Source organism: Mirounga leonina, unplaced genomic scaffold (assembly GCF_011800145.1).
Source record: "Mirounga leonina isolate KUSES-001 unplaced genomic scaffold, KU_Mleo_1.0 Mir_176, whole genome shotgun sequence".
Lineage (NCBI taxonomy): Eukaryota > Metazoa > Chordata > Mammalia > Carnivora > Phocidae > Mirounga > Mirounga leonina.
The window spans coordinates 31,144,953-31,217,041 of NW_023270454.1; the positions used below are offsets into that span (position 1 = coordinate 31,144,953).

The 72,089-nt window shown below is 39.6% G+C and overlaps 1 protein-coding gene across 2 annotated transcripts; it reads right to left on the reverse strand.

Moving 5' to 3' along the window:
- Positions 1-4,850: 4,850 nt before the first annotated feature.
- LRAT (lecithin retinol acyltransferase) lies at positions 4,851-56,373 on the reverse strand. Of its 2 annotated transcripts, XM_035022859.1 has the most exons (4): positions 55,854-56,373; positions 55,448-55,537; positions 11,209-11,749; positions 4,851-7,165 (listed from the first exon to the last, which is right to left on the reverse strand). In XM_035022859.1, the coding sequence occupies exons 3-4, from the start codon at positions 11,746-11,748 to the stop codon at positions 7,013-7,015; spliced, it is 693 nt and encodes a 230-aa protein (XP_034878750.1). In that variant the 5' UTR covers position 11,749; positions 55,448-55,537; positions 55,854-56,373; the 3' UTR covers positions 4,851-7,012. The 2 variants fall into 2 exon arrangements, 1 of the variants encoding a protein (XP_034878750.1); XR_004682416.1 differs by lacking the exons at positions 4,851-7,165; positions 11,209-11,749; positions 55,854-56,373 and adding an exon at positions 36,242-39,157 and having other exon boundaries at positions 55,448-55,837.
- Positions 56,374-72,089: the final 15,716 nt, after the last annotated feature.

Sequence of the window (72,089 nt, forward strand, 5' to 3'; positions counted from 1 at the left end):
GCACCCCCTCGACCTTATCAGACTTTCCATCTGAACATGTGTTCTTTTCAAAGAAGACAATAGAAATGGGAATGTTCATTGATTTGATCTCTGATACTAATCACTGCTCTGAAAGAAAAGTACAGTTCTAATATCCCAAAAAGAGTGTTTGTCCCTCAGAAAATAATTATGAAAATTAACTTGATTTATGCTTCTTAAATGAGGCATAAAGCAGTTCACGGTATGTTCCCTTCTAAAGAATGCTGAAGGGGAAACAGAGATGTCAGATACTATGCTGTTTTTTGAATCATTGGGCTTTATTTGTTTACTTCCTTTTCCCACCAAGCTATGACAAAAGGAAGTCCACACTCATTTTCCATTTACATTTCAACCCATAATTTGCCTTCTCCCTTAACCTCCCGAGCACCCCCGTACCTAACAATAGTGGGATACTTATTCATCAAGGCACTCAATCCCTTTATTGGTCAAATCCACTGTGTGATGAGAGTCCCTATCTCTCTTCTATATCGCAATGCTATTCAGATTTTTAGCTTCTAAAACTCACTCCTTCCTGGCCTCCTCACACAGTCTCTCCTTGTTCTACTCTTAACATTTGTGCCACTATTCCTCAGTCTTCTTCTAGAACTGTTCTTGATCTTTCTTCTTCCCTCTTATATTTTTGTGACCTTAATCTCACCTCCTTCCACTTTTGAAAAATTCTGCATAGACTCCCCCAGATGGTCTAATTCATATCCTTGGCTTCAACCACCACCGTTATGACTCCTAAATATATCCCCATCCCTGAGCTCTGTCTTGAGCATGAGACTCCAGTCTCCAGTTGTCTACTCTGTATTTCCACCTATGAGACCAGAGACTTCTCAAACTTATATATCCAGACCAGGCTTGTCCTACTTCTCCCAAGGCCGACTCCCCCAAATTAGCCAGTATGTCACATGCAACCAGTTACACTTATCCCAGTGCCCAATCACAGGCTGTTGTGCCTCAGACGCATTTCTTGCCTTTCTTGGCAGACTCTTCTGCCAGCTGGCTTCTGGCTTGGTTGGCCAATGTGAGGCCTTTGCGGGAGATTAGATGGTGAGAAGAAAGGGGAAACCAGGGTATTACACGCATATACATATACATCCCGCCCGACGAGACTTAGAATGGTTTCTGTTTTCTTCATTGGACCTGTCTGAAACCCCCTCCTTCTCACCCCTCAAATCAACCCATTCTCTCTTCTGCATCCTCATTGCCATTGAATTACTGCTGGTCTTCATCATTTCTCTCCTACATTTTGGTGATAGAATTTATGTCCTTTAAGTTACCTCTCCTCATCTAATCCACTCTCTACATACTTGCAGAACGAGCTGTGATGATAATGAGATGTTACTCTCTTCTTTAAACTAAAACTGATAGCTATCCTCAAAGGAAAATCAGTCACAAGTAGCCCCGTTAGAATAGATCACCATCCCTTGGAGCATGTCGTTGTGCAACTTGGCAACAACTGATTGGCCCAAGGATGTCATCTGATCTGAAAGGAACAGACCTAAAGGATATGGGCCTCAATGGCCATGAGGTAGCCCGGCAGAGAGCTTTGTTCATGACCACCAATATTGCATAATGACTGGTCAGCTTAATTAGATCCTTCGGAAATTTTAAACGAGAGAGACAGAGGCCCAGCAGAGTGGAGAAGTAGAAGAAACACAAAATCAAGGTGTAAGGAAAACCATGAGGCAGCAGAAGCGTCAAAACACCGAAGGTTGGGAGCAGTGGGTGGGCAGCAATAGGAGCAGCAGCCATAAGCTCAGCGGAATGACGTATCTGGGACAAAATCTAGAATCAAGAGGAGGGTGGCACCAGGGTTGTTGTTGGAACGTGGGAGCAGTTGTGAGCTGATTGGGGAGATGTGACCTTTCATCCTTTGATTCCTGTATTCCCACTTCTCCATGTACCCTTAAATAAACCCCCGTCCATAAGCCTGACATTTCTCTTCCTAACAACCCAATCCCACCCCTATTCAGCATGTGTTTGACAAAACTGCATGCTCGGGCACCTGGGTGGCTCAGTCGTTAAGCGTCTGCCTTTGGCTCAGGTCGTGATCCTGGGGTCCTGGGATCGAGTCCCGCATCGGACTCCCTGTTCTGCGGGGAATCTGCTTCTCCCTCTCCCACTCCCCCTGTTTGTGTTCCCTCTCTCGCTGTGTCTCTCTCTGTCAAATAAATAAAATCTTAAAAAAAAAACAAAACTGCATGCTCATAAGGCTCACCTGAGGTACTTGGAAAGTTTAGGAAATGCCTTCTTTCCACTTCAGAGTCTCAGTGTCAAGTTCTCCATGATCTTGCCTCTTGTCTCTAACATCACCTGAGTCTAGTGTTGCCTTCCTCAAAGGAATGGTGGAACCGTAGGGCTACTTTTCTCTCAAAGCAACAATATAAACACAGGTACTTGTTCTCAGGGACTGGTAGCAATCCAACCATGCGTTGGGTTCTCCTGGCTCTGTCCTTTGTATGTGCTTCTCCAGGTGCCTGTACTGGCCTGGAGAAAGGTCTCTTTCACTTCAAATGTTTGTACTCTTTACAACTCAGTTAAGGTATCATTGAAAACTTGTTTCACATCTTTCTCCTCCACTGGCCCCCAACAGACAGGTATAGGTTTTGTCTCTGCCCTTCTGACACTTGTACAAGCTTATCATTGTTTTGAAACCTATTTGCTTGCCATTCTTTCTCGTGAGACTGAGCAACTATAGGACTAAGATTCCAACTAGTTCATTCTTTTGTGGCCCTGCCTGGAGCACACAAAAGGTCTGCAAGAAACTAATACATTCACTGGATGAGAGCTTGCCTTATTTACAGGAGGCCTCAGGAAGCCAAGGTCATATAGAGGAAAGAAAACTGGAGTCAGATTGTGGCTCTGCCTCTGGTTATTTGTGTAATCGCGAAGTATCTCAACCTCTGTGCCTGATTTTCCATGTCCGACACGAGGTTAGATGTTTAAGGGTTTGGCTCAGTAACCTCTGTGGTTCTTTGCAATGTTGTAAATGTATCATCTCAAGACTGACCCTGGGATTTGCTGCTACTCACATTGCATCCCTGCTCGACCCGTAGCCAGAGTAAAATGGCAGGCCACACTGGTAGTGTTAAATATCTGGTGATTGAGTTCATGCGCAGGGCTCTATGCGTTGTTGCTGCTTGGCTTTGTGGAATGGAGAGGACAATTGTTATTTCCTATCATGCAGAACCTTTTTCTACATAATCGAGGTCAGCTTCCAGATGTAGATAACATAGAATGTGAAGGCAGATCCGCATAGTTTTAATTTCAAATATGTAAAGCTAGCTATGTTCAGTAAAGGAAGCCTTGAAAGACAAAATTCTTCAGGCTACCATGTTCAGAAAAATATTTATGTATATCAAATTCAAAGACAAGAGAGGATAGTATATAAAATCGATTTTATTTCATGCACATATATACCAAATATAAAACTAGTTGAGCTAACAGATCTCAGTTAGATAAAAATCTCTAAACAGATTATATAAAACACAATATTGGCAATCAGCATTTCTTATATGCTTCTCATCTATCACAACAAGACTTTGCCATTGACGTAACTGTGATATCACTGGAAAACTTTTTTTTTTTTTAATATTTGACAGTAATAGTATAAAACAGAAATGGAAAAATAAGAAATACATCTCTATTCTGAAAAAAATTTTTAAACAACAAATCTGTAATTCTTTGCTTGTCCTTGCAAAGACAACAGAACTAGCAGAACAACGATCTGGAATATCCAATATACATACAGTCACCACATGAAGTTATATTTCAGGAACTAACTTTTTGGCAGGAAGGGATGCATGACTCCTCCCTGACACCCTACCAACAGTTACTCATGAGTCAAATAGAAGGATTTGGCTAGTCTGCTGAGATTTCCTTGACATGTTTGCTCCCCACCCTCACAATTACAGGCCCTGATTTGAGAGATTAAGGACCATAACTAGTCTCCTAAGAGAGCCCCTTGTCCTGTCTTGCCCCATGCCCTATCCTTCCTCTATACTTTTGGGAGTTACCTTGCTGAACTCAAACCTCCACTGCCTGTTCATAAAGTCTAAACTTCTTGGTCTGCACAAAACTTGTACCCACCTGATCATTTTCTCTTTTTCCAACCTCTCCTTAACAACCTTGCTCCACTCTAGCCTCTGAACCACTTGCCTCTGCCTGAATGCCCCATGCAGTTCCATGCTTCAGTCATCAAACAGTCGAGTGCCTCCCACTTGTGTGCTAGGCATGGTGTGGGTAGTTTTCCTGCATTCGCTCATACTGTTCCCAATGTGTAGAACGTCCTACTCAAAATCTGTACCCCTGGAAAACATCCCAGGTTTCCAAGTCTCAGTACGCAGTCGCTATAATTTTGGCCTTATCGGTTAAAACTAACCAGGTCATCTTCTGTGCTTTACACCAGCTCTGTTGCATGGTCTTAATGCCTCTACATCAGTGCGGCCATAAACTGTGAGGTCCATGTCTCCTTCTTCTTTTCATTCCTATTACCTGCATGGTACTTGACACATTATTTCATCTCAACCCCAGCTAGTTCTTTGGCCTTCATCTACATATGACAACAAAAGAAGCAACAAAAAGCTGCCTTAGACAGTAATCATTTCACAAGTTAGAAGGGAAATTTGGAACTGTAAGGAACGTGCAGAATCCTAAGGATGAATCTTAACTAATGAAGCCCAGAGGCATTCATCAGAGACACAGGAATGGCTCAGTTTCTTCCACAACCACAATCAGGGATCTGTGCTGCTTCTACCTTGTTAAGCAACTAATCAAACTGGGCACAACAAAACAAAACTTTCCTTTGTCCTAAGTTCAACAAATCCTAGTGTTGTGGAATATTGGATAAATAAAACCTTCCTTCCAGTTTCCTCTTCCTGTAAATAGTAGAACATCGGTGTGATGAAATCACCTCCTACTACTTCTCAACCTAATGCCAGATTGCCTACTTCAGATTTCTCTGACCTTCGGGAAGATTTAATTGCTTCTTCCTCCGTATTCCTGTAGCACTGCATACTCTAATATAGGTAGTTTAAAAATAATAATATTAATTCTAGACCATGAAATTACAACAGGTCAGTGCCTGGCATATAATGAACACCCAAATGAATGAGGAATTGGATCTTATTTTAAGGATATGAAGTAAGACTAATTATGTTAATTCTAACCTTAATACTTCCCTTAGCATTTAATAAGGGATTATTATTGTGAACACAGATTTAACATCAGGCAGTGGTTTTTGCTACCTGAAATACTGAAGTCTGCAAAAAACATATTTATTTAGGAGGACACCATATGTTTAAAAAAATCGATTTATTTAAACAGATGCTACAAAGGTAATACACAGTAAGTAAAAAACCACTAATACAATAGAATTGTTTTCATGTATACATACTTAAGGTAATTTTAAGTGGTTGGAATAGGCCCAGAGAACCTTTATTCTGTGGTGTTGCCATTTTGTGTTTTGACTATTTAAAAACATTTTAAATGACTAAACACAAAGTTCAATTATTATTAAACTCCAACTGAATTTGTTGTAAATTAGTGGCAGTAAAACATCAGCTACACTAAAATCTGCTCTTAAATTTGTTCTGGTTAGATCACTGAGTAACCGACTCTACTCTCCCCATATCACTCATTATGTGACTCATTATCTTGTGATTCCTGATAGTTTATAAAGCAATTTTAGTACTTGAAATGCAAGTCTAGCTTATGGCCTAGTTTTTATAATTTGGTAAGTCTACAAAAGTATTTGAAGCTTGCTTTAACAGTGCTACATCTCAACCCTGATATTAAAACAGCCGCAGTGTCATCAATTTACATGCCTGGTGGCACTAAGACACTCAGGAACTACTTCAGACAGTTATTTCTTTGTGGCATCCTTCTTTTAAGGATGGAAACTATACTTTGCAATGAAATGAAGAAATCTGTTAGAAGACAAATCTGAGGACTTTTAAAAATTATACAGTACATTAGTAAGTGCTTTAAAAAGTAAACCATCCAATGACATATATGAAAGTTATACCATGGATGCAAGGTCATAAGAAAACAGATTAAACTTGTTTTTACATTTCACTTCTACAAATGCTCTCTAGTAACCACACTGGTATTATAAAGCAATCAAGAACAACGTTTGTCTCTCATCAGTCTGTGTATATGCAGATATTTGCATATTTAATTGGCACATACACACTCCAAGTATACAAATTACTTCAATCCTATATCCATTTACCTCTCAGAGTGGTTTAATGTCACCACAGTGACACATAAAAGGAACAAAAGAAAAAATGAATGCCAGGCTTCTGAGTAAGTAAAGCCAAATCAGATTGTTCAACTGATGCTATAGTAGCTTATTTCTGCAGGAAAACACAGATTTCTATAGTTCTGGTCAGTTACTTTATCATTAAACTCTAACTTCGCCAACATGGTTTCAAGTAATGAAAGTATTTTTGACTTATTGGGAATTATACGTAATACATGGGGAAAAAAAACAGATCATGAATTTTTTTTGCCAATCATCAAACATGTTCTCATCTGAATGAGGGAAATTCTCTTAGTTTAATATAAGTTTTTCAATGAAACAATAAATTTACAATGAAGTTAGTGGTCTCATTCAATAGGTCTTCTAATCTTCAAATTCAGGCCTAAGAGAGAAGAACAATGATTACAGGAGAAAAAAAAAAAATAAATACTCTCCTGTGGCCATCATCTTAGGGGCCGGTTCTCTTGTAATGATGAATTCTATCACAAGTTGTCACGTTTCCAAGATCTGCACAGGGCTTTAAAATGGAACTGCCTGAGAAGATTCAGAAAGCCTTTGTTCTTGGGCTTACACAGTAAGCACTTTGCGTGATTCTTAGTCACATTTTATCCAGAACACAGTGTTACCGGTCACATTTTTCTCGACGATGCTTATACTGACTTGTGCTCTATAAATATAAACATATTTATACACAAAATACAACATTGACATGGGGATATGAAGTTAGCCAGCCATCCATAAGAAGAATGGGATAAAAATTGCAGGAAGGGTAGTATAGGATGCCAAGCCCAGACAGACTATAGATGCCAATCCCAAGACCGCTGAAGCGAGAACACTTCTCTGATCACGAATAATTATCTTCACATTCTCACAGAACTGGAAAATAAAATTTAAGAATATTAGAAAAGGGGGCTGAACCTAAGAAGAATAACAGGTACCAAATAGTAAAGCATAATTTTCTCACCTATTTTCTGTCTAACAGAAAAACCAGAATTTCTCTTATGACTTCAGAAAGAATTTAAGGTATGAATAGTTCAGTTTCTTGATTCCACATCCCATAGTAACTGAAATGATGCTTCAGGCAACTAGGTTCACAAAGGCAGCTGCCTTTGTAAATACAGACTTTTTATAGAAAACTACAGAGAATGTAACCACATAAAAGTTATTCAGGATTAAAGGTTAAAACTTTAAACTGCCTGTCAATAACAATAACATATTCTACAATTTCATAAGCAAAGGAATCTCTAATCTTGAGTGATAAAATTTAGCCTATTATTATTGGTGAATTCAGTTCCTACAACTTGTCATTTGAAAATTTGATGATACCAATGAAAACTGTCCTCATAGGTCTCAAAATCTAAAGGCATAGAAAGTCTCATTTTTTGGTCATATCCCATTCTCTGAGTAAATTAAATTCAGTCAATTATGTGACATAAAATCGGCTGCTGGAGATAAAGATAAATTAAATATGATCCCTACTCCTGAGGAAGGCATTCTTCTAATATGTGAAATTGTTCTTTAAAAACCAAATTTACTCAGAAGTGATGGCTTATATTTGAGTCCTGGCTCACCTCTTATTAGCTCCAGTAAATCTCATGTAAATCATTTAACTTGTCCAGACTACCCTCTTCTCTTCCATGGGAATAAGAAGGTTGTTGTGAGGATCAAGTGAGATCTTTAATGCAAAAGTATTCTTCCACATGCTGCATAAATGTAAGGCATTACAATGATTATTATTACTGCTACATCTGTTGACAATTAGCTCTACCTCATCACTGTCTGGGCAAAATTTAGCAATGAACTGCTCTATTTTTGTATGTGACTTGTGCTACTCATACTACTTTTAAGCTCCTTTTCTAGACATGACATTGTGTATGCTTTGAGGGTCTCCTACAGTGGCCTATACGGTCCTGGACAGCTAGGTTTCTAAATTCTTAATGGGCAGAGTATACAAGCCCAATATATTTTAATGCACTATCTTGACTGTAAGGTTGTCTCTATCCATACTTTTATACAATTTCTAGACAAATTCCTGTTCCTGTTAGTTATCCAGATGTTGTTTTCTTACATGTCAAACAGATGATTTGTCTCTTTCTGTGAAACAAAAACATTGAGTCCCAAATACACAATCTTAAAGTGATGAAGATCAAACTAAATGAAGTTTTCAGGACAATGAGAAAAGGTGCTTGGCAAATAATGGGAAGATATGCGTTTAGGTAAATGAGTAAGCTGTCTTCGTACAGTTACGCTCTTTTTGTCTTTTTCCCAATAATTGTTAATTAAGGAAAATGGAGAAGCATGGTGGACTCCTTTCCCCAAAAGCAGATTTTCTCAAGGAGCATCTTATTTCTTTTCTTTTTTTTTTTTTTTAAAGATTTTATTTATTTATTTGACAGAGAGAGAGACAGCGAGAGAGGGAACACAAGCAGGGGGAGTGGGAGAGGGAGAAGCAAGCTCCCCGCCGAGCAGGGAGCCCGATGCGGGACTCGATCCCAGGACCCTGGGATCATGACCTGAGCCGAAGGCAGTCGCTTAACCAACTGAGCCACCCAGGCGCCCCAAGGAGCATCTTATTTCTAATGTCCTGTTCTTGTTCACTTGGCCATTAGCCCAAGGAGGCATCTCTAGTGGTGCTCAACGGGAGGGAATGTCCTGCATTGCTAGAAGGTAGCCTGTTGGGGCACTTTTTGAGTACAGAAACCCCAGAAATTAAAAGAGGTATTTGCATTCATTTTTTGGCAATAAAATCAGTACCAGCAACATTAAAAAAAAAAAGAGTTGAAAAAGCATAAGGCATAATAAGAGTAATTAAGGGCTTTATAGTTTACAGAACTCTGAAATTGTTAATAGTAATATAAAACTCCCTTAATTTTAAGATTTCTAAACTTGTTAAAAAGAGCTTCACATCACAAAAAAGCAAAATGTTTTCTTCCAATTTATTTTCAAATTAGTTGCTGTGCTTTCATGAGGGAAAGTGCTCTTCAAAGTGTTTATAAACTTAAATTTAAATTTAAGTAAGAGACAACTTGCAACTCTCAGTGTTAGGCTTACAATAGTATACATAGATGGAGAACTCAACAATCGGACCCTGAATCAAGTAATTCCTTACATCTCTGAAAAGTAGAAATCAGTCCTCCTTCAGTATTAATGACCTACTTCTCTCAAGGCATGTTCAAAAAAACAGTTCTTAGAATTGGAAATTTGGGGATGGGGATTTTTTTTTTTCCCCGGGAAATCTACTCTGGCCAAATTGTTTGTTACACCATTCAAAGTGAAGACAAAAACTCAGTTTCACAAGAGGTGCTATGCAGCAACAGCAATTAAAACATTTCTCTACTTCTGTAAAACCTTACAAAGTTTCCAAAGATGAAAAACTACTCCAGCTAGTTATTTATGCAGATTAAATATTTTACTACCTCCAAAAAAGCACTTGTGATGTGTTTTTTGTTTGTTTGTTTGTTTGTTTTTGGTCAAAATACAGAATACAGTGCTATATGTGTTCCATGAAAGGGTAACTGCTAATTACTGGTTAGAAGTACAGTTTTTCCTTAGAGAAATAATTTGCTTGGCTCCTAAGTAAATCTGACCTGCTTCCTTTTGTACACTTTCAGAGCCAGTGTTTGTAAATGTAGTGAAGTTCATTTCTAATCAGGCCTGGACCGGAGCTGTGATTCTTAAATCATTGCACACTGCTCAAGCTATAGTTTTATTTAACTAGATTGAGTCTGTTGTGGCTCTATAAATAATCTATAAGAAGTTTCATATAGTGATGTATAAAAAGCACAGTACTTGTATGTTCTGCCACAGAGGAGAAAAAGATTTTCCCATATGGGTCAAAAAATTAATCAAGATGTGGAGCAATACAAAATCGGATGCATGGACTCATTCTTTTGGTCCAAAAAGTATCTAAACATGAAGCCGAAAATGTGAAGCTCATTAGGTGATGGCCCAGGTTTCAGTTAAGAGTGAACATTAACAATAACCTCTTTAACAACTACAGTGAAGCCTGAGAAAGCTACTAATTGCAAATGCAGTTGCAGGCTTAAAAAGTTAATTATCTTTAAGTTAAGAGGTTTCAAAAGGAAATAAAAAATCCACCCTCCCCCCCACCCCACCCCTTTGGATTTGTGGCTAATTTAATCATCTTCAATGCTAATACTGTTTGTTTGGGTTTTTTTAAGTGCTCATAAAAATTACAACATTGAACGGACCTTCTTGAAAACCAATTGTTTTTTATCTCTGAGGGACCCACAAACAATCCCACCTTTGGAGCTAAGGGTTAAAAGATGCCTAACAATGAGGAAGTCTAGATGGGGATTAAAGCCTTCAAAGAAAGAATTCAGAATACCAAGGAAATGACTTCTCTGAAGCCAGACACCGGAGTAAGGGATCTACCAGGGAGGTCTTCCTACTGGGAATTTTGATAGTTTATATTAAGCAAAGGGAATTCACTCTGCAGCTTACAGACGGAGAAACCTGCAGGCTTCCTTAATTTTAAAGGCACAACAATTTGTACACAGGGTTATAGATAAAATACAAACTCTGAACGCCTTTCTTCCAATTGCAATTCTTGGGAAAATTTGCAAGCACACAGCGACGGATTTTCTCTTGACCCCCGCACCCCCCACCTGTCCTTTTGTCATTTCGATGACGCTGGGTGGACACCCTGACGACCTCTGCAGCAATAACTGGGTAGATCTGGAATCGCTGACAGCGGTACTGCATTGTCATACTCTTTAATCCCGCATTTTGAGGTTACCTTGCAAGGGACAACGCTATTTATTTACTTGGCCTCCTTTAGGAACACCAGAGAGATCGTTACTCATTCTAGAACTCAATCCCTGATCCCAGAGTATAGAAAAAGGTTAGGGATGGGAAAGGGCGTCCCCACCGAACCCACCGGCGAGGCACACGTGTACCTTGTCGGCCTGGGGGCTGATCGAGGTGCCGAATCTGCAGTAGGTCACAAAGTGCTCACAGTTGTTCCACAGTAGGCTGTAGGGAGTTATGCCCAGCAGCTTCTCCGCCCTCTGCGCCACCTCTTCGTTGAGCAGCGCCTTCTTCTTGAGGGACTTGTCCAGGTGATTGACCAGGATGTCGGCTCCGTAGGCGAAGTCCTCCACCGTGTCCACACGGATGCTGGCTACCCTGCCAATGACGCCCAGGATGAGACGCTTGTTGGAGACCACCTTCTGCGTGCGCCCCTTGTCTTTGGTCAGGGCCAACAGGATGTCGGGCATCATGTGGGCGACACGGTTGTCGCCCAGGTAGATGCCGTAGTGGGTCAGGTGGGTCCGGGACACTTCCAGCACGTCGCCGCGAAGGAAGGAGCTGATCTCATTGTAACTATTCCTCGCCTTGTCTTCGCCCGGGGTGCCCGAACTGAAGAGCTTGAAGTTGGAGATGAGGAGCAGCTTCTCCAGCAATTGGGACAGCGCCTCCAGCATAGGGTTCTTCATCCTGCAGGGGAAAGGGAGCGTTGGGGGGACCGCCGCTGCTCGGGCACTGGCCGGGCCAGGTGAGGTCGCCGGACTGGGGCGCTGCGCTGCTCCTCACCTGCAGGCCGGTGGCCCCGGAAAGGAGAGAAGCCTGGATAGTAGCTTGGCCGCCCCGCCCTGGGGACTGAGGAGAATGAGGACCTGACCGAGGCAGCCCGCGGGGACAGCGGCACCGGCGCTGAGAGCAACAAGCTACGAAACCCACCTGGGGTCCGTGTCGGGGCGCAGGGCCGCGCGCGGAGCTCGGGGCTGAAGTCTTCTCGGACGCCTTTTAGCCCAGTCAAGGGGGCGGGGCCGAACGCCGTCACAGACCCGGCGAGAGCGCTGATTGGGCGCCGGTTACCAGCGCCGCTCGCCGCGAGGGGCGCGCGGGCCCGCGGGTTCTTTGGAAGGGGGCTGACGGGCCCCCCGGGTACGGTGTTCTTCCTCGAGACCCGCTTCCAGATGCAGGTTCCCCTTGGCACTCGCGACCTAAGCTCTTGCGGCCTCTAAGCGGCCGTTTAGAGCAGGGGCCGAGGCGCGGCCGCGCAAAAAGTTCCTGCACCTGTCTGGACTGGGGCGCATGCTGGACAAAGTTTTCAGTGGAAAAGTCCCCTCCGGCGAGATTTCTGAGCCAAACCACCTCCCTCTAAAGGGTTGGATACCCACAGACCTCGGCTTACTAAAGTGTTTGCATTTACTCCGCGAAGCGTGCGCACCTCCAAAGCCTGCGGATTCCTTCCTAAATTCCCTAGAGACGTAGTCCCACGCGCCGCGGATCGTCCTCCCTTTTTTTTTTTTTAATTTTTTTTTTTATTTATTTATTTGAGACAGAGAGAATGAGAGAGAGAGAGCACATGAGAGGGGGGAGGGTCAGAGGGAGAAGCAGACTCCCTGCCGAGCAGGGAGCCCGATGCGGGGCTCGATCCTGGGACTCCAGGATCATGACCTGAGCCGAAGGCAGTCGCTTAACCAACTGAGCCACCCAGGCGCCCCCCTCTCGTCCTCCCTTTTACATGCCCCGAATCCTCTTTGCTCTCAGCTGGCGCGCGGGTCGGCCAGAGACCCGCGCGTCCAGGTCCCGCGCTCTGGCGACTGGAACCCAAGGCGCCTCTGCGCTCGGACGTACCAGTGACCGTTGAGCGCGCGGCTCTCAACGGTCAGCGGAAAAACGGCGAAGCCCCCAACGACCGCCTGGAAAGCCAGATTAATGTCAAGTTTATTCCTTAGGCCTCAGGGTCAGATGGACCCTGCGCGGTTCACCCCCCAAAACGTTGCCGCTTTCAAAGCGCAGCCGCCCGGGCTTGGCCAAGAACGGATGTGGCACTGCGTTGCTTGCCGGAGCAGAGCGCCCGCAGCGTGACCCAGGCGCCACGGCGAGGGGCGTCCCCGGGAGCAGCCGGGTGAGGGAGCTGCAGACGCGCGGTCCGCGCCGGGCTCGGCACGCGGTGTCCCGACCCTGCGCGGAGTTCGATGCTAATGCGTTATGTAAATGCTTCGATTCCGCAGACAAAGGCCACAATAGAGAGCCTCGGTTGGCTCCCCAAAGCTGCCCAATTCGGGGCTAATAGGTTCCTTCGGGAAGCAGATTCTCCGCTCGCCTGGGGGAGGAGGCTGCCTGTGGATGATGAATGAAGGGCCATTCATCCTACCTGGAAGAAGAAGGGGACCATGGAGACCAGGCGGGGAGGAGGCTGGCTCCCAATTATCCTCGGAGGCCCGGCCTTTGCTCCTACCCCGAGTCTGCCATCAGCGTTCTGCCCCAGTCGTCCCGTTTGCCCGTGACTTTTGTTCATCTCACAAATGATCCCGAATCACATTAGAGTCCCAGCAAAGAGAAGGAAACTCCATTTCCCACAACCGAATCGAAAGAGGACGATGGCGAAGGGGAGAGAGGCGGTGCACTGGAGATTCTAAATCGCTATTTCCCCAGTCTGCCCCCAAAATTTAAAGCGCAGAGCTACGGAGTTGCTGAAATTAATCAAACACCTCCGCACGTGGGCGTCAGTTAGCTTCCAGCCACACACCAGCTCAGCCGCGGGATTTAAAATCTGGGGAGTCTGTGGAAATTTTTCAAAATCTGATCCCGATCTCCGCGCACACGTTAAACTGCAGATCCCACGTCCGACTCCAAGGCTCTGGACACACTAGGCTGGTACAGTTCTAAGAAAGCATAGATGCCGGAACCTCCAGTGTCAGGAGCCAGACGGCTGGGGGGAGATCAAAGGAGACTTAGTAATTAGTGATTTCCGTCTCTGGTGGTCACTAATGCGGCTTATTAACGCCTACGACTGTCTCCACCTGGGGAATTTGCGGAGACAAAAGTATGGAGGACTGCCTTCCGGCTCCAAAAGAGAACTCTTTCAGAGCAAAAAATATTAAGTAAGAAATCACCTCTAGACCTTCCATAGCCTCATCCCCACTCAGGGTTTTGTGAAAGATAGGCAGTGCCAAGCTGATTTGCATTTCCCATGCCCCGCCTGAGGAAACTCGGCCTTGGATAACCCAAAGGCGGCTGTAGAACATTTCCGTTTGTCGTGTTTTTGAAGTCGTCTGAGACCTCTTAAGCGGGGAGTAATTAGGGAAGATCAGGCTGCTTCTCAACTGAAAAAATGCAGCGTCCTCGAATGAGCTCTTGTAGGCTCAACGGATTTGCCCTCCCCATGGTAACCCTACCTTACAAAAGGCAACTCTCGACGTTCTCAGACCTGTATATATTTTTGTGGCTCAGCGGTCAGTTTTTGATTGCTCCCTAGAGGTACACTTCATAAATATGCTTATATGCTAATAGTCACACTCCCACTAATAGTCTGCATCAGTTTTAGCTAAACTGGGAAGGGACAATGCTGTTAGAAGGAAAGGCCCAGGAAAAATCTAACATTAGAAATTTCTCCTTGGGGGTGCCTGGGTGGAGCAATCCTTTTAAGCGTGGGACTCCTGGTTTCTGCTGGGGTTGGAATCTCATGGTCCTGAGATGCAGCCCGGTGTGGGGCTCCGCGCTCGGTGTGGGGTCTGCTTAAGGCTCTCTCTCTGCCCCTCCCCCCCTCACTTTCTAAACTCTGTCTCTCTAAAATAAATAAATAAATAAATCTAAAAAAAGAGAAGAAAAGAAAAAAGAAATTTCTCCTTCCTAAACCAGAAACCGTTCCTTTAGAAGAAGGAGCATCCCCATGGGTTGCTAGAAAGACCTCTTGTTTTCCAGACTGTATGAAAGTCAGCTACATTCAACAAGTCTCCATGTTCAAATGCCTTAAATGCACGCAAATGGGTCGCCAGGTCTGGCCTGGGGATTCTAAAAGAGCTGAGGCTTTCCAGGTCAACAAATGGACTTCACTGAAAGGTCCACCGACTCTCACCTCAGCCACCGCTTCCCTATCCTCCCACTAGACAGTGATAGCATCCCCACCTGCAGTTCTCAAGCCTGGGTCCATTTCTCCCAGCTGTACAGGCCAAGACTCTGCTGGGTTCCTGTGCAAAGGAGGCTGAAATTGGGCTCATAGAGCCCACCTGACTTCTGGGCTTCATCTAGGAGCCCTTGATCTCATCATGGATCCCAGGAGAAAGAGGTCCCACTCTCAGAGACAAAGTGCAGAGTCCAGCAGAAATCTGGAAGGCTAACGGATTTCCTACCTGCACACTTCTTGCCTCTGGAGACTCCTTGTTCCTCAGAGGAGTCTTTAGAGTAGAGGATATGATCACAAAATTCTGTGCTTCTTATGTGCTGGGCCCTGAAAGCATTTTCTCACTTCATCATTACCCTGTGAAGTATCATCTCCATTTTACACAGGAAGAAATTGATGCTTATAATTTTGCCTCCATCACTGTGTTGGTGTGGATCAGGACTCAACCACATGCTTCTTTGCCCCCAGGTCCATCACCACTGGGGAAGGACTGACCTTCCATCGGTCCATCCACCTGTCATCCATTCATTTATTCAATACCTTCTGTATGTCAGGTGCTGTGCTTGCCTTGGAAGTTCAATGAAATACCTAACCCTAAACTTAGATCCCACGCCTTTTCTTTTTAATTTGGACCTCATTTCCCTGCTTCTCTAGTGGGGGTCTAATTTTTAGCGTCAGTTATTTTACTGCAATGGTGAGGAAGGTCTGGTGAAGATTCTGGTTAATAGCCTTCTCTCGCCAATAAGACCCCAGCACTTGAGTGGCCATGTAGTTCCACACCCTCGCTAGACCTAGGTGTTCAGGTCTTGCCCAAGGGCATGAGCTCAGAAGCAGCACCTCGGTTATCCCAGACTTCTTACCTCTTACACCTTCTTTCCCCTGGCCCCTAAGACTGATAAATGCGGTTTTCTAAACTTCATGTTTCAAAATTATTGCCCTCCTTTAGGATTATTTTGTGTTGTTCTTAGATTTTTAAAATTATTAAATTTAGGGGCACATAAATAACAATAATCTTACCATTTGTTTTTCTTCTGAGCTATCCTTCTGCCTTCAGTTCATTTACAAAATGCTCAGGTCTGGCCCCATGGACACATAGGCCCTGACTGGCTAATTCTAAGGGAGTGGGGAGAATAAAGGCTTTGTGCACTTCCCTCTGGAAACAGGGGGAAAGAGCAGACACCTTTTCATGGAGCCTCCAGACTCAGTGCTACCTAGAGTGTTAGGAATCAATTACCTCCTGGGAGGAGGACTTCCTTCCCCAGCTTCCTTCCTGGTTGGCTAGCACCTTATTATGAGGGCCTCAGTCCTGCCTATTGCCTTTAGAAAGATTAAAGGCTGCAGTTCCAGCCAGACAGGATTTAGGGGTTTTTTGTTTGTTTGTTTTGCTAACCATAAAATAAGAACATTGAGCAAAAAACGAAGAATGTACATTTACTATCAAGAATCATGACCAAAGTAAATACAGCTTCATATAAATGAGTAACAGGTTGAGGCAGCTGTGACATAGAGGAAGAAGGCAAAAATCCCAAGTCGAAGGCCTTATAGTGCCATTTACAGCTAAATGAACTCAGACAAGTCACTTGTCACCTCTGAGCCTCAATGTCATTTTCTAAAATGGGAATCATATTTCAAAGGGATGCTTGGAGGATTAAACACTATCAAATATACTGTATCAATATATGAAGATCCATAACATAATGCATCATCTAGCACATCATTTGTATTATTCTTCAGAAAAACAAAGGCAGGGGTGCTTTTCCTTTCTGCTTTCACAGCACAGTTATCCAAGAATGCAGTGCAGACAAAGAATATGCTTCCACTCAGAGGCCCTCCTGATGACTCAACCCAGAGCCACAGTGTGAGCAGAAAGTAGGCACATAAGAGCTCTGGCGTTGAGCACAACCACAGAGGGACAGTCAGTATGACAGTGGGCCTGGGGAGAATCACACTGGGGAGATCCGGAATCTTCCACAGAGCTCGGCTCCTCCGGCTGCTCACCACCGACGAAGTCGTTCATAATTCATAAAAGCAGAGACAAAGGCCAGTCTTTTGTTTGAAGATGCCTCTCAAAACATACAAACCCCCCAAATGTCCATGTTTGAAACGATCAAATGACATAATACCAAGGAATGACTAAAAATTTCGAGATGCCCCACGACCTGTAAAGCACATTTCATTTCAAAATACAAATGATAAATGGCAAGCCATGGGACTTCTTCATAACTTCTTGCTTGCTTCCTTTCAATTTTAACTTGTCATTGTGAGGCGATAGTAAATATCAACATTTGGTGACCCAGATTTGTTAACAATAGACTTTGGCTGCATATTTGAAAGGCAAACACACCACCACTGTATTCATATATAAAATATACAGAGAAATGAGGGATTGCTATCACCCAAACAGGACAGTATTGGCGATCACCAGTAATGCTAAGTACTAGGAACAGTGATAAATGCCATGTTATTAATTATATTTCAAAAATCCTTTGTAAATGCATAGACATTCTAAGGATATAAAGACAGGTAACTGAATGCTGAACTTTCTTAATATCAGCCTTAGCTTTAGATGCTCCTATCTGATGGTGTATGAGATCTCAGAGGCTCCTGGGGCCTAGAGGACCTCAAATATAAAGGGTCCTGAACTGGAATAGAATGAGATGCTCTCTAAACCCTCCAAGTGTGAGTGGTCCTGGGGCTTATAAAAATCAGATTACTCAGGCCCTTCAGAGAGTTTTAACTATTGTTCTTGGTGAGTTTTCACAGGAAGTAATTACCAGAAAAAGAAGGTAAATCACTGTCTGGTACTTAGAAAATCTAAATAGAATTCACAAATAACTGCTTTAAACAATGCAATGCCTCATTGAATTAAAAAAAAAAAAGTGAGAGAAATCACTCATACTCCAGTGAAGCAGTCATTCCACAAGAAGGGCAGGAGACAGGGCAAAAGTTTGGTCGCAGTTGGTGATGATAATCAGTGGCTCCTTTGATTACGTATGTTTGATCGTACAGAAACTTTAAATGATATAAACACACTGCTTCATCAATATTTTGTAGCAATATATATTACTGATATGTTCTTGAAAAGAATAGTATCTCTTTGATTGCTAAACTGAATTTGAAGGGAAGTAAGCATATCATTCTGGTATTTTTGTAATTACATTGACTCTTAACCCACCCCACACTAAAACAAAATTCAGTGTGGTTCAGCTAAAGCTGACTCATACCTAAATAGCTCAAGCAACTATAAAAAAAAAGGGGGGGGGATTTGATTTTAAATTGTTGCAAACTTCTTAACTGAAAGACGTCCAAGTGGATAGATATCTCTTTAAGAATCAGGCTGCCTGTGTTCTCTGTAGGCACAAACCTTCATGTTTGAATTAAGTTCACTTATTTTTTTCCTGGTTGCCCTCTACAGTGACTTCCCATTAAGTTGGATTACTTGCATTTTATTTACACCATTCTTTACATGGAAAGCACAGGCATGGGGGGTGCCTGCCTGGCCCTGTCAGTAGAGCATGAGACTCTTGATCTCAGGGTTGTGAGTTCAAGCCCCATGTTGGGTGCAGAGATTACTTAAAAACAAACAAACAAACAAAAAAAGCATGTAAGTGGAACCGAACTTGGATCACACAGAATTAACACAGAAAATAAATTCAATAAATTTTTCTTTAAAGATGAATTAAAATCTGTGTAATTGTTTTCATCCAATAGAAGTTTAAATCAGAAATCACTGTAATTTTAATGTTCAATTAGTTTAACTTTCAAAAAGAATAAACCAAGATATTTGCCCTTTGGTCATATCTATTTCGTGTTCTAACACATATCTATTACACTTTCTCTTTTCCTGTTATTCTTTTATCTCTCTTATGTAATTCTGGAAGGTGTTAATCTTGAAGAGAGGGTTCTGATATTTTTTTATGGTATCGTTTAAGGGCACCATCCCCACTGGCTCTAATCTTTGCGGATCAGATGGCATCCAGAAAATCAGAATCCTAAATGCATTCTGGAACCTGAGAATGCAGGCTTACAGTCAGCTTGAGAGTGGCCTGTGAGATGACTTGTCTTTTCCACTGATGACCTTCCTCCACAGAAGGGTAAATAACCAAACCAGCCATGCTGTGAACCTCAGGGTGTCAGGCCACAGTCAGCAGGCCATACCAAGAGGGGAGCCATTATAGAGTGGTGCTAGACCCAAAGGTTTAGCCAAACTTAGACATCCTTGACTTCATTAGATTTCCTACATTCAGTCCAATTTCACCCAAAATATTGTCACAACTCACTTTGTGATTCTAAGTAAATTGGTTCAACTCATGTCCTGTCACCTCATGTACAAAAGTGGTGACAGTATCCATTTACCCTCCCTGCTGATGACTCTCATTGTCTCTTCACCTCCTGAACTCTCTGGAATTCAATCTAGCAATAGCTAGAGACAGTCATTCTCCATGCCTCACTGCCAAGTCAGATATAAGATGACAATCTCAACTCTGTTTCCTCAAACGATGGCTCTTCCAGCCCTTGTTTTTACTTTTGATTAGAGGGACCAGATTTTCTTATACAGTGCCCCCCCCATCTGAGTTTTGCTTCATTTGGTTTCAGTTATTCACAGTTAACCACAGTCTAGAAGCAGATGATCCTCCTTCTGACATCCTCAGAAGGTTATTAGTAGCCTAACACTACATCACAGTGCCTACGTCTTCCACCTCACTGCATCTCATCATGGAGGCTTTTTATCATCTCACCTCATCACAAGAAGAGGAAGAAGGGTGAGTACAGCACAATAAGATATTTTGAGAGAGACCACATTCACATAACCTTTGTTATAGTTTATTGTTATAATCGTTCTATCATTAGTTATTATTGTTAATCTACTACTGCACTTAATTGTATAAATTAAACTTTATCATAGGTGTGTATGTATAGGAAAACAACATAGTATATATAGGGTTTGGTAGCATCTGTGGTTTCAGGCATCCACTGGGGGACTTGGAACTATCTCCCAAAGATAAGGGGGACTCCTGCATGTCTTTTATGGCCGTACCATTTGGTTTTCAAATAACACTTTCTGGTTTTTGTCTTTCAAAAAAATGACAATTATAATTTAATCAAGTATTTGGGGCACCTGGTGGGCTCTGACTTTTTTTTTTTTTTTTAAGATTTTATTTATTTATTTGAGAGAGAGAAAGAGCACATGAGAGGGGGGAGGGTCAGAGGGAGAAGCAGACTCCCTGCTGAGCAGGGAGCCCGATATGGGACTCCATCCTGGGACTCCAGGATCATGACCTGAGCCAAAGGCAGTTGCTTAACCAACTGAGCCACCCAGGCGCCCTGGCTCTGACTCTTGATCTCAGCTCAGGTCTTGATCTCAGGGTCGTGAGTTTAAGCCCCATGTTGGGCTCCACACTCAGCATGCAGCCTACTTCAAAAATAATAATAATAATAATTTAGCCCAGTATTTTACTTTATAGATTAAATGGAAGAAATCTTCAAGATTTTTCTCTGCTTATTTAATCTTTCAATGTAGAATAGGTATCACTTTGTTCTTTTTTCAGAATGCCAAATTCAGGAAGAATAAATAAGAGTAATTATTGATATTGTAAAAAAAAAAAAAGTTTATTTCCAAGGTTATTGACCAAAAATGTGACTTAAAACAACCTCATTTTAGCAATATTATCCAGAAATGCATCAAAACTGGACTCTGAAAAACAAACAGGGTTCTAGAGGGGAGGGGGTTGGGAGGATGGGTTAGCCTGGTGGTGGGTATTGAGGAGGGCACATTCTGCATGGAGCACTGGGTGTTATGCACAAACAATGAATCATGGAACACTTCATCTAAAACTAATGATGTAATGTATGGGGATTAACATAAGAATAAAAAAAAATACCTTGGAAAAAAAAAAAAAGAAATGCATCAAAACTAAGTATTCCTAAGTGTTCTGAGTTCACAGTGGGCATTCAATAGAACTCCCATTTAAATTTTATCTAACATTTACAGTTTTGGTTATGAAGTTACACTTATTTGAATTAGTTGAGAACCTTAAATCTTGTTGGTTAATATTTCAAAATTATTCCTGTTTTTAAGATTGTATTACTTTGGATCTAGAGTCATCTTTCTGAGTGAACCGCAAAGTCCTTTTGACTCTGACATTCCATACATACCTTTTTGAGAAAAATGATTAAGATTAAGAAAGATTAGTATTTTCTCATTAGCCAAATGTCAAATTTATAAAATTGTCAAATGTCATAAAATAATAAAATATTAGCATAATTTATGTTGTATTTAACTAATTTTAAATTACAGATTATATATCCAAAAATTGTACATATCAATAAAATGTTTCCATGTTTTTATAGCCTAATAGATTAGATGAAGTATACCTACTTATAATATTTGCCTAATTCTGAAGAAGCCTGTATTTATTTCTCCCAAATAATTAAGAACCCAGGGGGAGGCTGGATCAGACCAAGGGGTCAGAGTCAGGCAATAGAAAGGGCTAGGCAAATCTATTGAGTGTCCATAGTTCTCATGTAATGGGAATGAAAATGGGATGATACAGTGTTCAAGCATGTCTACTCTGTAGCCAAATTGCCTGGGTTCAAATCCTGGCTCTTTTATTTTCATAGCATTGTGACCTTGGGCAAGTGGTTTAACTCCTCTGGTCCGAGTTATCTCCACTTTCAAATGAGAATGCTAATAAAAATGATGGATACCTCATAAGGTTGTTGTAACGATTAAAAAAATAATATGTATATGTTCTTTGAGAACATATACTTAGGAAGAACTCAAGAAATGATAATTTTCTTTCTGGAACACATTTAACAGTCTACTGATTGCCCATAGCGCTCATGGAAATTTGTAAGAGGCAGCAAAGATCCGTAGGGTAGTAGGAAATTCTAGAAATGGAGATGGAAGGATTCTAATCTCTAATCCACTTCAACAAATATTGTTGATCTCCAGGTGAGTCTCAGGTTCTGTGTGCGCACCCGGAAGTACAACAGTGAGTGAGATTCAGCCCCCTTCCTAATGAAATACAGAGCCATTCGGCAGGGAGCAGACGGACCTAAATAAAGCTTCCATAATTCAGTGTGATGTGCTGAACAGAAGCAGACACTAACAGTCCTGGGACACTGCTGAGGGAACAACCATTTTTACTTGGGGCGAGAAAAGGGAGAGAAGGGGTAGCACCTAAGCTATACCACAAGGAGTCAGAGTTTGCCAGGTACATGGGGGCACCTGGTTGGTGCCAAGAGCTCAGGCAAAGGCACAGCATGAATAAAGCAAGATTTTTAAAAAGCCTTTGGTGTATTTTGCAAGTTCAACTAGAATATAAAGTGTGTGCTTCTCTGAATAGCGGTTAGAGCTCCCACTGGGAGTTTGTGGTGGCCAGTTGACGAAGGCCTCCCATGCCGCACTGGGAATTCAGGCTTTACTCCATAGGGAGCAGAGAGCCAGTGCGGGCTTACAAGAAGGGGAATGATTTGCTCCAAGATAACTCTGAGGGCAGGGTGGAGAATGGATTGAAGGGCAAAGAGAGAGAAACTGGAGGCAGAGGCCACTTGGATGGACACGTAGTGGTCCAGGGAAGAGAGCTAGAATAAGGCGAGGGGGAAAGGAGATGGAGGGGCATGGAAAAAAGATGAAAGATATTTCTGGAGACAAACTGCCAAGGCTGGTAACCTGGACGTAGTGGTGGTGGCAGGAGTGGTGAGAGGAATAAGGTGGGTCCAGCATGACTCTCAAGTCCTTACTGGAGCAACTGGACCAACAGTAAGAGGAGGAGGAAGGGAGGACTAGAAACAGGTGTATGGGAGGAAGAAAATGAGATTAATTTTTTATATTTTCCTTTTGCTAAGGATTTACCATACGATGACAAGTATCTGAATTTCATCATCGGGTAGGTTATGGGCTTAGACAAGAAGCACAGCTGAAGAGGTGTGTCGTTTTGAGCAACTTTACAATTCGTTTCTTTAACCAATGACGGAATCTTAGAATGACTTCATGAGCTTCCAGTAATTCCAACGATGGATTGAAAAACAGCAGAGCTACAGAGAAGCTGCATTTAGGATAATTTATGTACTTCTAGCCTCCTAAGATTTAAATCAAATAAAATCATTTCTATGGTTTTTCATGTTTGAGATATTAATATGTGATGTGGTAAAAAATATGAAAGAGATGTAAAAGAGTATAAAGTACATTCACTGTTACAAGTTTCCTTTCAGGCAAGTTTTACTGAGAATGTTTTTCCCATGTAAGATACCTAAGGATCACTTCCCGGAGCCTCCCATCAACAGCCTCTGACTGAATAGGTCTGAGGTATAGGCAGGAATCTTCATTCTAACAAGCACCCCAGGTGATTTTCAGGCAAGTGGCCCTCACACCTTGAGAACCACCTTGACTGAAGCTGTTCTTCTTTGCAATTCTGCCCAACCCCAGGTCATTGACAAAAGGTAATGGGGCTCAGTGAGGTTGATAGTGGAGTCCTCATGGAAAGGCGACTCATACATATATATGTGAGAACTTACGAGAAACTCCCACTACACAAGATTTTCTAACACTTTTATTAAGAATTACAAAGCTATGGGCGCCTGGGTGGCTCAGTCGGTTAAGCGACTGCCTTTGGCTCAGGTCATGATCCTGGAGTCCCGGGATCGAGTCCCGCGTAGGGCTCCCTGCTCGGCAGGGAGTCTGCTTCTCCCTCTGACCCTCCCCCCTCTCATGTGCTCTCTCTCATTCTCTCTCTCTCAAATAAATAAATAAAATCTTTAAAAAAAAAAAAAGAATTACAAAGCTACACTAGTTGTCAATGATCATTAAGAAGATCTAAATGGGGGCGCCTGGGTGGCTCAGTCGTTGAGCGTCTGCCTTCGGCTCAGGTCATGATCCCAGGGTCCTGATATGGAGCCCTGCATCAGGCTCCCCTCTAGGCGGGAAGCCTGCTTCTCCCTCTCCCACTCCCCCTGCTTGTGTTCCTCCTCTCGCTCTGTCTCTCTCTGTCAAATAAATAAAATCTTTAAAAAAAAAAAAAAAAAAAAGAAGATCTAAATGTAGCAATGTTTCAAAGTCATAAGCAAATTTCAAGACTAAGTGATACACTGAACTGAGTTAGTTACTGATTTGAGTTCCTTCTCAGGATGACCCAGTCGTATTTCAAGCCAGTTCCATAGTTCATGGGTGGCTTAACTGGTTCTGGACAACAATAATACATAATAACTTTCTTTACCTCAAATAGTGGCTTTCCTTAATCTATAGAATACCAAATACTCTCTAGCTTCGAGATTAAATCATATACGAACTGTTTTCTTAAATCTTGAGATCTAAGTTTTCAAAGCAACATTCATAATGAAGATAACTCTCTGCACTACGTTCTCCAAAGAGACTTCCCTCCTATTTTCTTCCTCATTCTGAAGGGAAAATTCTGTAGTATTAGTGCATAGTTATATTTTATAGAATGTTGTCGATACAAGCTAATGTCAACAACACATGGAGAAGACACAAAAGGGAAAACATTCAGTGTTTAGGTGCTCACTTATGGATCACTCCTCAGTGAGGTGGTGCTTCTACCACCAAGAGAATTTTTCAAAACAAAGGTCAATACATATGTTCCTAGCAATCTGTATCTATACAATTAAGAAAAGATGAACTATAATAAATTTTACCAAATATAAGTGCTGCTAAAGGAAGTGGCTACCTCCCAAGGAAACCCCATGCCAGCCTTATTATAGCCGTAAAAAATTAAGAGAGGAGGGGCGCCTGAGTGGCTCAGTCGGTTAAGCGGCTGCCTTCGGCTCAGGTCATGATCCCAGGGTCCTGGGATCGAGCCCCACATCGGGCTCTCTGCTCATCGGAAAGCCTGCTTCTCCCTCTCCCTCTGTCTCCTGGCTTGTGCTCTCTCTCTCTCTGTCAAATAAATAAATAAAATCTTAAAAAAAAAAATTAAGGAAGGAGATTTAGATGTAAATATGCATATAAATAGATCTTTTACTCAAGAATGCCCTGAGTGTGGGGTGCCTCAGTGGTTCAGTCCGTGAAGCCACCGACTCCTGATTAAGGCTCAGGTCATGATCTCAGGGTTGTGAGATCAAGCCCTGCATCAGGCTCTGCGTGGAGCCTGCTTAATATGCTCTCTGTCCCTCCCTGCTCATGCTCTCTCTCTCTCTCTTAAAAACAAAAAAATGCAGTAAGTGAAACACCAAGGCTGAACCTCACCCAAGATAACCTTTACTCAAAAAAGAAAAGCACTTGTAAATGGGAAGAGAAAGGCATTTTTTCTTCTTAACTTTTGATATAATTACAAATAGTTGCAAAAATTATGTAAAGAATTCTCATGTATTCTTCACCCAGATTTTCCAAATTTTGCTTTATCCTTTCTCTCTCTGTATACACACACACACATATATACACATACATATATATATATATGCATTTTTTTCTGAACTATTTGAGAGTAAGTTGTAGATATGATGCCCCATTACCCCTAAATTCTTCAACGTCCTTCCTAAAAGTAGACATTCTCTTAAATATCACAGTATCATTATCAAAATCAGAAAATTAACATCACTACAATGATCTAAACTACAGATTTATTTAGGATTTGCCAATTATCCTAGTAAGGTCTGCTATCACAAAAGAAAATTCCAATTCATTGATTGGAGTCCGTTGCTATAGTTGGCTCATCTCCTTTAGTCTAGGACAACTCCTCAACCTCTTTCTTTCACAACATGGACATTTTTGAGGAATGCAGGCCCGCTCTTTTGTAGCATATCCACCAATTTGTGTTTGATATTCCTCTTGATTAGGTTCAGGGTATGCATTTTTGGCAGAAATGCCACAAGAGTACTGTTGTTTTCCTTTTCATATCAGTAGGCCCGTGATGTTGATCCGGTTGATTCTGGTTAAGGGGTTACTATCGAGAAAGAGAAAAGCAGTCCCTGACACCTGGCATCTGAGAATGCCACCAGCCAGGCCTTGGGATTGCTAGGAGATGCCCTGACAGCCAGAGCTTGGTGTTCTTGTGTTGAACATAAACTGTTTCACAGAACATCAGTATTCGTCAAGGCCACTCTGCGACCTTGTGACAAGACCCCTCCATTATCATGTCTGAACACAGACAAAACAATGAACGCTGTCATCATTGCACAAAAGGCCAAGGCTCCTCCCTCTCTCCTGGCTAAAATATGCAACCCTGGGGCTGCTTTGTCAATTACAGCTCTGCTTCAGCCCTACTCTTCCTTCCTTCTGCCTAAGATTTCCAGAGATACCCAACGATAGGATTACCCACACTTCCTGACAGCTTCCAGTCAAGAACCGCTTTCTCTACCCCCTCCAGTTACCTAACACCCTCTCACCGAACCACCCCATGGTTTCCCAGGGGGTGCATTCTTCCTTACTGCCACCGTTCATAATCCCAGCTTGTTCAACTCTAGGCGTGCTCCCGGTTGGTCTCAGCCTGCAAGGCACTGATGCTAGTGATGCTAACTTTGCTCAGTTGAGACTATTTCTATGTCCTGGTGGTATCTAACTTTCTACCACAGTTTTAGCATCCACTGCTGATTCTTGCCTGAATCAGTTCTTACCAAGATGGTTGCCTACAATGTTGTGATTTATAATAAGAAATATATTTGGTCTTCCTCCCATTTCTGACACAAAGCTCCTAAAACCTTTGGAATTTCTTAAGTGATGAGAGCAATAAAGGTGTCTTTTGTTATGTTAATGAGGTGACTTTTGCAATGCCCCTAGATCACCTAAGGATGGGGGCTGTCACCTGAGGAACAAACCATGTAATTAGAAGGTTGGAAGTTTCAGTCCCAACCCCCTGACTGCCGCTGAGGAGGGAATGGCTGGAGGTTAAATCAGTCACCAATGGTCAATGATTTAATCAACCATGCTTATGTAATGAAGCCCCCATAAAAACTCCAAGGAATAAGGGTTCCTAGAGCTTCCAAGTTGGTGAACACCTGGAGATGCAGGGAGACTGCCATGCCTGGAAGGAGCCCAGAAGCTCTGTTGTCTTCCCACACACTTTGCTCAATGTATCTCTTCCATCTGGCTATTGTTGAGTTGTATTCTTTTACAGTAAGTAGGTAATCTCGTGAATAAATGGGTTTCCTGAGTTCTGTGAGCCGCTCTAGCAAATCAGTCAAACCCAAGGAGGGAATTATGGGAACATCTGATTTATAGCCAGTCAGTCAGAAGTACAGGTAATGACCTAGGCTTTAGACTAGCATCTGACTTGGGGGTGGAGGGGAAGAGTCCTGTAGAGCTGAGCCCATAACCTGCATGAATCTCCAGGTTGTTGTGTCCTGGTTTGCCATCTCTAGGTAGATAGTGTCAGAATTGAGTTGAATTGTAGGACACCCATTTGGAGTTGGTGGCCAGCCAATTGTTGGTGTTTAGGGAAAACTGTACTCTGATCTTGCTGCATTGAAACTGAATCTAGGAATCCAATATATTGTCAAATGGTAATTTTCCTATTTTCCATTATCCTTTCTATAGTAAGAAATTAGATTTCTATCATAAGGAAGACCTTTCCATTCTCCCCTACTTATTAATATTATTTTATACCTCATTGTATTCTTATTTTATTCAGTGGGTTATAATCCATTAATATATTATTTATTTTGATGGTCAAATTATTACAAGTTTGTCTTGTGGGAGCTTCTTCAGATTGGCCTGTGTATTCTTTGGATTTGTCTCTCATTCTTTGAGCATTTCTCCACTTTCTCCTACCATAAGATGTTCCAAGCTTATCTTTTTCTTTTCTACCCAAATCCTTAATCAACCATTTATCCACACAGCCCTTGTTCCTCCTAATGTAGAATGATATTTAGAAATAAAAATCTGGATACTTGGTATATTCATTACTACTGCTTCTAGGCCCTCTCAGCTGACAGAAAAAAATTGTGGTATGCATATATGTATGTATATACATGCCCACATACATTGTAATCTTTATTTATTTCCATGTCTGTCTTTACATATTAAAAACCATGAGTTTATCCTGATACCTCTAATCTAACCCCATAGGGGTCCTCGTAGAATTGGAAGGCATTTTAAATACACGCACACATCATGGATGAAAGGTAAAAAGCATGTCCTTGACAACAGCAGCTTTAGCTGAAGAGCGTTTTACAGAATGGGTATAGTATGGTTCTTATGGACAAGTGTGTCCGGTGCCATATATTAGCAATCCCTCTTTCTAAAGCTCTGATTAGAGTCTAGCCATAGGTTCTTCCAGCCACCATCCGACAGTTACTGGTCTATCCTCCCATGTATCAGCAGTAGTAATGATGTCAGCAATGGGCTTCCACCAGTCCTAGGTTGATTTTCCCCACTGTTTCATTGACAATTAGCGGAAGAAGACTCATGCCCTGGTGAAACTTGCATTTTAACGTACAGAAACATCCTTCCAGTTTCTTTGCTATAGCATCAGCACTAGCACTGGAAGACTGCTATCAGCCTTAAAATTCAAAACTGTTTGCCAGGGTGCAAAATCAGTGGTAGAAAGCAAGAAGTCTACACACAGCACATATTATGTTCATCATGAGGCTGGTATCAAGACGTTATTTTTTTTCCCCTAAGATTTTTTGCCTTCAAGCTTTAGCCTTTGAGCATGGACCAAACCATATACCACAAAGTATATGCTGAAGTCAGAATATCTCAATAGATAGTTCATGAGAGTGTAATAGAAAAGAGGAAATTAAATGAAATTAAATGAAAAGGGAAAGTTAGATGAACAGCTTGGATATGGTAGAGATACTGTCATCTAGTAACGAAATATTTTCCTTATGGTATTTTAAATATTGTTTTTGTTAGTTTCTTGAATAATAATGTGGAAAAAATGAATATAATTGCAATTATGCAAGGATGTATAAAAGCAATAAAATTATTAAGGATATAGAATAAATATCATGATTGATTATATAGGCACTGATAAAAGAATTTACACATTCAATATTTGTCCTAGCATTAAGACTGACAGAAGATAGCTTGATGGTCAATGTTTTAAAACAATTTTTCATTTTCTTCATATGTTCATTTTGTAGCATATATTATGTTAATCACCAGACTGGTATCAGGGAGGATTATTATTTCCTCTTAGACTTTTTACCTTGAGGAATTGAAACAACTAGGCTTTGATTTTGTTTTTCCACTGTGCAATTTCAGCTACCAATTTTACATAGTACTGAACACATTCATGGGGTGCCTGGGTGGCTTCTCGGTTAAGTATCTGATTTCAGCTTAGGTCATGCTCTCAGGGTCCTGGAATCCAGCCAAGTAGGGCTCCATACTCAGCTGGGAGTCTGCTTGTCCCTCTCCCTCTGCCTCTGCCCCTGCCCCCCTGCTCCTGCAGGCTTGTGCACTCTCTCTCTCTCTCAAACAAATACATAAAATCTTTAAAAAAATACATTTGTTATTACTCAAATGAATAAAATCCATGTTTAAGAGCAATTTCTAAATGTGTTATTTTAAGCAACGATTAATTTTAAATAAGAGAACCTGCCTAGGTTACTATTTCCTTTGTAAGTTAATGACTGTCAATATAAATTTGACCTGGGGTGTCTGGGTGGCTCAGTCGGTTAAGCGGCTGCCTTCAGCTCAGGTCACGATCCCAGGGTCCTAGGATTGAGCCCCGCATCAGGCTCACTGCTCATCGGAGAGCCTGCTTCTCCCTCTCCCTCTGCCTGCCACTCTGTCTACTTGTGCTCTCTCTCTCTGTCAAATAAATAAATAAAATCTTTAAAAAATATATACATATATAAATTTGACCCATTTTTTCCTTCTACATATAACCAGGTGGGATATGGGCTTAATGAAGAGATTGAACATTATGTAAGAACTGTTATTAATCATACTTTTATAATTAATGCAATTATTTTCAAAAAGAAAAGTCCTCTCATGAATGTCAGGGGATACAGAATTCTCCCCAGACTTCTTTTATCTATTTCCTGACTTCCTGAACAGATATTTCTGCCCTACAGGATGTAGACCAGTCTTCTGTAACAATCCAGGGCCACGTGTGACAAGAGAATAATGTGAGGTCCTTTAGTAGCTTATTATTTTTTTGCAAATTGAATAGGTATTTTACTGGCATATCTAGGCCATTTGTTTCAAAAAGCTCAAAGGATGAAATGTTGGCCAAGATTGACTCATATTTTTTAAATATCAATCGCTTTAAGTGTATTAGAGCTAGAAGAAGGTGAAGCCTCAAGCCCACATGCACCACACATCCCATTATATCTTGGAAGCAAAAATGTCTGACTCTGCCAAAAGAAATAATGCAAGGGAGAGTGTCACCTCGCGGCAGAGATGAAGACTGTGAATGGGCACTGCTCTGAGAGGTAAGGTAATGTAGTGTCATCATCAAAAGCACAGATCTGGGAGCTACACTGCCTGGCTGAATCCTGGCTGGACTACCATGACCTTGGGTAAATTATTTCTTCACTGTGTGCTGTACCTCCTGCCCAGTATCATTAGGTTGTGAGGAGGAATAAGTGAATTAATAAGTGCTGAAAGACCCTCGGTAGGTCAGTTAGACTTCTAAAAAATAATGCTCATTGAATGAACTGATAATAACTCAAAATATGCTAATGAGGTCCTTCTACATGCAGGACACGGTGCTTGGGCTTAGATGCTACCTCCTACAAGGATCTTTAATAGGGCTGATGTGAAATTACATCACTGATGTAAATATAATACATATAACCTTGGAGTGAAGCCAGAATCATTTAAGTTAGAGATTAGAAAAATGAAAAGAACTGCAAAGCAGGGCTCCTCCAACAGTGACCTGTGGGCAGGCAGCATCTGCATAGTCAGTCAGAATTGCAAATGTCCAATTTCCACTGCAGAAGGGGGTGCACTTAGCAATCTGTTTTAACAAGCCCTCCAGGTGACTGATGCAAGCTCAAAATTGCTTAAGCACTGCTCTAAAAGATCTTTTCTGGGAAGAACGTACTTGAAATACTCATCAGAGAGGGTGGGCTTTTATTTCTCACAAAATGGCAAATCTGAATAGCAATCTAACTGACTGAGTGATTATCTCTGGACCTAAACTGGCACGGGGCACCATTTATTGCAAGTGTTACTTGCAAGCCCATTAGATTTCTGCCCTCAAAGAGATGGGAACAAGTGCTTGGCTCAGGCTTGGGAGTGCTGAGCACTCACTCTCATACCTTGAGAGCTCAGGGCCCTGAAAAGACTGCCAGCTAAGGATTTTAGGAAAGGTAAACATGCTGGAAAAAGGGGAGAGAAGAGGGGGGAAATGGCAGAAGATAGAGTAGTGACCCAAATAGGGGACTAGGGCAGAAAAAGAAAAAAAGTAAGAAGAAAGTATGGACATAAAAATATAAGAAGAAAGAGAGGAGATTCTATCTAAAGTCAGAGTTGAGTTCAGTGAGAAGCAAGAGAACAAAGGAGTTTAAAGGAATATTCAAGAGAGTTGCTCTAAGGGTTACAGGAATCAATATGTGAAAAGTGCGGCAGTGCTTGGCAAATAGCACTACAAAAAGGCTAGTTATGACTAAGACTGCAATGAACAAAAACAAAGTGTAAGAGCAAGAGATAAGAAAAACATTAGCTAACCATGTTCCAGGGGTAATAATAGGAGCAGCCCTTTCTGAAGTGAGGTGATGAACCAGATGACCTCTACAGTGTTTCACAATTAATGGTTAATACGTGGCTGGTATGTTATATGCCCTGTGCGTGCACACACACACACACACACACTTAACTGGAAAATACTTGTGGTGTTTATTCTTATTATTTTTTTGCAAATTGAATAGGTATTTTACTGGCATATCTAGGCCATTTGTTTCAAAAAGTCATCTTTAAGTGACGTGAAGAATAATTAAAAATATATATTTATAGAGTAGTATTGCTACTAACAAATTCTTTTAAATTTTTGTTTTAAAATGTAACATGCTTTAAATTTGACAAAAGCTCATAAAAATAGAAAAATCCCGTTTTAGCTGACCTAGCATATCTAAACACAATGGGGTGCCTTCTTAATTACTTCCTTTAATATGCTGAGCTTAGTTTCAGAATTCATTAGAGATCAGACTTCCAGAAGAATTTCCTGTTTGTTTTGGCTAAATTATTATTGGTGAATTTTAGAGAAAAAAATAGAACATATCAATTGATTATTCTTTGGAAAGTATGAAATGAAAATACAAGAAAGAAAATGTATCTGCACAGAACCTAGCTATAGAAACAACAGATGATCAGAGCACATCTCAGAAAACACTAGTGAAATTCAACTCTCATTGGCTGGTATTAGTAATGACCGGCAGCATATGGGTTTGTTCAAAGCAACTAGAAACATATTTACTCCTTCCTTCTTAGGTTACCAGATGGCCCCAAAGAAAGGATATGATTTTTCTCCAATTTTACTTATCCAGAAAATAAAGATCTTAAATTGAATGTATTCTAGCTTTCATGATTTCCTTGTGATTGAGCACACCCACAAAATGATGTTATATAAAGAAAACCTTAACCCTTTACGAACCAATCTAAGCATGAAGTCACTCAAAGACATTCAAAGAGGTGCTTTGTGTGGTGTTCCCTGGTACTGATAGGAAACATGAGTTTATTAGGAAGAATGACAAAACAGGCTCTTTGTTCTCAAGAAAATTGCAGCAGTGTGTGTGTGTGTGTGTGTGGTGTGAGGGAGCTGGTGAGTGGCTGTATTACTGACCATGTGGTGGCCACATGCTTCTCTGGTTAACAGAATCAGAAAACATTTCTTAGGTCTACACATTTCCTAGGATTTGGTTCTTCAAGTACAGATTCCATTATCCAAATACTGATAATGGCCATACTATTTTAAAAATCATTGTATTCTGGAGTGATGTTTAAATTCAACAACCCATGCTATTGGTGCTAGTTAGTCCAACTGATTAGGGAAATTTTTTAATGAGTACTAAATTGGAATTACACATTAATATTTTAGTCCCTAGTGCAAATGGCTCTTTTTAGGACATGCTACAAATAACAAAGGGGGTAGGATGAGAGGGTGAGGATGAACTGGAAGATCTAGCAACATCCTTAGAGATCAATGAATATATCACATCTGCTTAAATATTTAAAATGTGGGTGGGTTTAGGTGGTGCATGCTTCAAAATAACCATCTCCTATGGAAAGACATATATGGCCATAAATCTAGAACTGTGCCTGACTCACACACACAAGATTAAACTTGATTTAATGCTGAATATTTAAGGAGCTATTACATTCTTAGGAAATATTCTTTGTTACTTTATTCAAATATTGAATATTCACTGAAATAAACTGAAGAGCAATAGAATATATAAGGCTTGCTTTTTCTAAATGCTTCCATTATGATGCAAACTAATTTCTTGGGGGCAAAAGTTTTGTTTTGTTTTGTTTTTAAGACAAAACTAAAAAAATTTAGAAACCTGAAAAATGTAAATTTTCCTAAAATACTTTTATTTAATTACGTAACTATTCATAAATGACATTCACAATTAAAAAACAGCTGACTGAATCTTTCCACCTACATAAAACTAACTTAAAAAGTAAACTTTTAGAAACTAAGACATCTTAACATAATCCTTATAATTCTCACAAATTAAATAAAAATTTTTAACTGTTCCTCCAGTAGCTTTTACTTTCCAGTCTCAAAAATTCATTCTAATACCAATAAAAAACAGACCCCAAATTATACAATTTAATAATTTAAGGTATTTTTAAATGCCCCAAAACAACTCTCAAAAAAAAGTAGTTTTAATGATTTCCTTTACTAAAGATATTTTCTTATTGAAAAAGATGTTCTGAAAAAAAAAGGTATTCTGTTTACTACTAAATACTAGCTTATAAATTGATATGGAAAATCTGAAAAAGTGATCCAAGGGTCACAAATATTTATTGAGCATCTGCTATGCACTTAGTGCCCAGAACGAAAGAATATAAGGACATAATAGAGGGAGAACAAAACATACTCCCTCTCGTTCAAGGAGCTGATGGTGCCAGAAAGGGTCTCCAACAACATTAATACAAGATAAACAGACACATGCCAAAGCAAATACTGAGATCCAAGACATGGAGTTGGGAAAGCAGAGATTGTATATTGGGAATGGTAAAGTCTAAGCTCTTTAGTGTGTCAAAGAGGCCCTCCATTTCCTGACTAAAGCTCCCATCCTCAGACTCATCTGTTCTTATTCCCTACTTGCAAATTCTCTCTGTTCCCTGAGCTTGGAATGCCCTTTCTCCCATTCTCTCTACTACACTGTAGGTAGTCTATTAAGTATGCAATAGCATTCTGTCTAAAAAAACAATGTACATACCTTAATTAAAAAATAATTTATTGCTAAAAATTGCTAACCATCATCTGAGCTTTCAATGAATCCTAATCTTTTTGCTGGTGGAGGGCCTTGGCTTGATGTTGATGTCTGTCGACTGATCAAGGTGGTGGCTGCTGAAGGTCAGGGTGGCTGTGGCACTTTCTTAAAATAAGACAACAGTGAAGTCTACCACATGTATTGACTCTTCCTTTCATGAACCATTTCTCTGTAGCTTGCGATGATGTTTGATAGCATTTTACCCACAGTAGAACTTCTTTCAAAATTGAATCAGCTCTCTCAAACCCTACCCCTGCTTTATCAACTAAATTTACATAATATTCTAAATCCTTTATTGTCATTTCAATAATCTTCACAGCCTCTTCACCAGGAGTAGATTCCATCTGAAAAAACCATTTTCTTTGCTCATCTATAAGAAGTAACTCACCTGTGAAAGTTTGATCATGAGCTTGCAGCAATTCAGTCACATCTTCAGGCTCCACATCTAATTCTAGTTCTCTCACTATTCCCACCACATCTGCAGTGACTTCCTCCACTAAAGTCTTGAACTCCTCTAAGTCATCCATGAGAACTGTAATCAACTTCTTCCAAAGTCCTCATAATGTTGATATTTTTGACCTCTTCCCATGAATCACAAATGTGCCTAATGGCATCTAAAATGGTGAGTCTTTTCCAGAAGGTGTTAGTTTACTTTGCCCAGATCCATCAGAGGAGTCACTATCTATGACAGCTACAGCTTTATGAAATGTATTTCTTAAATGTTAAGACTTAAAAGTCTAATACTCCTTGCTCCATGGGCTACATAATGGAAGTTGTGTTAGCAGGCATGAGAACATTAATCTCATTGTTCATCAGATCTCCTAGGTGACCAGGTGCATTGTCAATGGCAATTAAAGCACTTTTTTCTGAACAATGGGTCTCAACAGTGGGCTTAAAATATTCAGTCAACCATGTTGTAAACAGATGTGCTGTCATCCAGATTTTGTTGTTCCATTATAGAGCACAGGCAGAGTAAATTTAGTATAATTCTTAAGGGTTCCAGGCTTTTCAGAATGGCAAATGAGCATTGGCTTCAACTTAACATCACCAGCTGCATTAGCCCCTAACAAGAGAGTCAGCCTGTCCTTCGAAGCTTTGAAGCCAGGCACTGACTTCTTTCTAGCTCTAAAAGTCTTAGATGGAATCTTCTTCTAATAGAAATCTGTTCCATTTACACTGAAAATCTATTGTTTAGGGACACCTGAGTGGCTCAGTCATTAGGCGTCTGCCTTCAGCTCAGGTCATGATCCTAGGGTCCTGGGATCGAGCCTCACATCGGGCTCCCTGCTCCGCGGAGAGCCTGCTTCTCCTCTCCCACTCCCTCTGCTTGTGTTCCCTCTCTCACTGTCTCTCTCTGTAAAATAAATAAATAAAATCTTTAAAAAAAAAAAAAAAGAAAATCTATCGTTTAGTGAGGCCACCTTCATGAATTATCTTAGCTGGATCTTCTGGAGAACTTGCTACAGCTTCTCCATCAGCACCCGCTGCTTCATCTTGGACTTCATGTCATAGAGCTGGCTTCTTTCCTTAAACCTCATGAACTAACCTATGCTGGCTTCCAACATTTCCTCTGCAGCTTCCTCATCTTTCTTAGCCTTCATAGAATTGAAAAAAGTTAGGGCCTTGCCCTGGATTAGGCTTTGGCTTAATGGAATGTTGTAGCTGGTTTGATCTTCTATCCAGACCACTCAAACTTTCTCCATATCAGCAATAAGACTGTTTCCCTTTCTTATCATTCATGTATTCCCTGGGGTATCACTTTTAATTTCCTTCAAGAACTTCTCCTTTGCCTTCGCAACTCGGTCAATTGTTTGGCACAGGAGGCCTAACTTTCAGCCTATCTTGGCTTTTGATATGCCTTCCTCACTAAGCTGAATCATTTCTAGCTTTTGATTTAAAGTGAGAGGCAGGCAACTCTTCTTTTCACGTGAACACTTAGAGGTCATTGTAGGGTTGCTAATCGGCCTAGTTTCAACACTGCTGTGTCTCAGGGAAGAAAGAGGCCCAAGGAGAGGAAGAAAGACAGGGTAATGGCAGTCAGAACACACACAACATTTATTAAGTTTGTTGTCTTATATGGGCACGGTCTGTGATACCCCAACACAATTACAATGGTAACGTCAAAGATCACTGATCACAGATTTCCCTAACAAATATTACATTAATGAAAAAGTTTGAAATATTGCAAGAATTACCAAAATGTGACACAGAAACACAAAGTGAGCATGTGGTCTTGGAAAAATGGCACCCACAGACTTGCTGGACACAGGTTTGCTACAAACGTTCAATTTGTAAAAAACGCAATATCTGCAAAGTGCAATAAAGTACAGCACAGTAAAACAAGGTATGCCTGTAAAAGGGAATATTTAAAATCTTTGAGGGAGACTTACCAGACTCATTGGATTTAGTGACTGTGGAAGGGTCAGTGAATACTGAGGTTTGTAACTTGGGTAAGTAGGAAAATGCTAGTATCATTGACATTGATAGGAAAGAAACTAGAAGGTACTGGCTTGGAAGAAGAGAAGGCAGATTCACTCAAAAGGTATTTGTGTAGTACCTACTCTGTGCTAAGCACCAGCCCAGGCCCCGGACCACAAATATGAAAGACACCATCTATTTTCTAAGGAACTTCAAGTCTTCACTCACTCATCAGTTTCCTTACTATCCAATTAACATTTCTGAAGCACATATTAGGGCAAAATTAAATAAGAAACCATCCTTGTCTTCAAGGAGTTCCTAGGTTGGTAGGGAAGACAGTCACCTATAAAAATGATCACCAAATGTAAAGTGCTGTAAAAGAAACACACCAGAATGTTTTAGATTTTATTATTTTAAATTTAGAGAGTGGTAGTGGACCAGCCAGGTGGAATTATCTGTCAGGTAACTAATAGTCTGGCCTGAAGTTGAAGAGTGGCGTTATGACTAGGAATGTTGGTAGATTTGAGGATCATTCACTTGGTTGCGAAGAAGGCCAATGACACTGAGTAGAGGGTGGCTGACACCTGCATTCAGTGTATGGCAAAGGGAGGAGGAAAAGGAGCTCCAAAGACAGGATAGCCAGAGTTCTGGACATATACAAGTAGGGGAAATACGGAAATACTAAAAGGGAGTGCAGGAAAATGAAGACCCTCATCTTGTGTGGCTGGCCCTACTCTTATTGGGACCAATCAAGTGGCAAGCTGAAGAAAAGTGGGGAGTAATGATCTTTAATAAGTGATTTATCAAGGATCTAATTCTGTAAAGAAATCCAAGGAATTTGAAGAGTGAGTGGTCTGGCAACTGGCCATTGAAGTAACCTTCAGGAGAGCAGAATTAGGAGAGTGGAAATTACCTTATGAGGGTTTTAGGAGCCAGTAGATGGTAAAGAAATAGAACCAGTGAGTACTTAAAATGCTTTATAGACACTGGGCCCTATGTGGAAGAAATGAAGTGGAATGTTAATTTAAGGGGTAAGTAGTTGGTTTAAGAGTTCTGTCTTTGCTTTTATTTGATCTTTGGGACAGAAAAACTCAAGTACTTTTCTAAGGCGAGGAAAGGACTGGCAAGGCATTAAAGATGCAAGAGACAGAGACAGAGTTGGGGATGGGGTGGGGTGTGAGGGGATGGAAGGGACCGAAGGCTTGGGTGGAGTTGTTGTGATCCTTGGAAAGGAGGTGAAAAATTCCTTTTTCTGAGGGGGCAGGAAGGAGAACAGGGTGGGCACAGAGAGAGGAGTAAAGGGAAGAAGGAGGGAATTTGAGTAAGTTTTTGTTGAGTGAAGAGTCTGAGGAAACAAGAAGATGAACTGGGGGTGGTAACTGAGTGGTTTTGAGAAGAACAGAAATAGTTTGGGACAGTCGCTAGTGGAAATGCAGCTGGGAGTCAACTAGAGATCACTCACTACAAGTATTGTCAGTCCTGCGTGTGTTGTGGGAATTTTGTGCAGGACTGTTGTGTGCATTGTAGGAAGCTTAGCATCACTGGCTTCCATCCATTCAATGCCAGGATTGCTCCCCTGTCATTGTGATAACCAAGGAAATAACCCGATTCTTTTCTAAATGCCCTGGGTTGAGAATCACTTAGCCCGACACTGCAGCAGAATCAAATCACACTAGTATATAGCTTTCCCAAGTAACACTTAGGAACCTGAGATCAGAGGTCAGTAGTTTTAAAAGCTTTGACAAGGAGACAGTGAAAGAAATGTTACTAGATTATTTTCCTCCATTGGTTGAGAATGTTTATATCATCCCTAATCCAACCTCAGTAGATTTGGTTCCAGTAAGAGCAATTGCTAAAGACATATAGCATTTTAAAGCCAAGTACAGTTGCACAGGAGATTATTGCCGATTCAGAGACATTTTTATAGGCAATGTATGTCTAAACCCTGATCCAAAGTCTGGGGTTTTATAAGCCTGGCCCTTGGCCCAGAATGTAGGGGTAAGGAGGAACTGGAGTAAAAGTCCCATGAAGGAGGCTAGGCTAAAAGGAAATCAGAGGACTTAGCTTCTGAGCGAGCTTCTGCTGAGGTCTCTGGGCAGAGCAATACTGTCCCACATAAACATGGCTCAGGTCCTGGGAGTTTGAAGATACAGCTGCTGATTTGCCTCAGTATTCTTAGAAATACCAACACAGTAGCAAAGCTGTCTATGGAAGACTTGTACCTGTCCAGACAGAGAAAAGGCAAGTTAAATATAGCTAATCAAAATAATTGACAGGAACTGATACATAGTACTATTTCAGAGCTAGAACTCAGCTTATCTGGCTGTCTTCTGTTCCTTAAGAAATTCTCAGTATATCTTGCTAACTTCTCTGATCATGACCACAAGCTTCCCTGGGGAAGGCTAAGCTATTGGGTTGCAACCTGTTAATACTTTGGCCCTACTGTGACTCCATTCTACTGAGTCATGGCCTTCAATTAAACCTTGCCTGAATGGTTCCTCAGGTGGCAATCCCAGCCCATTTCAAACACTCCCACTTAAAACACTGATGGTGATCTGTCTGGTTTTGGTCCCTGCCTGTTTTCCCAAAACTCTTGCATAAACCTTCTAACTGCAATGCCCTGCCTTCTAAACTTGTTTATCAAAGTGTAGTGGCACTGATAATCTCCAAGAGCTATTGATCTCACATATCCAAACATCTAAAATAGGTCAAAGGTGGAGGCACCTGGGAGGCTCAGTTGGTTAAATGCCAGACTCTTGATCTCAGCTCAGGTTTTGATCTCAGGGTTTTCAATTCAAGCCCCACATTGGGCTCCATGCCAAGCGTGGAACCTACTTAAAAAAAATAATAAAATAAAAAGGGTCAAACCTTTTCATAAGACCCACGCAAAGTTGGAAGGAGTGACAAATGGCTTTATTTGGGGGTGAAGGAGTGCCAAAAATAATGTAGAGCCTCACTGTTGCTTTTAGTCAGTCATAAAACACCAATGAATCAAAATAAAGAATGTGTTTAAGTAGGAACATATACCAAAATCAAAGACGACAGAAAAGATTATTTATATAGTAGTAGGAGCTTCTATTATACCACCTTTAGCTTTGATTGTCCTGATTGTTGATTTGGGGTGGTAAATAAATACATCTAATTATGTATTGCAATCCTCTGGTCTTAGACTGTTAAGGTATATGAATTTCTAAAAGTCTGCTATCAGAAAATGAATAGAAGTTGGGGGGAGGTGCAAGATGGCAGAGAAGTAGGAGACCTAAATTTCATCTGGTCCCAGGAATACAGCTAGATAGGGATCAAACCATTCAGAATACCTACAGACTTAACAGGAGATCGAAGAAAAGAATAGTAGCAACTCTCTGAACAGAAAAGTGACCACTTTCTGGAAGGCAGGACGTGTGGAGAAGCGAATCCGAGGCGATATTCAGGAAGATAGATGGGGGGGGAGGGGGCCTCCATCACCCACTACCGGCAAGTGATAGAGCAGTGGAGCACAAAATCGGAACTTTTAGAAGTCGGCTCCGCTGAGAGACGTCGCTCCAGTGGCTAGGCAGGAGGTAGAACCCTCGCTGGGACAGTGTGGTCTCAGGACCCTCGGGGTCACAGAAAGACCGGGAGTGCCTGAGTGCGGCAGAGCTCCCAGGTTTTTGAGCAGGGAAGCTGGCTGCAGAGACGGAGCCCAGGAATGGGCTCTCAGCTCAGGGTTGCCAAAAACTGTGATCCCTGGCACAGGCAGTGTGGTGGAGACCAGGAAGACGGGAGTGATTGACTGCTTTTCTCTGGGGGTCACTGAGGAGTGGGGCCCCAAGATCCCAGCTCCGGAGCAGAGATTGGGAGGCTGTCATTTTCACTCTCGGCCTCCAAAGCTGTACAGAAAGCTTTCAGGGAACAAAAGCTCCCAAGACCAAACCCGAGCAGATTACTTAGCCCCGACGGGCAAGGGTGGGGCAATTCTGCCTCCAGCAAGGACATTTGAGAATCACAGCAACAGGCCCCTCCCCCAGAAGATCAGCAAGAACAGTCTGCCAAGACCAAGTTTACCAATCAAGGAGAACGGCAGAATGCCAGCACTAGGGGAATACACACATAGAATTCATGGCTTTTTCCCCATGATTCCTTAGTCTTTCAAAGTTAATTTTTTAAATTTTCTTTATTTTTTTCTTTTTCTATTTTTTTAGTTGAATTTTTCTTCTTTCCTTTTTCAACCAGCATCTTATCAATTCCTTTTTAAAAATTTTTTTTAGGGGCGCCTTGGTGGCTCAGTCATTAAATGTCTGCCTTCGGCTCGGGTCATGATCCCAGGGTCCTGGGATCGAGCCCCGCATCAGGCTCCCTGCTCTGCGGGAAGCCTGCCACTCCCTCTCTTACTCATCCTGCTTGTGTTCCCTCTCTCGCTGTCTCTCTCTCTCTGTCAAATAATTGAATAAAAATCTTTAAAAAAAATTTTTTTTTCTTTTAATTTTTCATTTTTACAGTCATATTCTATCTCTTCATTGTATTTAACCTTATTATTTGTATATATATAATTTTTTCTTTCTTTAAAATTTTGGGATACAGTTTCTTCTAACAGACCAAAATATACCCTAAATCTAGTGTATGCCGTTGTTCTAGTCACCTGCCTGATAACATTCTCTCTTTTTTAAAATTTTTTCATTCTTTTTTCAACCAACTTCTTATCAATTCCTTTTTAAAAATCTTTTTAAATTCTCATCTTTACAGGCATATTCTATCCCTTCATAGTATTTAACCTTACTTTTGTGTATATATAAGTTTTTCTTTCTTTTAAAATTTTGGGAGGCAATTTCTTCTTTTTTTTTTTTTTTAAGATTTTATTTGTTTATTTGACAGAGAGAGACACAGTGAGAGAGGGAACACAAGCAGGGGGAGTGGGAGAGAGAGAAGCAAACTTCCCACTGAGCAGGAAGTCTGATGTGGGGCTCGATCCCAGGAACCTGGGATCATGACCTGAGCCGAAGGCAGACGCTTAACGACTGAGCCACCCAGGCACCCCAAAGGAGGCAATTTCTTCTAAGAGACAAAAATACACACACAATCTAGTGTGTGGCTCTGTTCTATTCACCAGCCTGATCATATTCTTTTCCCCCTTCCTTCCACTCCCCCCTCCCCCCCGGTTTCAAGTCTCTTGTGATTTGTTTATTGTATATTTTCTGGGGTTGTGTTACCCTTTAGCATTTTTTTAGTGTTTTGTTCTCTCATTCATCTATTCTCCTCTGGACAAAATGACAAGACAGAAAAACTCACCTCAAAAAAAAAAGAACAAGAGGCAGTACCGACTGCCAGGGACCTAATCAATACAGACATTAGTAAGATGTCGGAACTAGAGTTCAGAACGACGATTATAAAGATACTAGCTGGGCTTGAAAAAAGCATATAAGGTACTAGAGAATCCTTTTCTGGAGAAATAAAAGAACTAAAATCTAACCAAGTCGAAATCAAAAAGGCTATTAATGAGGTGCAATAAGAAATGGAGGCTCTAACTGCTAGGATGAATGAGGCAGAAGAGAGAATTAGTGATATAGAAGACCAAATGATGGAGAATAAAGAAGCTGAGAAAAAGAGAGATAAACAACTACTGGATCACGAGGGGAGAATTTGAGAGATAAGTGAAACCACAAAATGAAACAACATTAGAATAATTGGGATCCCAGAAGAAGAAGAAAGAGAGAGGGAGGCAGAAGGTTTATTGGAGCGAATTATAGCAGAGCACTTCCCTAATTTGGGGAAGGAAACAGGCATCAAAATCCAGGAGGCACAGAGAATCCCCCTCAAAATCAATAAAAATAGGTCAACACCCTGACATCTAATAGTAAAACTCACAAGTCTCAGAGACAAAGAGAAAATCCTGAAAGCAGCTTGGGCAAGTGGTCTGTAACCTACAACAGTAGGAACATTAGATTGGCAGCAGACCTATCCACAGAGACCTGGCAGGCCAGAAAGGACTGGCATAATTCAGAGCACTAAATGAGAAAAATATGCAGCCAAGAATACTATATCCAGCTAGGCTGTCATTGAAAATAGAAGGAGAGATAAAAAGCTTCCAGGACAAACAAAAACTAAAGGAATTTGCGAACACCAAACCAGATCTACAAGAAATATTGAAAGGGGTACTTTAAGCAAAGAGAAAACCTAAAAGTAACACAGACCAGAAAGGAACAGAGACAATATACAGTAACAGTCACCTTACAGGCAATACAATGGCACTAAATTGATATCTTTCAATAGTGGCCCTGAATGTAAATGGGCTAAATGCCCCAATCAAAAGACACAGGGTATCAGACTGGATAAAAAAAACAAGACCCATTGATATGCTGTCTGCAAGAGACTCATTTTAGACTCAAAGACACCCCCAGATTGAAAGTGAGGTGGTGGAAAACCATTTACCATACTAATGGACACCAAAAGAAAGCTGGGGTGGCAATCCTTATATCAGACAAATTAGATTTCAAACCAAAGACTGTAATAAGAGATGAGGAAGGACACTATATCCTACTTAAAGGGTCTATCCAACAAAAAGATCTAACAATTGTAAATATCTATGCCCCTAAAACGGGAGCAGCCAACTATATAAGCCAATTGATAACAAAATCAAAGAAACACATCAACAATAATACAATAATAGTAGGGGACTTTAACACCCCCCTCACTGAAATGGACAGATCATCTAAGCAAAAGAGCAACAAAGAAATAAAGACTTTAAATGACACACTGGACCAGATGGACTTCACAGATATATTCAGAACATTCCATCCCAAAGCAACAGAATACACATTCTTCTCGAGTGCCCATGGAACGTCCTCTGGAATAGATCACATCCTAGGTCACAAGTCAGGTCTCAACCGGTACCAAAAGATTGGGATCATTCCCTGCATATTTTTGGACCACAATGCTTTGAAAGTAGAACTCAATCACAAGAGGAAAGCTGGAAAGAACTCAAATACATGGAGATTAAAGAGCATCCTACTAAAGAATGAATGGCCAACCAGGAAATTAAAGAAGAATTAAAAAAATTCGTGGAAACAAATGAAAGTGAAAACACAACTGTTCAAAATCTTTGGGATGCAGCAAAGGCAGTCCTAAGAGGAAAGTATATAGCAATACAAGCCTTTCTCAAGAAACAAGAAAGGTCTCAAATACACAACCTAACCCTATACCTAAAGGAGCTGGAGAAAGAACAGCAAATAAAGCCTAAGCCCAACAGGAGAAGAGAAATAGTAAAGATCAGAGCAGAAATCAATGAAATAGAAACCAAAAGGACAGTAGAACAGATCAATGAAACTAGGAGCTGGTTCTTTGAAAGAATTAATAAGATTGATAAACCCCTGGCCAGACTTATCAAAAAGAAAAGAGAAAGGACCCAAATAAATAAAATCATGAATGAAAGCAGAGAGATCACAACAAACACCAAAGAAATACAATTATAAGAACATATTATGAGCAACTATATGCCAGCAAATTAGATAATCTGAAAGAAATGGATGCATTCCTAGAGATGTATCAACTACCAAAACTGAACCAGGAAGAAATAGAAAACCTGAACAGACCTATAACCACTAAGGAAATGGAAGCAGTCATCAAAAATCTCCCAAAAACAAAAGCCCAGGGCCAGATGGCTTCCCAGGGGAATTCTACCAAACATTTAAAGAAGAATTAATACCTATTCTTCTGAAACTGTTCCAAAAAATAGAAATGGAAGGAAAACTTCCAAACTCGTTTTATGAGGCCACCATTACCTTGGTCCCCAAACCAAAGACCCCATCAAAAAAGAGAATTACAGACCAATATCCTTGATGAACATGGATGCAAAAATTCTCACCAAAATACTAGCCAATAGGATCCAACAGTACATTAAAAGGATTATTCACCACGACCAAGTGGGATTCATTCCTGGGCTGCAAGTTTGGTTCAAAATCCGCAAATCAATCAACATGATGCAATACATTAATGAAAGAACAAGAACCATATGATCCTCTCAATAGATGCAGAAAAAGCATTTGACAAAATGAAGCATCCTTTCTTGATTAAAACTCTTCAGAGTGTAGGGATAGAGGGTACATACCTCAATATCATAAAAGCCATCTATGAAAAACCCACAGCGAGTATCATTCTCAATGGGGAAAAACTGAGAGCTTTCCCCCTAAGGTCAGGAACACGGCAGGGATGTCCACTATCACCACTGCTATTCAACAGAGTATTAGAAGTCCTAGCCACAGAAATAAGACAACAAAAAGAAATAAAAGGCATCCAAATCAGCAAAGAAGACGTGAAACTCTCACTGTTTGCAGATGATATGATACTTTATGTGGAAAACCTAAAAGACTCTACCCCAAAACTGCTAGAACTCATACAGGAATTCAGTAAAGAGGTAGGATATAAAATCAATGCAGTAATCAGTTGCATTTCTATACACCGCTCGGCTCAGTGCAAAGTCTGCCTGTCCCTGTCCCTCCCTCTGCCCCTCTCCCTGCCCTCTCTCTCTAAATAAATAAATAAATAAAATCTTAAAAAGAAAATAGATTTGACACCCAGGAAATATCTAAAAGGCTACTATTTCTATCAAGTTCTTCCCTAGCCATGTCACAGACCTCTCCCCCATCTCTAGATTTAGTGTTTGGATCACCCAATTTAGCCTATGTCAAAGGGTCTCATACTGACTTCTAGGTACTCCAAATCCTGTCAGTTTAACAAGTGGACAAGGAGTGTCAATTTAATAAGACTATTAGTTCACTTTGAATGATGACAATCATGTATTCTGCTTTTTTGTTATTGTTATCTCCTATAATGTGGACAAAAGATAAAGGTCCCAGAATCAAAATAAAAGCTATTGATCTGCTATTTCAAAATTAATATCCTTAACTACTTGTAAGCCCCAGATATATACATGGTAATCCAATCACTTAAATTGAATCATACTTTATTACTGAATTTCCTTCCGGTTGTTCTTTATGCAGAATATGTTGGATATTCTGTTAGATTAATCTAAGCAGTTAGATATATTTTTAAGTATGGGTAATAGAGAGGTGCTGTGTTATGATGTCTATTTTTATACAAAATATCACTTAAATAAGCACATATGCTAAAGATTGATCAAGATGACTAGTTGATTTGAAGTATCTTAATCTGATTCTGTAGGGATATTGTATAGTAGGTGGGGATGGGAGTGGTAGAGTTTGTGAGGGATTCACTGGGCATATTGTTGCCATTGAAGTGAATCACCTGGTGGTGAATGTCATTCTCACTGCTTTGGCCATGTCCAGAGTTTCTCTATTTTAGTTTGCCATATTTAAGTATGTCTAATTTAGGCCATGACTAATATTGCATGGGACACATTTATACTAAAAATTATTCACTGTTTAGGGGCGCCTGGGTGGCTCAGATGGTTAAGCGTCTGCCTTCTGCTCAGGTTATGATCTGTAGGTCCTGGGATTGAGCCCCACGTCTGGCTCCCAGCTCAGCGGGGAGTCTGCATCTCACTCTGCCTCTCACCCTACTTGTGCTTTCTCTGTGTCTCTCTTTCTCTCTCACAAATGAATAAAATCTGAAAAAAAATTATTCACTGCTTATCTGAAATTCAAGTTTAACAAGGCATTCCATATTTTATCTGGCAACTCTACCCTGATTATCTCAAGGGGTATTATGAAATTCTAAGAATATTTATTTCATTTAATTTTCGAAACTAGGCATATGCCTTATAACTTCAACTTGCGAAGGGTGGACAGAAGATCAATGTAAAAGCAAAGGAAGGATATTAGGATACTACTAACTTTAAAAGATTATACATTTCAGAAGTCAAGGAACTTGGCTAGCATGCTCACTGTTCTATTCCTATGCACAACTGATGTTCTAGGGAATAGAGGTGCTAAATATTTTTTGAGTAAAAAATGGCAGATATAGGGCACCTGGGTGGCTCAGTTGGTTAAGCGACTGCCTTCGGCTCAGGTCATGATCCTGGAGTCCCGGGATCGAGTCCCGCATCGGGCTCCCTGCTCGGCAGGGAGTCTGCTTCTCCCTCTGACCCTCCCCCTCTCATGTGCTCTCTCTCATTCTCTCTCTCTCAAATAAATAAATAAAATCTTAAAAAAAAATGGCAGATATAAATAAATATCTCCATTTATTTTGAGAATGTAAACTCTTCTCTTTTATCATCAGGAATAAAAAGTTGATTAATCCATTTCTTTTAGTAACCTCATCTCAAAGAGCTCAAATAAATACAACAGGTAACAGTGAAAGTGAAGTATAGACACCGGCTGTGGCTATAATCCAGATAGCCTGCCAAGTATAGACAGAGTGTCAATGGAGTCATTGTTTGTAAGATTTCAGATATAGGCATCTTTAACAGTAATGTGCACATTTACATTACAAACTCACTCAACAATAGAGATTTAGGTCCACTCTGATTTTTATATATTAGTTTTACTAAGGGACAATGATTTTATAGTCTACTTAAAGGCATTTATTTAAAAATATTCTAATTATTTGTGGGATTTCAGTAAAGAGACGAGTCAATGGCATTCAATGTGGTTAAAAGGAAAAGAACTAGGAAAATCCTTCTACGGAGGAGAGTATCCAGCAATTTCTAGAGAGGAAAAATGTAGAAAGGAGTTTTGCAAGTGAAGAGATATTCTTTAAAAATACATAAACAAAAGAAATATATATGAGTAAGGAAAAGCAGAAATATGGTGATAATAATGAAGTATTGTACTATTGAGAGAACATTAGGGAAAAGAAGATTGAAAGGGAGCTCTTGGCAAAAGGCCAATTCATAGAATATGTGCATTATAATACTATAAAATAGGAGTGGATTTTTCTGGCCTCAACAATTTTTAAAATATGTATTTTTTGCAAAGATTAATTATTATATTGAGAGCCACAGCTTTTTTGAAGCATACAGTTTGATTTGTATTGTCATTAAGTAAAAGCTATAAAACACTGAAAGACCTAATATAACTTAACCAATACAGTAAATGAAACCTTATTTAATTGTTTAAATCCAAGTGAAAATTGACTAAATGACTGAATCAAGTTTAGAGACATGAAAAATGGTCTTTATAAGCAAAAATACCCATTTTTGAAGAGATTGTCCCCACTTGTTGTAATAGGCCAGACGCTCTAAGTGATATGTCAGCAAGCTACTTGGTAGATCTACCAATGGAAGAAAATTGAAAAGATATATTAAAAAAAAATTAAAACATGTCATATCGAATGTGGTGGTTCTGACATGGAAGTTACATAGAACAGCTTAGTTGGTCAAAATTAGATAATCCCTTTGTGGAGGAATCTTAGCACTCTCGGTTGGATATTCTGTGTGTTTCTTTAAACCTCTAAGAACACTTAACCTTTATGAGGCATAAATATATGTTTTGCTTAAAAATTTTCCAATTTTTTTTTTTAAAGATTTTTATTTATTTATTCATGAGAGACAGAGAGAGAGAGAGGCAGAGGGAGAAGCAGGCTCCCAAGGAGCAGAGAGCCCGATGCGGGACTCGATCCCAGGACCCTGGGATCATGACCTGAGCCAAAGGCAGACGCTTAACCATCTGAGCCACCCAGGCGCCCAAATTTTCCAATTTTTATGTAAAACCGATAATAAAAATGAGAGTAGGTGACAATGTTAGTTGAATTGTTAAAAAATTTCAACTGAGTAAATTTGTTTTTTGTTTTTTGTTTTTTTTTAAAGATTTTATTTATTTATTTGAGACAGAATGAGATACAGAGAGCCTGAGAGGGAGGAGGGTCAGAGGGAGAAGCAGACTCCCCACCGAGCAGGGAGCCCGATGTGGGACTCGATCCCAGGACTCCAGGATCATGACCTGAGCCGAAGGCAGTCGCTTAACCAACTGAGCCACCCAGGCGCCCCTCAACTGAGTAAATTTGAAGATCTAATTGGCTTTATTCAGTGATTCATGAATTGAGCAGCCGCCCATCTAGCAAGAAAGGAGCTCTAAGGGACTGTACAAAATGGAGGATTTTATAGGAACAAAGAAAGCAGGACAAGGGTGTTAAAAGAATGGATTATTTCAGGCAAGGTTACTTTCCTTTAGGGGAAGGCAGAGGTCTTATCAAGGAGGTTACCCCACTAATGCTGATGATCAGGAACTTCCAGACTGACTGATTTAAAAGTCCACTCCTGGGAAAGGCTAAAACTGCAATTAGATTAGGTGTTAAGTCTTGGTGGGGCTTAGCAAAAGTGACTGCATTTTGAGCCTATTGTTTCCTTTTTAAATTAATTTTAATTAATTAATTAATTAGTTAGTTTATTTTAAACACCAGCATTTTTACAGAAAAGGTAAGACTCTTAGCCCTGGGCAGAGAGGAGTCTCTGTGAGGCTCACTCTGGGTTTCTATTGTCCTTCCACTCTCCAAGCTCTGCTGGTTGACTTCTATGAGTGTCCCTGCGGCTTTGGTCCTAATTCAGTTGCCTTGGAATGATGTGTTTTTGCATCAGGTCCCCACAAATACAGAATGCACACTGACTCAAAATGGATTTTAGTCCCTTAAGTGCTAACTTCAAGGGAGGCTTTGTATCCCCTCACTTTTCAGAGTCCTGCCAGGGACGGAAGCTGAGCTAGACACCCCAGAGTCTCCGTGTTTCCTCTTCCCTGTGGTCATGAGTGTCTGTGCTGCTTGTTATGTAGTTTTTGTGATTGTGAGGTTTTTGTTTTTATTTTTTTTGTTTTTTGTTTTGTTTCAAGTTTTTACTTAAATTCTAGTTAACATATAATATAATATTGCTTTCAGGAATAGAATTTAGTGATTCATCACTTACATATAACACCCAGTGCTCATCACAAGTGCCCTCCTTAATACCCATCACCAATTTAGCCCATCCCCCCATTCACCTCCCCTCCAGCAACTCTGTTTGTTCTTTATAGTTAAGAGTCTCTTATGGTTTGCCTCCCTCTTATTTTTTTCTTCCTTCCACATGTTCATCTATTTTGTTTCTTAAATTCCACTTATAAGTGAAATCCTATGGTATTTGTCTTTCTCTGTCTGACTTATTTTGCTTCATATAATGCATTCTAGCTCTAGCCACATCATTGTGAAGGGCAAGATTTTGGGGGGTTTTTTTGATGGCTGAGTAATAGTCGTGTGTGTGTGTGTGCATGCGTGTGTACCACATCTTCTTTATCCATTCATCCATCAATGGACATTTGGGCTCTTTCCATAATTTGGCTATTGTTGATAATGCTGCTGTAAACATTGGGGTGTATGTGCCCCTTTGAATCAGTATTTTTGTATCCTTTGGAAAAATACCTAGTAGTGCAACAGCTGGGTCATAGGACAGTACTATTTTTAACATTTTGAGGAAACTCCATACTGTTTTCCAGAGTGGCTGTACCAGTTTGCATTCCCACCAACAGTGTAAGAGGGTTCCCCTTTCTTCATATCCTCACCAACATCTGTTGTTTCCTATGTGTTAATTTTAGCCATTCTGACAGGCATGAGGTGATATCTCATCGTAGTTTTGATTTGTATTTCCCTGATGATGAGTGATGTTGAGTGTCTTTTCATGTGTATGTTAGCCATCTGGATGTCTTCTTTGGAAAAATGTCTATTCATGGCTTCTGCCCATTTCTTAACTAGATTATTTGTTTTTTGGGGGTGTTGAGTTTGATAAATTCTTTATAGACTTTGGACACTAACCCTTTATCAGATATGTCATTTGCAAATATCTTCTCCCATTCTGTAGATTGCCTTTTTGTTTTGTTGATTATTTTCTTTCCTGTGCAGAAGTTTTCTTTCTTGATGGAGTCCCAATAGTTTATTTTTGCTTTTGTTTCCCTTGCTTCCTGTGATGTGTCTAGTAAGAAGTTGCTACAGGTGAGGTCAAAGAGGTTGCTGCCTGTGTTCTCCTCTAAGATTTTGATGGTTTCCTATATCACATTTAGGTCTTTAATCCATTTTGAATTTTTTTTTTGTATGGTGTAAAAAAGTGGCCCAGTTTCATTTCTTTGCATGTGGCTGTTCAGTTTTTCTAACACCATTTGCTAAAAAGACTGTGTTTTTTTCATTGATAATTCTTTCCTACTTTGTCAAAGATTAGTTGACCATTGAGTTGTGGCTCTATTTCCGGGTTTTCTATTCTGTTCCACTGATCTATACGTCTGTTTTTGTGCCAGTACCATACTGTCTTGATCACTACAGCTTTGTAATATAGCTTGAAGTCCAGAATTCTGATGTTTCCAGCTTTGCTTTGCTTTTTCATGGTTGCTTTGGCTATTTGCAGTCTTTGGTGGTTTCATACAAATTTAAGGATTATTTGTTTTAGCTCTGTGAAAAATGCTGGTGGTATTTTGATAGGGGTTCCATTAAATGTGTAGATTGCTTTGGGTAGTATAGACATTCTAATAATATTTGGTCTTCTAATCCACAAGCATGAAAAGTTTTTCTATTTCTTTGTGTCATCTTCAATTTCTTTCATGAGTGTTGTATAGTTTTTAGAGTACAGTCCTTTTACCTCTTTGGTTAGGTTATTCCTAGGTATCTTATGGTTTTTGGTGCAATTGTAAATGGGATCGACTCTTTGATTTCTCTTTCTGCTGCTTCATTATTGGTGTATAGAAATGGAACGGGGGCGCCTGGGTGGCTCAGTTGGTTGGGCGACTGCCTTCGGCTCAGGTCGTGATCCTGGAGTCCCGGGATCAAGTCCCGCATCGGGCTCCCTGCTCGGTGGGGAGCCTGCTTCTCCCTCTGACCCTATCCCCTCTCATGCTATTTCTCACTCTCTCTCTCAAATAAATAAATAAATAAAATCTTAAAAAAAAAAAATAAGGCTGGGGTAAAATAGTTACTATTGTTTCTTAAAAAAAAAAAAAAAAGAAATGGAACGGATTTCATTACGTTGATTTTGTATCCTGTGACTGTTGAACTTACATATCAGTTCTAGCAATTTTTTTGTGAAGTCTTTCAGTTTTCTACATAGAGTATCATGTCATCTATGAATAGTGAAATTTTGACTTCTTCCTTACCAATTTGGATGGCTTTTATTTCTTTTTGTTGTCTGATTGGTGAAGCTAGGACTTGCAGTACTATGCTAAATAACAATGATGAGAGATGGCATCCCTGTCTTGCTCTTGACTGTAAAGGAAAAGCTCTTAGTTTCTCCCTATTGAGGATGATATTAGCTGTGGGTCTTTTGTATATGGCCTTTATGATGTTGAGGTATGCTCCCTCTATCCCTACTTTGTTGAGGGTTTTTATCAAGAATGGATGCTGCACTTTGTCATATGCTTTTTCTGCAATCTACTGAGAGGATCATATATGGTTCTTATTCTTTCTTTTATTAATATGGTGTATCACGTTGATTGATTTGCAAATATTAAACCACCCTTGCAGCCCAGGAATATATTCCACTTGATTGTGGTGAATAATTCTTTTAATGTACTGTTGGATTCGATTTGCCAGTATCTTGTTGAGAATTTTTGCATCCATGTTCATCAGGGATATTGGCCTATAATTCTTTTTTTTTTTTTTTTAAGATTTTTATTTATTTATTTGGCAGATAGAGAGCACAAATAGGCAGAGTGGCAGGCAGAGGGAGAGGGAGAAGTAGGCTCTCTGCTGAGCAGGGAGCTGGATGCGGGGCTCGATCCCAGGACCCCAGGATCATGACCTGAGCCGAAGGCAGCCGCTTAACCAACTGAGCCACCCAGGCACCCCTATAATTCTCCTTTTTAGTGGGGTCTTCATCTAGTTTTGGGATCAAGGTAATCCTAGCCTTGTAGAATGAGTTTGGAAGTTTTCCTTCCATTTCTATTTTTTGGAACAGTTCGAGAAGAATAGGTATTAGTTCTTCTTTAAATGTTTGGTAGAATTCCCCTGGGAAGCCATTTAGTCCTAGATTTTTGTTTGTTGGGAGATTTTTGATTACTGCTTCAGTTTCTTTGCTGGGTATGGGTCTTTTCAAATTTTCTATTTCTTTCTGTTTCAGTTTTGGTAGTTTATGTTTCTAGGAATTTGTCCATTTCTTCCAATTGCCCAATTTGTTGACACATAATTTTTCATAATATTCTCATAATTGTTTGTATTTCTGTGGTGTTGGTTGTGATCGCTCCTCTTTCATTCATGATTTTATTTATTTAGGTCCTTTCTCCTTTTCTTTTTGATAAGACTGGCTTATCAGTATTATAAGGGGTTTATCAGTTTTATTAATTCTTTCAAAGAACCAGCTCCTGGTTTCATTGATCTATTCTACTGTGTTTTTTTGTTTGTTTATTTCTGTATCATTTATTTCTGCTCAAATCTTTATTATTTCCCTTTTTCTGCTGGCTTTAGGCTTTACTTGCTGTTCCTTTTCTAGTTCCTTTAGGTGTAAGGTTAGGTTGTGTATGTGAAGTTTCAAAGAAGTCTTGCTTCTTGAGGTAGGGCTGTATTACTATATATTTCCCTCTTATGACCACTTTTGTTGCTTCCCAAGGGTTTGGACTGGGCCTATTGTTTTCTTTCTAATAAGATATTTGTGCCATTCTAAATGAGTGTACTTATATAGTTGCTAAAAAGTTAAATATCTACAGCCCCAGTTAGCAAATGGGAAGCAGAATATTTCAGATTTTCTTTTATGATGTTGTGGGAATAATAACTCTTTGTTTAGACTCTAAACCTACACCTCATTTTCATGGGAAACCAAAATTTTATAGACACTCACTAAGGTCAAACAGCATTTAATTTAATGCAGGGAATCATGCAATACAGTTCACCAAGATAAAGGTAAAGAAAAACAAAACCAGTAAGACCTCCTTAAAATGAATTAGTAAGAAAACCATTCCAACAAGTGGGGAAAAATATCCTCAATTTTGAATTATCCTTAAAGCAAATTTCGTAAACATACAAAAATTAAAACTGGGCCAAGTAGCACATGGGCAGTTATAAGGTAAACCCTTTGAATATGTAGGAAGTCCTCACTTTGCACATTTCCAATATGCACGAAATTTGGTTACCAAGATTTAGGTGATTAACACCAGTTCCCCAACAACACAGTTCCAATTTCAGTTACCATGATATGTCAACTGGGTATAATTAAATAAGTATTCATTTCACTCACACATGGCAAAGTGTGTAGTTGTGTTGCCTCCTTATCTCCCAGGACGTTATGCAAAAATGGATCCTTGAGAGAATTGGCCAAGAAAGATTAAAGTGTAGTAAAGAAACCATAACTGAGAGCAGGGGAAGTAAAATTGAATCAACTGTAAATGGAATTTCAGAACAGAGAGCTGACGGTGAGAAAGCTGACACTGTGGATGTATATGTAGCCAGAGGGGATGAGTGAAGGCAAACATATCATCATAGATGGAAAAAGTGATTGTGCCTGAAAGATGGAGAAGTCCCAGAGGAAATGATGCCAGCTAAAAGAAAACCTTCACCCAAAAGACTTTCTCGGAGATATTTCACAACATTTGAAAGTGCAAAGGATAAAATGTTGGAAGCTGCTCCAAACTTAGAGAGGAGCATAAGGAGTCAGAGTAGACTTGTGGATTTATTTTAGTTTCCTGAAGCTAAATCTCTAAAAGGCTGAGAACTTTCCAAAGCTGTCCCTCTCTTTCTGATTCAAATATTCTATTCATGACTATTTTCCATGACAATAACTATCTTTTATGTGCTCTTCCTACCTTCCCTAGAGTGTTAGAGCTCCTTCCCTACCGAGGATAAGATCATTTTTCTGAAATGTTATCTCTCCAGCCTTCCACTTGTACGGGCATATCCTTGATTTATGCAGTAATAGACTTTACATTCGCTTGGATCCTCTCATTAAGAAAGAGAAGAGAGACCAAGTGGAATTGTAGGCTCACCATTTTCTCCATGAATCTCAGTTCACAGTCGTCCCGCCCTTTACCCCTGGTTTCCCTTTCCTTGGTTTCCATTACCCACAGTCAACCCCACCATCCAGCAGCAGGTGATCCTCCTTCTGATGTACCTTCAGAAGGTCAATAGTATCTCATGCTACATCACAACGCCTATGTCATTCACCTCAGTTCATCTCATCACATAGCATTTTATCATCTCACACCATCACAAGGGTGAGTACAGTACAGTAAGATTTTTGAGAGACCACATTCACATAACTTTTATTACAGTATAGTGTGATAATTATTCTATTTTATTATTATTATTGTTAATCTCTTACTGTGCCTAATTTATAAGTTAAACTTTCATAGGTATGTAGGTACAGGAAAAAACATAGTATATAAAAGTGTTCAGTACTATTCACAATTTCAGCCATCCAGTGGGGATCTGGGGACTTAAACCCCATGGATAAGGGGGAGACTATTATATTCAGTATTTTTAATGAACTACACCCCCAGCGCTGCCCTGTATGTCACATCCAGTTCTTGCCATGCACTGACCTCAAATAAACCATATTAGTACTTCTTGCCATAATGTCCTACATACTGGTCACGTCATCTTTATAGATACCAAAAAGAAAGAATAAGCAATGAAAAATAGAAAGAACAACAGCTTTGGCAGAAAATAGCAGGTAGAGAAAATGAACATACCTTTTAGGTCATCATCTATCTTGGGTAAACTTGGTGAAGCCAATGTGTCCAGTGTAAAAGTGAGATCTTTGTGAAAGGTTTCAACATGTTCTTCATTAATATGGATGGCAATCCGAAAAACATTTTTAAGCCAGGAAATGAGAAAAAAAAAAGATTTTATGAATAAGAAAGTCTGTACTTATACTTTCATTTAATTGGAATACTAATTGGTCGGTTCTTTATTCCCTCCTTAGAAGCTCTGTTTTTGAAGTTTTTATGGAGCATGGAGCATACTGCTTTGTCATTCCTTAGTAAAGAAAAAACAACAACAACAACAACAAAGAACAAAAACCATATAGCCTTCTTCCAACTTCTCCTCTGTTTCTGGGCAAGCATTTCTCTCTCAGGAGTTCCTGCTTTTGCTTACTGTTGGCGAGGAAGAGAGTGGCAATGAACTTTATCTGGTAGTTTGGGAGCGTAAGTTGAAGCACGAACAAGTATGGCCTTGCAGCTGACACTGAAATCAAAGACTCTTTGTTCCTTGGGGATTGAAGACTGATTGCTGCCTCATCAGTACAGTCTCCCCGGAAAAGCATTTCCAGCTTCCTCTCCCTGTCTCTGAGAACTGAATCACGTGTGAGGCACACCCTTTCCCAAGAGCCAGGACCTCACAAAGGAGCTTTCTCTGTCAAAAGCAATGTCAGCCTCATTTTTTTTTTAATCAGGGTGTGGCAAATCTGGCTCACATGCTAAGGTACAGTCAACTCGCAATGTGACAGGAAATCTGGAATAGCATGTCTTAAATTGATTTATATGACTGCATTAGTTCATATGATCACATGAGGGTGGATCCATGCCTTTTTCTTCTTTATTCCTAATGCAGAGCACAGTCAGTGCCTGCAACATACAAGCTCTCAGTAAATGTTGTATTAAACTTAAGAGTTTTACTTATTTGTTGTTTTCCCAGGCTGCCCTTGCAATTACTCTTGATCCTTTTTGTGACCAATGCAAGTGCTATGAGAACTGGAACTGAGTTGCACAGAGTAGGCAGGCAATAAATATCAGTTGGAATGGTATTCTGTATATATTCCAGGATTATTTTATCTTCAAGCTGTTCCATGTAAACAAATGGCACCCTCACTCTCCTCCCATCCTGTCCAGCCTGCTTAAAACTGCTGATTCGTTTTTCTCGCTCAAGGTTACTAAGGCAAAAGTAACTGATTGCAGTATGCCACTGTTTTTTAATATACTGAGGGTTCACAGCTTGCCCATGCTTCCTGCTATTGCAAGTTCTTGGCAAAACCGAGATCTCTGGCAATAGCAGGTTTCACTCATTTTACAAGGTGATCTGGCAAAAATGGATGCAGCCATACTGAATGCTATTCCCACGTACTTACCTACAGGTTTTCATTCAGGGTATGTTCCTTCCAAATGTTAAGAAATACACCAAAGCAGAGGCATTTGAATATTTACTCTGATAAACAATCTTTCAAATATTTCCAGATGGGGACTTCCACTAGCTATGAATCAGCTTATCCATTTCCTTATTTTTTATGATTTCACAGGCCTATGACTAGCAGATTAGTCATCGTGTCTCTTTATTAAGGAGTGAAAAGGAGGCTTTTTAAAATCAAATGATAAATGTGAATTGTAAATCCCTTTTAAAAATTAACTTTATACTCATACCATACATTGGCAGTCCTAGAAACTCCTTATCAATGTGTGATGGCCCAAATTCCCAGTAATTACATAAAAAATCTGCAGACAGCATTGACTGGTGACACTACTCCCTCCTTTTCCATCATGGAACATTCTTTCATTTTCTATGACCAACAAGGCTGGATCATTTTAAGTTTCAATTATATTACAGATAATTGAGAACTTGGCCATATTGCTAAGAATCAGGTTGCCATGAGTACCACCAATGAATTCATCAATGTAAAACCTTATATTGTGCTATTGTAATTTTTTTTTTTTAAGATTTTATTTATTTGCGAGAGAGACAATGAGAGACAGAGAGCATGAGAGGGAGGAGGGTCAGAGGGAGAAGCAGACTCCCCGCTGAGCAGGGAGCCCGATGTGGGACTCGATCCCAGGACTCCAGGATCATGACCTGAGCCGAAGGCAGTCGCTTAACCAACTGAGCCACCCAGGCGCCCAACTATTGTAATTTTTTTTAACTCTAAGCAATTGTCTTTTCACAACAGAGGACAATTCAGGAAGATCATGGTCCAGGTGGATTATAAGGGCAAGTCCAGAAACTCCTCCACAGAATATATTTATACTATGGCTTTTGATAAAGATGAAGTGACTGTAAGAAGCTTATTTTGGGGAAGAGTAAGAGTCTCAAAACTTACACTTGGAGTTCAAGAAGAAAGTAGAAAGGGAAAAGAAATTATTCAGACAGGAAAATAATTATTCCTCATTTCTGGAAAGAAGGAAAGAACAAATTCTAGGATACAAGAGAACCAATGAATCCCAAACAAGGTAAGAAGGAATGGATGGATACGTACCTAGACATAACATGGTGAAACTGTAGAATACCAAAGACAAAAAGAAGCCAGAAAAGAGAAGAGTCGTTACCATCAAAGGACTGCCAAACTGACAGCTAATTTTTCAGCAGAAATAGTGGAGTAAAGAAGTGCTACAACTTTCGGCCTATAAATAGTCCTCGTAAAATTACCTTTCTGGCATAGGGGAGAAAATCAGTCTTTTTTTTTAAGACTTTATTTTTTAGGGAAGTTTTAGGTTCACAGTAAAATTGAGCAAAAATCCCAGAGGGTTTCTTTTCTTTCTTTTTTTTTTTAAAGATTTTATTTATTTATTTGACAGAGAGAGATAGCAAGAGCAGGAGCCACAAGAAAGGGGAGTGGGAGAGGGACAGGCCTCCTGTAGAGCAGGGAGCCCGATGTGGGGCTCGATCTCAGGACCCTGGGATCATGACCCGAGCCAAAGGCAGATGCTTAAAGACTGAGCCACCCAGGCACCCTAAACCCAGAGAGTTTCTCTATATGCTTTACCCCCACACATACACAGCCTTCCCCACTATCAATATCCTGTACTAGAGTGGTACATTTGTTAAAATCTTCAAACCTACATTGACACATCATTATCACCAAAATTCATAGTTCACGTTAGGGTTCACTCTTGGTGTTGTGCATTTTATGGGTTTGGACAAACATATAATGACATGTATCCATCGTTATAGTATTATATATTATTATATATATAGTATTATATAGAATAGTCTTACTGCCCTAAAAATCCTCTGTACTTTGCTTATTCATCCCTACCCCACACGCCTATGAAGCCCTGGCAACCACAGAGCTTTTTCTGTCCCATAGTTTTGCCTTTGCCAAATGTCATATACTTGGAATCATACAGTATGTATGGCTTCTTTCACATAGCAATATGCATTTAAGTTTCCTCCATGTCTTTTCATGGCTTATTAGCTCATTTCTTCTTAGCACTGAATATTATTTCATTGTTTGACGTACCATAGTTTATTTATCTATTCACCTATTAGAGGATATGTTGGTTGCTTTCAAGTTTCAGCAACTATGAATAAAAGCTACCATAAATATCTGTGTGCAGGATATTATATGTACATAGCTTTTCAGATCATTTGGGCAAATAATCAAGAAACACAATTGTTGATTCATATGGTAAGATTATGTTTAGTTTGTAAGAAACTGCCAAACTATCTTCTAAAGTGGCTGGTCCATTTTGCATTTCCACCTGCAATGAACGAGAGTTCCTGTTGCAGACATACTCATCAGCATTTAGTGTTGTCAGTGTTCTGGATTTTGGCCATTCTAAGAGGTGTGTAGTGGTATCTCATTGTTTTAATTTGCATTTCCCTAATGACACGATATTGAGCATCTTTTCAAAAGCTCATTTGCCATTTATTTATCTTCTTTGGTGAGGTGTCTTTAAGGTCTTTTGGTCATATTTTAACTGGGTTGTTTTATTATTGTTGAGTTTTAATAGTTCATTTTATATTTTGGATAACAATCTAATCAGACAAGTTTTTTGCAAATATTTTCTCTCAGTCTACGGTTTATCTTCCGATTATCTTGACCGTGTCTTTAACAGAAATTTTTAAGTGCAGCTTATCGATTATGTCTTTCATGGACCGTGCCTTTGGTGTTGTATCTAAAAAGTCAACACCATTCCTAAGGTATCTAAGTTTTCTCCTGTTATCTTTTAGGAGTTTTATAGTTTTGTATTTTACATTTAGGTCAATAATCTATTTTGTATTATTTTTTGTGAAGGATATAATGTTTTTCTGTGTTTAGTTCATTTTGTTTGTTTTTTGCATGTGGATATCCAGTTGTTCCAGCACCACTTATTGGAAAGACAATCTTTTCTCCATTGAATTCTTTGCCCCTTTGACAAGGATTAGTTGAGTATATTTGTGTGGGTCTATTTCTGGGCTTTCTATTCTGTTTCACTGATCTGTCTATTCTTTCAACAATACCACACTGTTTTGAATACTGTAGCTTTATAGTAAGTCTTGAAGTCCCCAACTTTGTTCTTCTCCTTCAATGTTGCCTTGGCTATTCTGAGTCTTTGGCCTCTCCACTTTAGAATCATTTTGTCTCTATCCACAATATAACTTGCTGGGATTTTGATTGGAACTGTGTTAAATCTATAGAACAAGCTGGGAAGATCTGAGAGCTTGACAATATTGAGTCTTCTTATCCATCAACTAGAATAGCTCTCCATTTATTTAGCTTTGATTTCTTTCTTCAGACTTTCATACTTTTCCTTGTATATATTTTTTTTACAAAATTTCGTATTTTAGTTTGTTAGACTTATACTTGAGTACTTAACTTTTTTTTTTGCATGCTAATGTAAATGATGATTTTTGTTTGTTTGTTTGTTTGTTTGTTCAAATTCCAGTTGTTCATTGCTGGCAGAGAGGAAGGAAATTGGCTTTTTATATTAACCTTGTATCCTGCAATCTTGCTATAAATGCTTATTAGTTTCAGGAGTTTTTTTGTTGATTCTTTTAGATTTTCTATATAGCCAATCATCTCATCTGTGAACAAAAACAATTTTATTTCAATTTCCCCAAACTGTATACCTTTTATTTCCTTTTCTTGCATTTGCTAGGACTTTCATTATGATATTAAAAAGAAGTGCTGAATCGTGACATCCTTGCCTTGTTCTTGATCTTAGCAAAAAAGCTTCTGGTTTCTTATAATTACACTTTTTTTAGGGATAAAAACTCAGATTGCCACCAACAGTCTGCACCAAAAATTTTTTAATAAAAGTTTTAATGAGCTTTTTAATGCAAGTTATTTTATGCCCTAAATGAAAGGATTGGTTAATTTTGTTTTGGTTTATGCATCTTTGTTTTACTTATCTTGCTCCCTTACTGAAACTTGATGGTGGTAGCTGAAATAGTTCATTCATTCTTGGATGCTTATGTGTTTTCTTATTTTTTATTTTTATTTTATTTTAATTTTTTAAAGATTTTATTTATTTTTATTATTTGAGAGAGAGAGAGTGAGAGAGAGCACAAGCAGAGGGCAGAGGGAGAAGCAGACTCCCCATGAACAGGGAGTCCTATGTGGGACTCGATCCCGGGACTCCGGGATCATGACCTGAACCAAAGACAGATGCTTAACCAACTAAGCCACTCAGGTGCTCATGTGCTTTTTTTTTTTTTAATAGTACTTTATTGAATAATTTACATATAGTAAAATGTGCAAATATTAAGTGTACAGTTTAATGACTATACATACACATATGTGTGTGTGTATACTTATATCCATGTGACCACTTCCTATATCAAGATATTTCCACTACCTCAAAGAGTTCCCTTGTGACTTTCCAGTCAATAGCAACTCCCATACCTCTCCTTTGTGGTTAATCACTATTTTTGATTTCTCTCACCATAAGTTGGTTTTGCTTATTCCTGAATTTTACATAAACAGCATAATATAGTATATCCTTGTTTGTCCCTGTCTTCTTATTACATTATTGAGAGCTACATGAGGAAGAAAAATGATCCCAGAAGGATGGTCTAAGGTGGAAAAATTAATGAACCAAGCAAATGTAAACATGTGTAAATCTGAAAAAAACCTGTGTGAAATAATAATACTTATTTCGAATCTGGGGGGTTAAAAAAAAGTTAGAACCACAATAGCACATGTGGGGTGACCAACTAACTCATCCTTGTTTGCCTTGGAGTTTTTTGATTTTAAAACTGAAAGTCTTATAAACAGGAATACCTTCAATCCTGGGCAAAACAGGGATGTTGGTCACCTAAATATTTCAGGAAGGGCGACTGGAAATAAAGCATTGTAGGGTCCTTATATTGTAAGGTAAGGTGAAGATCTAGATTAATTCTCACTTGTTAAGATGTACATTAAGTTTCTAGAAGTAATCATAAAAAACATAGAAAGGTGTGTAAGTTTCAAAATGGTGATGAGAATAAATGAAATGAATATGTTTACAAAAAAAAAAAATCAATAAAAACATCCAGTTAACTCAAAAGAGGACAAGCAGGGAGAAAAAGAGAAACAGAAAAGGTAGGACAAACAGAAAGCCAAAATAGATAAAAATAAATCAGAATATATTGATAAACATATGTAAATTGACTACTGTAATTAAAAGACAAATGTTGTCACCTGGAATCAAACAAACAAGCATACAGATTCAGTTGTTTACAATAACCACATCTAAAACATATTGAGGCAAAGCAAAAGTATTAAAAAATATATCTACCAAATCAATAGTAATAAAAAGTTAGGTAATGTAGATATATTAGTACTAACAAAATATACCTAATAGAAAAAAGCATCACCAGATACAAAAATAAAATTTCTGCATAGTGACAAAAGGTTAAAAGCACAAGTTTGGAACATGTGCATTTAATAACATAACTTCAAAATGTAGAGAGAAAAACTAAAATAACTATAACAAGAAATTGAAAAATCTACCATTATGATACTGTAATACAGTCTTTTAGCAAACGGCTCAAACAGCCAAAAGAAAAAAAAAAAAAAAAAAAAAAAAGTCATTTGGAATACATATATCAGCAAGCTTGAATTTGGAATGTATGTATATGTGTGTGTGTGTGTGTGTATACACACTTGCCAATTAGAGAACACACACATATATTTCTGTACTTGCCGTTAGAGAATACATATTGTTTTCAAGCATATAAGAAATATCTAGGAGACTAACCACATACTAAGCTATAAAGTCAATCTCAACAAATTAAAAAAAACAGTATTGTTTATTATCCCTTTATCATAATATAATTAGGTTAGAAAGTAATAACAAAATGATAAGTAGAAAACCACATATATTTGGAAATTTTAAAGTATAATAAATATCTAAATAGCTCATGAGTAAAAAAGGAGCATAAAAGAATTTTAAAAAATAATAAAACAAAATTTCAAATCATGTAGAACGTTCGTATTGTGGCACTTAGGGAGATATTTATAGCCCTAATTACTTATATAAAGAAAGAAAAAAGATTGAAAATTAATGAGCTAAGCACTCAGCATAAGAAGTTAGGAAAAGATCAGCAAAACAGACACAAAGTAGAAGTAATAAAGGCAAGAGCAGAAATTAATGAAATAAAGTAAATGTACAATAGAGTAAATAAGAAACCCAGGTATTGGTTTTTGAATGAAAAATAATAATGAGAAAACTTTAGCAAGGTTAGATCATGACAAAAATGCAGAAAGGACAAACAAAATCACAACGAAAAGGGGGCACTACTTCAGATGCAAAAGAGATTAAAATATAGAATGATTATGTAATTATTCATTTTTGGTAGTAAACTTGAAAAAAATAAAACAACAAGTTGTTAGAAAAAATATAACTAGAAAAACTAATCTAAGAAAAAAATTTAAAAACTGAATCATTATAATGGTTCTGTAACCATTATAGAAATTAAATCAGTAAAGTTTTTTCTCACATAGAAAGCACCAGGTACAAATTTTATAAGGTAAGTTCTATAAGAAGAAAAAGTAATTTTAATCATCTTTCAGAAGATAGAAAAAAGAGAACACACCACAATTAATTTTAGTAAGCTAAAATAATTTGATACCAAAAAATAGTAATTTGATACCAAAACCAAGGAAAATTCTAGATCAATCTCTCTTATGAAAATCAAAAAGAAAATATTCACAAACTAAATTGAGCAATGGACACCATGATCAAGTCGGATTTATTTCAAGAACACAAGGTCGAGTTAATGTTATCACCTTAACAGACCATGAAGAAAGAAAACACAATTATGTCAATATGTTAAGACAATTATGGAGAAAATTACAAAACGTTATTGGAAATGCATTAAAGGAATTCAGATTGAAGTAAGGACTTAAATATGAGAGGCAAAACTTTAAAACTCTTAGAAGGTAATATTGGAGAGTTATCCAAATTATCTCAAAACAGGTAAGAATTTCTTTAAAAATTCTGGACCATTAAGACATTTTAGAGCAAATCCTAAAGAAAAAAATTTGAGGATGCCCTCTATAATGGCTGCACCAGTTCATACTCCTACTTGCAAGGTATAAAAGTGCCTGTTCTCAGGATATCTTCATCAACACAGCATGCTATCAAACTTTTGGATCTTTGGAGATTTGATTAGCAGAAATCCGTATCTCATTGTAGTTTAAAAAATTTTTATGAAGATGCTCAAAAAATTTGGTGACATGAACTACATTAAAATGAATAATTCTGTTCATTAATAAATCCCATAAAGCTATAACTAGGGCAGAAATTATATGTGATGTATATACCTGGCAAAGGACTAGTTTACATAGTATATGGAACGTAAAAGAGAACTTAAAGAACTCAAAATCATTCAGAGAAAGACAGACAACCCAACAGAAAAAAGTGAGCAAAAGACACAAATGGACATTTCCCAGAAAGGCAACAAGGCTGATAATAAACATGGGAAATGCAAATTAGAACTACATGCAATACTACTTTGTAACCAATCACACTGGCAATAACTAAAAAGTTGGATAGCACCAAGTGTTGGAGAGACTCTCAAATACCCATATACTGCAGGGATGAGTGTAAATTAGTACTACAGAAAACAATTTGGCATTATCCAGTAAATTTAGATGCACATACCCAATGCCTCAACATTCTACCTCTAGGTAAATACCTAGAAAAACCTTTGCACATAAGTACCAAGGAGATATACAAGAATGTTCAAAGGCAGCCATGTTTGTAAGAGCAAAGCAGACAAACAAAAACTACACCTACCCCCACCCCCGCAAAAAAACACTTACAGAAACCTACAAAAATCTCAGTGTTCTTCTAAAATAAAAATAAGTTTATAAATTACGGCATACCCATAAAACAGAGGATTCTATAGTTGACAGAAACTAAATGAATTATTTCTGCATGTCTCAACACTATTTCAGAAGATAATTTTGAGTGGAAAAAAAGACAAGTTACTGAAGAAAACAAACAGCTTGAATGCATATATACATACAAAGTTCAAAACTATGTAAAACTAAACAATACATTGGCAATACTGTACAGACAGGCAAGAGAACAATAAACATAAAATTCAAGTATATAACTAACAATCTGAGAAGAAAGAAGGCAACTTATACTTATTTCTATCTGCCGCTCCCACCACCTCCATCATGTAGATATAGGTTAACAAGGAACTCCGAGCTTTGCAAATCGTAAAAGCATCACTTAAACTGGTTTGTGTTGAATTTCACTGCCTTTCCTTCTGCTTTACTCCCAGGCCACAAAATAATTTTTTCCAAAGAGTGGAGTGGTGGTAGGAGTAAAGGATCATCTTTACTAACAATTTTCCCATTTTTCTTCCCTCCCCTTGTGTAGAACTATTTAGCCTAAAACTTCCTAGTTATTTCAGAAACCAAAGCGGAACCAAGAACAGCTACCTTGAAGCGTCAATAGCGTTTTCTTAAAAGCTGCCTATCTGAACCTTCCAGATAAAAAGAAATCATTTGGTTTTTCCAGTTACCTGATTGAGATCCTACATCTGACAAATCCACTCTTAATTTGGATTAAACCGTCCATGGTCACTCACGATTAGCATAAACTTCTTGTGGCATGCTTCAATATATACATTTCTAAATAAAACCTGAAACACATCTTGAAAGAACCCATTTTATATGTGCCAGAGTTCTTAAATGTCATTGTGAGATGCAGACTTCCGATATAAGTCCATGGTATGGTTTATAATTACACCATAAATTTCCCTTTGTGTAAATCTGTATTTTCCTCATGTCTACACTTCTTAGAGCCACACTTTTCATGAAGAGTGGTAGCTCTGTAAGACAAGGAAGCTGGTTTCTCAGTGCTTTATAGGATTAGCACTTTATTCAAAGATTCTTTGGGCCTTAATTTTAAGAAAATAAATAGAACTTAATATGAGCCAAGCAAAGTAGGATTCTCCTTTGGATTATAATGCTTTATAACATTCTTGGACTCTTGGTGTTTATGACAGTTAGTGCCTATCAGCTAACAAAAATTAAAAAAAGAAAAATAGAATTTCTTCCAACAAGTAGCATGAACCTCAAATAAACCAGCTTGCCGTAAAGCCTAGTAAAAGCCAGAGAAAAAACCAGAACCATGTATTTTTCAAGACTGCATGTTTTATTTTCCTTATTGCCATTCTCAAAATGCATCTCAGTTCTCTGAAAGATGCAAAATTCCTTTATGTAACTGAGTACTTATCGTTAATATTAATGTAACTATTTATTTTGAAAGTCAACTGCACCCGCTTCTAAAAAACGTCTGAGGGAGCTTACACATTAACACATAGTTCGAAGGCGTACTATTATGTTTAAATGCAAAATACAATAGACGCTGGAAAACGTAAAGGAGCTGATGCTATCAAGGACCAGTCATATTCTGCCTCTTTTGAATGACTCCCCAAACACAAACACTATTCTACACTCTTAAGTGGACACTCCTTGTTCTTGAACTTTCTACTTAACCTCAGGGCTGGCTGGGTTTGTTCAACAGAACCAGCAGGACAATGACATGGGTAAGAGTGTGGACTTTGGATCCAAACTACCTGGATTGGAATCATGGCTTTGCACCTTGAGCGAGTTATTAAACATCACAAAGTCTCAGTGTCCTCATCGGGGATAATAATAGTACTTAACCTCATTGAGAATTAAATGAGTTAAGAGTCTTGTAAAGTACTTAGAACAGAACCTGGCACACAGTAAGTGTTCAGTAATAATTAGCACTTGCCTGCGCAATACTCTGCCAATCTCCTGTCGGAATCCTTCCGTGGAAACTTGTGCCTCTTGAATTTTCTATCCTCCATCCCTTCTTGTTGTCTCATCGCTCCCTGATGTGTATCAGGGATGGTGGAGCATGGCTTATGATTTTTCTCTCTACCCCAAATCTGCCATAATCCTGCTATCTTCAATGTTCATGTGGATGACCCTTCCAACACCCGGTGCCTTGGCTTCTTCAACTCCAATGCCCTTCATCTCCACACGGATAGCAACAACTCACCCCTTCTGTATTATTGCCTGCAGCTACCCCACCTGTAAAATCTTAGCCACACCATTCCACTTTCCTACCACGAACTCCTGTTATCCTCATTGCTCCAATTATACCTGCTTATTCATCAGGATTGTGACTGAGGTTCTATCCCATTCACTCCATGTGTCAGATTTTTTCCTGTTCTGCTTCCATTGCCATCTTGCTTTGGTTCAGCACTTCAACCTGTCGCTTCAGTAACAGCTTCAGCTTCTCACTCCTCTTGCTCCTTTTTCCTTCTGCAGTACTTACCCAAATGTGGATCAGTCCAGCCTTCTTTGCATCTAAAACCACACGAAATATATCACTCAACCATGTGTACACGAGCCATTAGCTCATGGTGTCCATTCTCAGCTCAGCTCTCAGCACACAGTTGGGCAGCCACCTCCACCCCCCTCACTAGCCCTGCATTTTCTTTGCAAACTTCCTGCTCCCCTGCTCTCAGCTCTCATAATGAGTCACCACATTCTACCTAAACCACTTCCTAAATATCTCTTGCATCTAAAAACCCTGCTTGATTTCTTCTCTCCTTCTCATCATCTCTACCCATCTCTTATCTTGCCTCCCAAATATTCTTTGAGCTACCAAAGTAATCTTCCTAAAAATTCAAGTACCATCATGTTCCATACATACTTAATACCCTTCAGTAACTCCCTATTCCTGATATAAGTCTTACACCATAGCTTGACCCCAATGTCCTTTGTGAACAGGCTCCTGTTTACCTCTCTAAACTTCTTCTTTTTTTTTTTTTTTAAAGATTTTATTTATTTATTTGACAGAGACAGACAGCGAGAGAGGGAACACAAGCAGGGGGAGTGGGAGAGGGAGAGGGAGAAGCAGGCTTCCCGTGGAGCAGGGACCCCGACGCAGGGCTCGATCCCAGGACCCTGGGATCATGACCCGAGCTGAAGGCAGATGCCTAATGACTGAGCCACCCAGGTGCCCCTCATCTCTCTAACCTTCTTTCCCGATTCTTCCAATCTGCACCTTACATACTCAATTACTCATACTTCCTTGAATGTGCCATATTCTCTCAGACCCCCATGCATTTCATAGGCTACCTCCTTTGCAAGGAATGCCCTTTTTCTTCTTTTTCTGGTTGGGTGACTCCTTTTGGTCTGTTAGGGTTCAGTTCAAGTGTCACTTCTTGTCAGCTCTGGTGTAGAGACTTCTGGTTAGGACCTTTCCTCTTCCTGAGCAGGCTGGTTGGGTGTCTCTCTTTGTTCTTCTATGTGTGTTCTCTCTACTCAAGTACTTACCATGCTTCTGGCACCAGTAAATGGTGAGTGAATTTTATGAATAAGTGAAGGCATCCCATTTCCGTAAGATTATGATAAAAACTACAATAGTATTTCATTTTATATGTCCATTTGGAATAGAGGTTTTAAAGACTGTGGTGGGGGGGCCCTTAGGTGGTTCAGTCGGTCAAGCGTCTGCCTTCAGCTCAGGTCATGATCCCGGAGTCCTGGGATGGAGCCCCACGTTGGGCTCCCTGCTCGGCAGGGAGTCTGCTTCTCCATCTCCCTCTGCCTTCTCCCCCTGCTCCTTCTCTCTCTCTCTCTTTCTCACTCACTCTCTCTCTCTCTCAAATAAATAAATAAAATCTTTAAAAAAATTAAGAATAAAAAAATTAGAACTGTGGTGGAGTTAGTTTTGACAGGGTCACCACTGAATGACTGAGTCACCTGAAGGAACATGGTACTAAAACAAAATTAGAGTTCTAATTAAGTATGAAGAGGGAAATGGCTGTTGGGTAGGCAACTGGCAGTCTTTGCTAGAACAAGTGTCATCATTGAACAAATGTTGGATGAAACCTACAAAAGTTCATGTGATATTACAGTTTTAATTCTTAGACATAAATAGATTGCTTTAGTCCCACTCGATCAGGGTATCCAGTAACACAAACCTTTCTTTAATCACGGGTTCATTTTACAAATATCTGTTAAGGGCCCATGATATGGCAGGCACGTTTCCAGAGTTAAAAGTACAACAGTAAACATAAACAAACAAAATTCCTTCCTTCAAGGGACTTATTTTGAGTGTGTGTGTGTGTGTGTTGGGAGGCTGGCAGGGGGAGGACCCAGAGGAGTATTAATAATAAAGAAAATAATTAAGTAAAATAGAAAGCAGCTTGAGATACATGAGGCTGAGAACAGAAGTGTTCAAAGATTTTAGGCAACATTAAACAGGGTATCAGGTTCTCTTTGAGAAAGTGACCTTTGAGCTAGGACTTGAAGTGAGGGAGAAGACTGGGAGCAGTTGAGTCAGAGGGAGGAGAAAGTACAAAGATCTTGAGGCAGCCTGGAAAGGAGGCCTGGGCAGCGGTAGCCAACAGAGTGTCTGGGAGGGCGTCGGGGGAAGAAGGAGATCAGAGATTGGGCAGAGCCTGCTCGACCATTTTCAGGACTTTGGCTTAGAGTAACTAGGTGAGATTAAGGACTTGGAACAAAGGATAAGCATCATCTGGCCTACATGTTTAAAGGATCACTCTATTTGGGGAATAGATACTACTGTGAAGTAGAAACCGGGAGACCAGTTAGGACATTATTGCATTAATTGAGGCCCAAGGTGATGGTGGCTGGAACCAGGGTGTGTCAACAGTGGAAATAATAAGTAGTCAGGCTTTTGACATATTTTGAAGACACAGGCACAGAGCTATTGCTGATGGACTGTGTATGAGGCATGAGAAAAGGAACAGTCAGGGATGACACAAAGGCTTTTGGCTTGAAGTTGCCACTGACTGAGAAGAGAGGGAGCTGGCTGGCTGGGGGGTGGGGGTGTTCAGCATGGGACATGTTAGGCTTGAGATGTTTACTGGGCATCCAGATGGAGTTGTTAAGTAAACAGGCGGTATATGAGCTCTCTGAGGGTCAAGAGAGACATGCAAGCTGGAGAAATAAATTTGAGAGCCATTAGCATATAGGTGGTATATAAAGCTTAAAGATAGGATGAGATCATCAGGGGAGTAAGGTAACTCAGAAAGAAGGGAGGTCCAAGGACCATGTCTAGAGGCACTGCGGTGTTTAGAAGTCAGGGAGGAAGAGGAAGGTCCAGTACAAGGGGATGGAGGAGTATCAGACAAGGAGGTAGGAGACATCCCCGGAAAGGTAACACCTTGGAAGCTTGGTTAAGGACGTATTTAAAGGAGGAGAAGGGTGACTAACAGCGTCCAAGCGTCCAATTATGCTCAGGATCCACATGAGATGATGACAATAACAGAGCTTTGTATTAAACAAAGTAAAGGTTATGGGAGACCTTGGCAAGGCCAGTTCTGGAGGAGCGGTGGGGGCTGAAACCCTTCTTGTCAAGGGCTCAGGAGAGTGAAGAGAAAGGAGTAAACAGGAAAGCCATCTCTTTCAAGGCTCTTTTTCTGCCTTATCTGGCTTTTAAACAGAAAGGGAATCCATGCATTCCTGATTAAACTGACACAAATGCATACTGGAATCCAGTAATCTAAACATATATCTTATCTCAAAAGAATAGAACACAAAGCAGCTAGAAAATGCCACTCATGTATGAGAATTTGCTTCATTTTCCACAAACAAAAAGAACTACCAAGAGAAACTGAACTAGGGATTCTGGTAGGGGAAGGACTATCCTAAATGAGGTGGCCGCCTTCCTCTAACTTTGTTATTTGAAGCCAAATTAGTCCCCTTTACTTATCAACAAGTCAAATTTCTCCCAATGTAAATTAGTGGTTGGAAACAGCTAGCTCAGCCTTAAAAGCCATTTATCTCCTGAGAACTTTAACCCCATAGACCAATTCAACCTGTCTGATTCATCCAGGATCAGCACAGGTGATTCTCAGACAAGGCCAGCCTACTGTTCAAGAGTCACGGAGAGATCTCACAGATCTCAGGAAAGTTAATGAACAAGATGTGCCAGGGTGACAGGCCTCTGATCCCTAGACCTGCTATACTCTCACTCCTATCCAGAAAACTGGGCTGAGGGGAACGATATATAAACGACTGGCTCTAGCATATCATCAGTGAACGGACACTTTTGGATGACCTTCAACCACTGCCGTCAGATCAGGTGCTAAAGAGAAAAAAGAATTATTAAAACAATTTCCTTCTAACAAGGGTTAGAAGGGTTTTCTAACTCACCACAATATAACCCCAGTGTGGTCCATTATAACAAAGAGGTAATTTTCTAATATAGGGTGCTATTAGCTTTTCAGAAAATCCAGGTTAAAACAATATCCAGAATTCATAAGTAGTAATCAGTAAATGGAGGAATGATTTGACAAGTAAAAATTTCTATGGAATAGAGTCAAGTTATTATTATAACTGAGGAAGCCGAGAGAGATAAGAAGGCAAATAATTTTCATCACATTTATTGAATCAGATTGTATTTATTTAATATATTCTCCTAATTTATATATTCAATTTGTAGAATTAACTATTTTAAAGTTTTTTTTTTTAAAGATTTTATTTATTTATTTGACAGAGAGAGAGACAGCAAAGAGAGGGAACACAAGCAGGGGGAGTGGGAGAGGGAGAAGCATGCTTCCTGCCGAGCAGGGAGCCTGATGCGGGGCTCGATCCCAGGACCCTGGGATCATGACCTGAGCCGAAGGCAGACGCTTAACGACTGAGCCACCCAGGCACCCTAGAATTAACTATTTTAATAGCTAATAGAAACCTTAACATTGCAGAAAATCCTTTTTTGGTTGTGTTTTTGTTTTGTTTTAGTTTTTTTGATGGGGATATCCTTCCCTCGCTCCCAAAACCAAAATGTAAGCAGAAATTTTTAGTCTTCTTTAAACTTGAGCTATAAAGTACAAAAAAGGAACTAACTTTTCTTTCTCTCTGTTCATATACACCATCTAGTGGATTTATTTTATTATTTAATCAAAAACAGGAATGAGAAGAGAAAAGAGAATGATCTAATAACTCAAATTATAGACAGTGCATAAAAATCATGCCTTATAAAAACATGGCAAGGAACGTGTTATAAGAAAACAATTAGGGTTTGGCATATAAGCATATCCTGGCTGTACATTAAGTACACCTTTGAATGTTATCTGGATCTCCAGCTTTTGACACGATTGTGAAAGTTAAAGAAGAAATCAAGAAACAATACTGTAGGAAGTAACCAAAAGGTTAAGTTACTCTGAAGAAAGCAGTTAACTAAACTTTCA

Excerpts from the sequence above, each read along its gene's own strand:
- LRAT (XM_035022859.1), bottom strand. The coding sequence starts at position 11,748 with ATGAAGAACCCTATGCTGGAGGCGCTGTCCCAATTGCTGGAGAAGCTG. Across the intron at positions 7,166-11,208 it reads TCAGCCCCCAGGCCGACAAG|TTCTGTGAGAATGTGAAGAT; the intron begins GTACACGTGTGC and ends TTTATTTTCCAG.